Genomic DNA, 60,919 nt, shown 5'->3' on the forward strand with positions numbered 1-60,919 from the left:
AACCTTGCCTCTTGTCAAGGGCTGGCTTAGATCAAGGAGCTGGCTTGATGGGTGGGAATCTAGAACCAAGGGAGGGGCCTTTGGGGTTTCCAGGCTGCCTCTGAGAACAGCCTGTAGGTAAACTGATGCTCTTCATCCATCCCCGGTGACTTGAGCCCAGTGGAGGCCCTGCACTCACGTCACTGGCTGTGGGCAAGGCTCAGTTTGGCTGCTCTGGGCTCTCCTGTGCGCCCCCCTCCGTGACCCAGGCCTAGGCCATCTCACAGGCCAGGCCCTGCTCCCACAGGCCACTAAAGCTCTGCATGTGGTCTCTTGCAACTCAGCCCTCCCTGCCCTGCTAAGCCCTACTCAGCCATTGAAGAGCTGGGGCTGCCCTAGCCACATGCCGGAGGATGAAAGGGGAGCGCCCTGTCACAGCTGACATCCGCACCCTGGGCCCTGACCCAGGACTTGTCTTCAAGGTACCATCTGTCGCCTGGGAGGGCTGAGGAGGGACAGAAGTCTGGCACAGGGGCTCAGAAGGCAGGGCTGGGGTGGGGGAGTCACAGGGGCCTGCCCAGTGGTTTTGAAGTCCCCCTGGTGGGAGAGCACCCATTTTGCCCCCTCTTCCTCTGCCACTCTCACCCACCTGTGTAGAGTTTGGACTTGGGGCTGAAGAAGAAAAGAGTTCAAAGTGGTCAGCCCCCAGCTCGGCTGGCTGAACTTCCCTGGTATCTAAGAGCACTCCCTTCTGGGGAAGCCAGAGGGCATAGCCAGATGGTTTCCAGCCCAGGCGACCATCCAGTTCCAGGCATCACAAGGTCACCAGGGAATCATGAGACAGGAGTTGGGCACCGAGCATCAGGCCACAGGTTGGGCTGCCTGGGGTTGGTGCCCTGGCTGGCTCTTTGCTCCTCCCCAGGAGCAGGCCATCCTCCCAGCATCAGGTTGGACACGGCCAGAGACTCCTCTGCGTGAGGGCAAACCCTCACTGATCAGGGCTGTCAGGACAGGAACACGTTCACAGGGCCTGGGGAGTGGGATAGTTGTCAGGGCCTCTGCTGCCTGCTCCTGCCTCCTGCTACTTTGGAAGGTATTAGTGGGTTGGAGAGAGGAGAGAAGAGAAAGATAAGGAGATTTGAAGATCAGGAGGGAAAAAGAGAAGCACAAGAGAAACATGAGAGGGGAGAAGAGAAAAAAAAGGAGGAGAGGCAAGAAGAAGTGTTAGGCTACAGGTAACAGAGCCTGTGATAACATTGGCTTGAACAAGACAGTGGTTTCTTTTACATATAGTTCTTGGTGGGTGGTCCAGGGCTAGTGTGGGAACCCAAGCTCCTACTCTTCCCACCATTTCCAATTATCCCAAGCTTCAGTGTAAAGGAATGGGTAGGAGAAAGGCATACCCCTTATTTTGGGACACAAGTGGGAATTGCACATGTCACTTCCCCTGCTATCTCACTGGCCAGAATATAGTCACAAGAGCTACATCTAGCTGCAAGGGAGGCTGGAACATGCAGTCTTCTCAGCATCTACGGATTCATAGTAAAAGGCTCAATGAAAAACAAGCAGACAATGGATATCAGGGCAGAGAAACAAAGAAGAAGAGACGCTCTCAGAAGGAGGAGGGAGGAAACAGGAAGGGAAGGAGAGACAGACTTTTTGGAGCTGCTTGTACCCAGAGTCAGACCTGATGTCCCAGCATACCTGGTCCCATCCCAAGGTAACCAGGCCTAGGGGTTTGTCAGAGGCAAGTTCCCTGGGGGCCAGGAGATTTTTTCCTTCCCCAGAGATTGATTAATGTGCTGCTGGGCCCAGACCTGAAGTTGGCTGTGGACACGTTAATGAGGGCCTTCAGAGAAGGGCTCTGTGCCTGACCAAATGGAAGAAGACAAAGCGTAGGTTTTACATTCCTACTCAGCCGAGAAGAGGCTGTCGAGTGTGCCTGGTGGTGTGAGAAAAGATGTGACAACTCATACTGAGTCATCCTTTCAGACTCTAAAGAAGGAACTTGTCCAGTTTTCTTCAAGGTCTGTGAAGGTGCATAAAACATGGGATCATCTCATATATCGATTAAGTTGCTTTGGGTCACAAGTAATGGGAAACACAACCACAATATTCAAGAAGAGTACTTATTATCTCTGAAAACTAGAGATCCAGAGGAGGGCAGTTCTGGGATTGGTTTATTCAACAGCTCCATGATTTCGGAACTCTGGTTCCATTTCTCAGAAATTCCCATGGCTTTTCCTTTTGGTCATAAGATGGTAGCTGGTCCTCTTAAAATTGCTTAAAGGAAGGAAGTCATCTTCTTACCAGTGCAATTTATCTGGGAGGAAAACCTTTCCCAGAACCTGTCCCTCAGAATTCCCTTTCTCTTGGCTAGACTGGGTTATGTCTCCATCTCTCAACCAACCACCAGCAAGGAGGAACGGGGCCACCACTCCTTCAGGGTGGCTGGTCTAGGCCGATGATGATTCATCATCTGGGACCACCTTTGCTGAGCACACTGCGGCTGGATCCTGAACAAAGACCAATTCTGTTTTCAGATAAACAGGGAGCCCTGGCTGTGGTTTGGGCTAGGACAGACATCAATAATCAGTTATAGCTCTCTTTCTCACAGGGCCTTCACCCACAGGCACAGGAAATACAATGTTGGCACAGGAAATAAAGCACGTGTCATCAGATAATGGCAAGTAAGAAGTCATAATTCAGGGCATCTTTCGTGACCCAGTCATCTTGTCATTGCTTCATGTGGTGCCTTTAAATATGTCTACAAGTTCTTTGACAATCCTTCCTTTAAGCATTGCAGCTAATTCTTCTCCCTTTCAGTACAGTCTGGACCTGGTAATTCCTTTCTGGTTAATGGAAAATGGCAGGGGTGATGGTGAGCAAACTTTGAGACTTGGTTATAAATGGCGGTGTCAATTTTGCCTTGTTCTCTCTTGGATCCTTTGCTCTGGGAGAGGCCAGCCCCAGCAGCCCCACAAAGACATTCCATGCAGGAGGAGCTGAGACCTTCTGCCAATAGCCCTGTGAGGGAACCATTTCTGAAGTGGACCTTTCAGCCCCAGTCACGTCTTCGGATGACTGCAGTCCTGGCCGACACCTTGACTGCCACCCCGGGAGAGACCCCAGGCCAGAACTCCCCAGCTAAGCCACTTTCAGATTCCTGACTCACAGACATCATGACATAATAAATGTCTATTTTTTGTAGCCACCAGGCTTCGGGGTAGTTTGTTATGCAGCCAGGGCTGGGACTAGGGTGGAACAAGAGAGGAAACTGGGGCACAACACTGGAGGCCCACCTCCGAGAGTGGGCGCCTCCTTACCTTTTGAGTCCTAGGTTCCTCGCTTGCCTCACTCTAGTCCCAGCCCTATGTCTAGAAGCTCATAAGTCTCTGTCCACTCTCTGCCTCCCAGCACACTCTAGTTCACATGTAGGGATCCCTAGGGCTCTGAAGAAGCTAGGCTCCATCTCTGGTTCCAAGGGGGGAACGTATGACAAAGCCCGTCAGCACATTCCAGTGCCCTTAAGTCACAGTGATGGGATCAGCTGTGGCAAGAGGCTCTGTCCTGTTCACTCAGGGTAGATGTCATTTGAACCTTTTGCTAGGGATGCTGGTTGAACAAGGTAAGTGTAACTCTGAGGACTTCTGGCAGAGTTTTGGGGCCCTCTGAGGGGAGCCAGTTTGGGGAGAAAGGGGCTAGCAGGGTACAAAGAAACGGGGTGCTTGGTGATATTGTTCAGCTGCTAGATTAACGCCTACTTGAAGCCAGCCTCGTCTCTGGCCTTTTCAGCCTAGCAAGCTAAGAATTTCCCTTTTAAGCATTTAAACCAGTTTGAGTCTGGTTTTCTGTTACAGGCAAAGGAAAGCACAACTGTGATGTTAAACACACAGAGGAGACCCCACATCGCTTACTCACACAGATGCTGCCAAGGATCCAGCTGCTTCACACTGTGCAGAGTATCCAGATGTTTCCATTAAAGCGTTCTTGTTTCAGCCAGATGTTGAGTACCTTGTACATGGAAGGTTAACATGATTTAATGTTTAAAAGCAAACATCCTTCTCTCCCCCTCCTCCTGTCTGGTGCTGACCCATTTCCAGGTGGCCATGTACCACCTGAGTCCTTGGGCAGGTGCCATGTTTCGTACTAACATATCATGTTATCCGTCCCCTTCCTCAACCACCACTTGCCCCCTTCCTTCACTATTTGGTACGAGGATTGGCATCTATCCTAGAGTGCCAGTTTAGAAGCTGGGCAGCAACCCATGAGTGGCCTGGCACAAAAAGATGATCTGGGACCAGCAGAGCCTTTGTCTTTCTGAACTAAGACATCCTGAAGGAAGCAGTTAGAGACAGGGCCACAAAGCAGAGATAGGGCCATGGGAGAATGTTAAGCAAGCAAAAGTTACGTAGGAGCAGAAATGGGGAATAGGAGAAGCTACAAGGAAAGAACCATCCTAGAGTCCAGAGAAAGAATAAGCTCGTTGCTCATGAGAAGGGATGGAGTTGATTCATAGAACAGGCTTCCTGAGACAGGGAGGGCACCACTGAGGAGATGGAGACCCGTTAGTCAGGATAGGCTAGATTTTGCTGTGGAAAAAACCAACCCCTGAATCTTAGTGGCTTAACCCAATAACAGTTTATTCTTGACCTCCCATGACCTGTCTAATGGAGGCTCTGCCTAGACACATGCTTCCAGGATCACAGGGCAGGGAAAGGAAATTCAGCTAATGCTCATCAGCTCTTAAGGCTTCTATCCACAGGTGACACATGTCTCTTCTGTTTGCAATTCATTGGCAAAAGTAAGCCTTATGGCCATGCCTAATTTTAAAGGTAGGAAAGTCGTGTGATACTATTGTGTGCACGAAGAGGAGAAGTGTGAATATTTATGACCACCCTGCTGATGTCCGCAGAGAGGGGAGCTGGTCCCCAGAGCTGCTGAGATGCTGCAGGTCCAGATTTCATGAGGCCCTGACACACTGTGGTCCTGGTTTATACTCACGCAACATCTTCATCATTCTCATTGCTCCACATAGGCCTTGCGATGCCCACCACCCTCTACACACACACATGTGCTTATTTCTTGCAACTTAAGACATCCCTCCATGGCTTCTTATTTCCTTTGAAGCCTAAAGCTAGCACAAATCATTTTTGTGTCTCTTTTTCACAGCAAGGTGGGGGTCGACGGGCCCTCCTGCCTTGGGACTGTCAGAGAAGACTGCTGGGAACTCTGTACACACTGAGACTCACCTGCCAGGTAAGAATCAAGTCCATAAAGTTATTTAGTACATTCAGGGTTTTTTAGCCAAATGCTGTGCTAAGACTTTTGTCTGAAGTCCCCCATTTAAAATACTTACAACCTGTCCTGGCCGAGTGGCACAGTTGGTTGGATGCTGTGTCATCGGGTTGCGGGTTCCATTCCCAGTCAGGGCACAGGCCTGGGCTGCAGGCTCAGTCCCTGGTCAGGATGCATATAGGCGGCAACTGATCGATGTTTCTCTTTCACATTGATGCTCCTCTTTCTCTCCCTTCCTCTCTCACGAAAATCAATAAAAATATATCCTCAGGTGAGGATTAAAAAGTAACAAAATACAATAAAATACTCTGAACCTCACTTTGCAGATGGAGAAGCTGTGGCATAGAGAGGTAAGAGACTCCCTCGGGTCCGACCTCATGTCTGCACCCTCACATTGTAGTGTCACCCAAGAGAGGTGGTGAGGAGGGTGGGGGTGGAGGGGCCTTCCCTGGCAGAGGGTGGTTGATCTGGGGGGAGGAGAGAGGAGGGGTGGAGGCTGTCTCAGGCTGGCAGAGAGCTTTCCTCCAGGGAGGAAGCAGCTTGGGGTCCAGGAGCAACACACTTAGTGGGGCAGGCAGGATGCAGCATCCTTCAGGTGGTCTCGGGCCCAGACTCGAGTGCTTCTTGGAGAAGAATGAGAAATTGAAAGAAAATAAGCTGTCTTTCACTGCGCACACAAAGTGACCAGACTGTGGTCTCTAAACATCTTTTCTCACTGAAAGGAACCAAGGCTTCTTGGAAACTTGGCTGTCTCCAGTTTCGGAGCACAAACACACAAGATGGGCCCAGAGCATCTTATATCAGAAGGCAAGAAAGCCCCCAACCACCGGGAGTCATGACAAAAGGACTCGGGAGCCAATCTGAAGGAGCTTGTGCTGGACCAAAAGGGGTCATTTGTACATCAAAAACAAAACTAAACAAGTAAAATGCTGCTGTGTATTGAAACACATCAAATACTTTAAAAATACGTAGGTTCACATGATAATAATAATGGAAAGACATTTGGAGAGTGCTCAGAGAAAACTAAGTAGAACACATACAGCCCTATGTTCCCGGCAGCATTATTTACAACAGCCGAGATCTGGAAACAGCCCAAGTGCCCATCAGTAGTTGAGTGGATAAAAAACTGTGCTACATTTACACAAAGGAATAGTACATGGCCATAAAAAGAAGGAAATCTTGCCTTTTGCGACAGCATGGTTGGACCTGGAAATTATTACACTAAGTGAAATAGGCCACAGAGAAAAATACCACATAAACTCACTTATATGTGGACTCTAGTGAACAAAACAAACGGATGAACTAAACAGAAACAGAGGCATGGATACATGGAACAGACTGACAGCTGTCAGAGGGGAGGAGGGACCAGATGACAGAAGGTGAAGGGGTTAGCCAAAGAACATACATACGCACACACACACAGACACAGACCACAGTGTGGGGATGGCCAGAGGGAAGGGGGTGGGGGCTGGGTAGAGGTGGGCAAAGGGGGAAAATGGGGACACCTGTAACAGCATCAATAATAAAAAAGTTTAAATAAATAAATAAAGAGCAAGAAGTTTTTGGAAAGCTAACTTCAGGGCCTTCCAATGATACAGTGAATTGAGGGGTTCCCATGTACTCCCCAAACTCTCTTTCTGGCTTTGCTTAGACTTGAATTCCACCATTAGAGACTATTTTTGGGGGTTAATAAAGGTTCTGAATCAAAGTGAAAGTACCCTTGGGAAAGACTTGTTAACTACTTTTCTCATGAATTGTGATGGAAGAAAATTGGAAAGCTCCTGTGATTCCTGGGGTCTGGACAGATAGGGGTACGACTGGAGAAGGTGGGTGTGGAGAGGCAAGCAGCGTGGCAACATCATGGAGGGCAGGCGAACCCCCTGGGCCAGCCACCCGGAGTTCAGCTCTTGGTAGCCCAGCCAGATGGAGTCTGGCCCAGCAGGTGGAATGAACGGCAGAAGTGTGTGTTTTGTTATAGCTGGGGGATTCAGACACATGTTGTCCTGCCACCATTTTCTGGGGGACACTGGACGGGGTTCCTGGATCTCTCCTACTGGCCTGTGTGACTTCCTGCTCCAGCAGAGCTGCAGTGTCACAGCCAAGCCCTTCCAGCCTTTGCAAACTCCATCAGGCTCTTCACCCTGGGACCTCTTTACTACTACGAGGCCCCTTTAAGATGCCGGGCCCTTCCCTGCATGGAGAAGCTGGCACCATGGAGAAGGGACCCACCACACGGGTACCAGTGTGAGCTCTGAGCTACCCACCCTCCCCCTCTCTCACGGCTCCCCCCACTGTCCTGACATGCCCAGCTTCTCGAGTGACAGCCCGCTCTCTCCTGGCTCCTGATGCATGACTGAGCTTCTCAGGCTCTGTGAAGCCTGGGACCCTCCGTCTCAGCCCAGGCCCTGAGGTGTCCTTGGTTCTGGAGTCCTTTTTTCTTTGCTGGTCCCCTCATGGGACCCTTGCCCCGCCTCCTCGGCAGGAGGTTCTTTGCAGCCCTGCTGATCGGCTCTGTGGCTCCGCCAGATTTGTGGCTGGCCTGCCTTCACCCTGGGGTCTGCTAACTGCCCTCACTGTCCTTTCCCATCCTACCACCTCACCTAGCCCCTTCTGTCCCTTAGGCCTCTCTGTCCCTGTCACTCCCTCCCTGCCTCAAGGCCCTCTTCTGCTGAGAAGAGCACCCATATTCCAAGTCTGAGCCCATCCTTCCCTAGTACCGCTCAGCCCACCTCTTCCTCCGGGGCTGAGCACCCAGTCTGGGGCTGACCGGTGGAGCCCCGTCCCCACACTCCCAGCCCATGACTAAGAGCCCTGGCTGAGCTCCCCTGTTCTGAAACCTGGCCTTTGCCTGACCCCATGGGCAGGCCTGGGCACCAGCCTCGGCCCTCCCCAGCTGGCCTGTCCCCACTGCCGCCTGAGCCTGGGTTATGACATCTTTCCACTGAGCGACTCTAATTTTGAGAGGGCAAACACAGCGGCGCCCACAGGCATCTGCACATGCTAGCACACATACACATGCACCCCTCTTTGCCCTGACGCCTCACACGCTGGCGTGAAAATCCGGCTGGCTGTGTTTGTTTTTCTTCCTCTCGTTTCCCCTTTAGAACAAACAGCAGTGCTGTTACGCCGACCACCCTCTCCCCTGTCCTCGCCTGGAAGCTGTGAATGAGAACAGAGTGTGTCTTTTAGCAGGAGGCAGCAGCCTGGATGAATCGATCGGAGCCTCAACGCCGGCGTGAGCATGTGTGTTTGCTTCTTAGAAACTCATTGCATATCCCGGAGCTATTTTTCCATGTGCCTTGGAGCAAATGCCTCCCCACCTCACCCCCTCCTTTCAAATTTTATTTTAGTTCATTTTTGGTCCCAAGCATTTTGTTTTCTGTTTTCTAAAAGGGAGCCCGAGTCTGGGCCTCAGAAAAACAAGGCCGAGCTGCCAACTGGAAATGTTTGCTCTGGGGGCGAGTTCGGAGGCTGGCGTCAGGCGGGGCAAGATCCGTGCCAGTGGAATGCGATTTGGGGGGGAAGCTGCAGGTCACTCAATCGCTGGCAGTCTGCCCGGGAGCAACTGGATGCTTTCTGGGCTGTGTGTGTGTGTGTGCAGGCTTTTTTCCCTCATGCAAACAGAGCCCCGGAGACGTGGAGACAGAAGCATTAGGAAGAAACTAGACAGGGGGTTGGAAAATCAGGGGAACTGGCGAGATTAAGTGGGCGGGGGTGCGGGGAGGGTGCCAGGATCAGAGCAGCCACTTTATCCAGCATCCATTGTGTTCTCTGTCCAGAGCTGGGGGCTCCTGGGAGCAAGGGAAGATGCAAACCACCTCGGCCCCCAGAGGCTCATGAGCTCTTTGGAGGAACAAGACTCCCAGTACAGAATGCCTGCAGGCCAGCCTGGAAGTTCTCCAGAGCTGCATAAATGGCTGAGGGTGTTCAGGGAAGGCTTCCTGGAAGAGGTTCAGGGTCCAAACCCTGAAGCATGAAGTGTTGTCTTGGAAGAAAAGGAGTCGTTCCAGATAATGTTGGTAGCTACCATGTGCCATGCCCTGTGCTAAGCCCTTTACACTGATGACCCCCTTTAATCTTCCTATAAACTCTACAAGGGTCAGTAATCTTTCTATCTTTTGAAACTTTGAAAATGAGGAAACCGAGGCCCAGGGAGCTGAGGAGATTTGGCCAAGTTCCCAGCTTGTAAGTGGTAAACCCAGGGTTCAGCTCGAGTTGGTCCACTGTAACCCTGGCTTTTCTGACCACACTGAGGGTCCTTTTCCATTTAGCCAAGTCCCCTGGTTAAAGGCCTGTTTTGGCTTTTTACTTTTTTTAGGTTTGTTTTTTTGTTTTTTGGTTTTTTTTTTTTTTGGTCCCTGGGAAGAGAACTGTTCAGTTCAAGGTGGGCTCTGAGATGCGAGGGTTGACTGTCCAGAGGGCCGTGTGGAAAGTGCTTGGAGATCAGAGAGGACCCGCTTCTACCCAGCTGGGTCCCTCCTACAGCCCGGCTCACCTTGCCAGTGACCCGAGGTGCCTCCCACACTCCCTGGCACGCGCCGTTCACACGCGGAGTTCTTTTCCACCGCAGATGTTCACTCTGGGACTGCCCACTTTGGGGGTCCTCAGAAGTTGTCCATGGCACTCTGAGTAGCGCCCGAAAGCGGGGTGAGCCAGACAGAGCGGGTTTATTCAGGGCAGCCAGCATGGCCTGAGATTTAGTCGGGAGGCCTGGAGCGGCCACCGCCTCTCAGGGATGATGAGCTAGCTGTTTCCCTGATCAGGTTCCAGTTTCCTCAGCTCTACAACGAGGAGTGGCCGGGGTGGCCTTGGAGCTGTTGCAGGGGGGAGGGGGAATCACGATGGCAGAACTGATACACTGCTGTTGGGTGGGTGGTCGGACTAACTTGTCTAAGGTGTCCAGCCCATCGCAGGATGGTTCTTTGCCCAGGGAGGCAGGGTCTATGGCCAGCCCAGGAGACTAAAGGGAAATCAGCCAGGAGAAGATGGGAGCAAGGGTGAGGAGTCACGGTCAGGACAGTTGGAGCTGAACTTGTCTGGCAGCGATTAAGTGGACAGTGGTCTGTCTGATGAGAACAACGGCATGGGCCACTGTGGGATTTTGTTGTCCTGAGGCTGAATAGTTGGTTATTCTCACCCACTGATTCTTTTTTTACCTAACTGACCACTACTGTCAGGTAAACACTGGCGTGGGTCACCTGCTAGATCATCTGCTTTGGATGAACTGACTCATAAGTTCCATGAGACAACTGATTTTTACCAATTATTTCCAGGAAACAGGGCGTTTACTGAAATGAACCAAACCCAATAACCATTTTCGGTTTTTGCTTTTCAGAGACAGTCTGGACCTGACACCTTTGGTTCTCAAGAAACAGGCCACCTGCCACGTACCCCGCAGCCTGATCCCCCAGAAGGCTGGGGCAAGCCCTGCGAGCAGTGGGATTTGGGACTCAGTCTCCCCCTCAATAAAATGGGGAAGTTGGAAGAGGCTCACAGTAGCAAACACAGGGTGTGAACACCACCACCCTTACTCTCCCATCCGTAGCAGACATTGCTAATCAATTACAACACTCATCTCCAGGGAACCCAGTCGCAGCCTCAGAATCCTTTTCAACACCGGGCTTCAGGCGGCCCCTACCAATCAATTAGATTTGGCATGTGTGATAAAAAGCGTTTGTCCTCTCAGCACTAGATGATCCTCAAGCCTCCCTCCAGCTGTGCTGATCTAGAATTGCAACTGATTAGGTGTCTGAGGCCTCAGCCTGGAGACCACCAGATTGCCAGCTGTCCCTGAGGCTTCCCAGGTCTGTGGGGCTGCCCTTGAGCGAGGCCATGGCTGAGCTGGTGCCTTATTAATTTTCCTCACTGCTAATAAATGTGCATTGCGTCAGCTCCGTCCTGCCCCCTCCTGTTCTCCGGCTGCCGCCATCAGCAGGGACTTTTTCAAGAGCTGTAAAAATAGTTTTTTTGAAGAGTCTGCACAGAAGAGGCAGCCAAGCCTTTTTGTTTCCTTTCTTTTCTGAGGGAATGGGGGAGATGGGTAGGGAATACTTCACAGTGAAGGAATGTGCTCCTTGGAGAATTTAAAGTTGTTTTTCTTAAAATAAGAAAAAGGAGTTATCATTCTCTGGTTTCACATCGAGCCACAGAGCGCGTCTGTGAGGATTGGTAACAGCTCCCAGGGGATCACCAGCTTAAGTCGGACCTTGTCGGGCTGTTGGTGGACAACTGGTCCCGAGGAACAAAGCCCTAATGAGCCTCCTGCTCCCCACCCACCCCTGGCTGTTCAGCTTCCGTGGGCCAGTGGGCCAGATGGCTCCTCGAGAGGGCTTGTCTTGCCTGCAATGGGGGTTAGACATAGAGTAGAGCTTTCTTTCTAAAAAGCGAGTGTTTCACTTTCCCCATCAGTGCTCTGGGTTATGAAGAAACTCGAGACAGATGCTAAGATGCTAGGGATGAGAGGACCCTGAGGTATGTGGGCTTCACTTTCTCCCTACGCTCCCCATTTTACAGATGAGGGGACAGCCTTGCAGGGGGTTGGGGGCAGGGGCAGCAGCTACCAGAGGGACAGGCATGTAACTGATCCTGGAAGAAGATGCATCTCTTGACTCCCTGACCAGCAAGTCAAAGCTGCAGAAGAACTCCAACAGTATCATAACCCAGAGCTTCTTAAGCCAGAGTAATATGCACCCCTGTCTTAAGAGGCAACACACTGTCACAGAGTCCTAGGATATAATTATACTCTTATGCTTTATACTTTTAATTTTTATGTAACTACAAACCCAAGCAAATCATTAAATGAATAAACAAAACCATAAAGATGATAAAATTCACACTAACAACATTAAGTTAATATCACAGATAATAATGGCTTTGCTGAAACAGAATCCATGGGGCGGAGAAGAACAGCAGGAGACTCAGGGCCTTCCCGTCAGAAGCCACTGCAGTGAAGGCTCCTGGGGAGAGGTAGTGTCAGGGGAGAAGAAGGGCCAAGTCAGAGGCTGGTCGGAGGGAGCCGAGAGACGCAGCTGCTTCTGGGCAGCACGCATGTCTTCTTAGGGGGTTATTTGCCCAGCACAGCCTGGCTCGCAGTGTTCCTTCCACAGGCAGGTCTCCTTGAGGCCCAGATCATCCTGTCACTTCTTAGCAAATCCTTGACAGGGAGGGCAGTGCAATGTGGTCATGCCCTCTCCTCTGCCATCTTACCTGCCAGTGGGAAGAACCCTCACTGGGCTTTGTGAAGGTGCAGATGCCACCTCCACCTCCCACCTCCTCCAGGGGACAACACAGACCAAAGGCACGATGTGTGAGCGGATCATGCAGTGTGGTGCAGCAGGGGAGGCTGGCGGCCCTGCTGTAAATGAGTGTGGAGGGGAGGTCTCAGGGAGGAGGTGGCATAACAGCAAAGGCTTGGAGGAGGCGAGGGGACAAGCCATGGCATTTGTCAGGGTGGTGGTCTCCCTGGCCAGATCCTGCTGTCCTCCTAGCCTGGTTCGCATGCCTCTTCTTCCAGAAAGTCTCCCACATTTAGGACCCCCACAGCTTCTGCAGCGTGTGTCACTCTGCACCGTGTCTCACAGCTCTCTTCAGACTTGTACTCTCTTTCTCCTGGACCTGGAGCCAGGGCACCACATCAGAAGGGCAGTTCCTGAGAGCAGGGGCTTCTGTGTACTCACTGCTGTGTCCCCAGCCTCAGCAGGTAGTCCGTAGAGTGCAAACTGAGTTGTTGGAGGTGGGCCGAGTTGGGGATGGGAACCGTCTGTCCTCAGCACCTGAGCTCCTGACAGTAGACACCTCGTTTTCCTGCCTCAGTCCCACCTTAGGTTCAGCATAAGGTTTGCTGAGTAAATAAATGGCTATTGATTAGGACTTACTGCCCCTCACTCAACTGATCAGACCCCAGGTCAGAGGTAAGAGAGTGAGTTTGATGGGACCACCAGTTCTCAGTGGTCAGAGCAGCTGTTCTTGTGACGTGATTAACTGTCTCTGGATCCCCTGGTTTCTTCTGTCAGCGCGGCTGGTTGAATAGCTGAGCAAGCCCTGGTCTAAAATGAGCAGTGGGCTTTCCTTCATTCAGTAAATATTTATTGAGTGCCTACTGTGTACCAGGAATTGCTCTAGAGGCTGGGGTCCAGCAGGGAACAAGGCAGGCAGAAATCCCCGCCCTCATGGAGCTAACATTCTAGTTGGGGAGACACGCAAACAAAACATCCATACGTATAGTGTCAGATGATGGTGGTGAGTGAATGAAAAACTAAAATAGGGAAGAGGTAGAAAACACTGAACAGGGAGGGTACACATTTTATATGGGGTGCTCAGGAACAGCCTCATTGAGACGGTGACGTAGAAATGCCAGAAATGCATGACAGAGTGAGCCATCGGGCTACCTGGTGTCAAGCATTCTAGGCAAAGGGAACTGCCAGTGCGAAGGTCCTGAGGCAGGAGGAACTGCTGGATAGGTGTGAGGAGTGAAAAGGAGCCCAGCATGGTTAGAGCAGAGTGATGGGTGGGAGTGGAGGTGGGAAAAGGTAGAGGGGACAGGGTCAGAGAAGAATGCAGGAACAGATGTCAACTTTGGCTCCTATTCTGATTTTTTTTTTATTTATTGGTTTTAGTGAGAGAGGGAGAGAAACATTGGTTTGTTGTTCCACTTATTTATGCATTCATTGGTTGATTCTTGTATATATGTGTTCTGACTGGGGATCGAACCTGCAACCTTGATATATCAGGACAATGCTCTAACCAACTGAGCTATTCAGCCAGGGCTTGGCTCCTACTCTAATGTTCCAGTTTGCTGCATAACAAACAACCCCACAGTGCAATGGCTTAACACACAATTTAGTATTTTGTTCCCATGGTTCTGTGCGTTGACTGGGCTCAGCTGGGTGGTTCTTGCTCTAGTTCTCCCATGTGGTTGCGGCCAGAATAGAAGCTGGTGCTGCAGGCTCTGAAGACTTTACTCACAGGTCTGGCACCATGGAGTTCTCCAGGTGGCCACTCTTTCCAGCATAATAACTTGGACTTCTCATAGTGTGACTAAGGGCTCTAATAGGCAGGACTCAGAAATAGCCCGTCTCCTTAAAGCACAGCATCACTTCCATGTTCACAAGGCTCCATTAGCCAAGCAAGTTGCTAGCTAGCCCAGATTCGCAGAGGTGGAGAATTAGATGCCACCTCTCTGTGCATGCAGGGAGAGAAGAAATTCATGGCACCCCCTAACACATCTGAGAAAAAAAATAGGAAGTCACTGGGAGCTTGGGAGCAGAAGAAAGATATGACATGCCCTATGCTTTCACAGGGTAACTGGCCAACTGTGTGGAAACCTGATACCTGCCTGCCCCTCACGCCAGGCTCCTCCTGTTGCTTATTGAGCACCTTCTTTCCCCCTGCCCCACTGCAGCCATGCCCTCTGCAGGGGAACCTGCTTCATTCACAGAAGAGCACATACTCACTGAGAAGCTGCACCCTCGCTAGGTCTCAGAGGAGTGCTGAAGGCCTCCTTCTCTCCCTCCTGCAGCACCCTCATCTGGCCCGTGTCCCAGACCCAAAGACTCCCGATGTTCCATAATTGGAATGGTCACATAGAGAGAGGGAGGTAGAGAGAGAGAAGACTGGAGAGTAAGTCCCAAAGAGCTACCTGCCTGGCTGCCTCTTTGCTGCCGTCTGGATCTGACGTCCTGATGTTTGATGGTGGCAGTGTGGGCACTATTGCTTGCGGGCCACCAGGTTGGTGGTATTCTACTTTCTGCTCATGGCCGTGGGTGGTCCTGTCCATAGCTGCTGTGAGTATGACTCCAGGGGCACCAATCACATGCGTTCTGCTTCCTCCTGGCAGTCGAATTTCCATCTTTCCCCCTTTCTCTAACGGGTGACACATCCACTTTAGAACAATACGAACATTCAGAAACGAGGACTCTAGATTCAGGAATGTAGGGCTTTGTAGGACAAGTGTCCAAGGTTCCATCTCACCTGCCCAAGAAGATAGCAATCACTGGCTGCCACCCTGCACACCTGTCCTGTTCTCACCCATGGAATGACACCAGTGTTTAGATACCAAGATGTGGGATCCATATGCCTGAGACTCTTGAATGTCCAAGGTGGTGCCCCTGCCATCTGACCCCTACCTGGAAGGAGCTGGAGGGGCACTGGGCTGGACCAAGGGAGGCCAGCAGCTCCCGCTGAGGGGTGGAAAGCAGGAAGCTCACCCAGGCTGGCAGCACCTGCAAGGACCCCCAGGCTGCCAAGCTGGCCAGGCCTACAGGTCGCCCACTTACTCATCTCCCACCCCCATGCTGGTCACTGAACTCTCTGGAGGCAGGGAAGCACATGGCTCAAAGCTTGGGTTTTGGGGTCAGTGGGCCTAGGTTCAAGTCCCGCTTCTGTTATTTCCAGTGTGTTGGTAAGGCTTGTCCTTCAGGAGCCTCATTTCCTACCTGCAGAGTGGCTTTGTCTCCTTGGGCTGCTATAAGGATTTAGTGAAATCACTCCCTGTGTGGCAATAATTATTACTGCTTGGCTTTCTAGCATTTGTTCCCAGTGCTTAAGCCATAAGCTCTTGCCTTCCCTTCTTTTTTTAGTTTTCTTCCTGTTCTCTGGACCAGTGGTCCAGGGGATGTGGGACCTCGCAGTGGCAGCACCACACTAGCCTCAGACAGTTGATTCAGTGGCGGGGCGGGGGGGTGATTTAAAGAAAGTAGGGTATAAGTTTTCTTGGGGTGTCTGCATTGTCCTGTCCAAGGCAAGCAGTGAGACTGCCTGGAGTCTCGAGCGCCTTTCTTCTGGCAACTCTATGAATTCATGAAATCCACATTACTGTCATTGCAAGGCCAGGAACCTGGCTCCACAGTCAGCAAGAAGTTCCTTGCAGGAGAGCGATGCTGTGTGCAAGCCAGGCAGTGTTACACCACCAGGGGGCGCTGCCTGGCTGGGATCTCCTCCCACTTCTGGAGGCAGAATTGGAAGACGACGTTAGAAGCTTAGGCTGGAGTTTGTGGACAGGTAGGTAGACGGGCGTTGAAAGTCTGCCACTTGACAGGCTGGGAATGACAACAGGGAAACTTCACATCACTTGGGCCCATTACAGTTGGCCTCCTGTTCCTTTAAAGACCATTCCATCTTATGACAAAGGGGACAATGCCCAGATAACAAGCTGGGACTCAGAGAGGTGCAAGGGTGTTGAAGGCCACACAACGGGCAGCGGTAAGGCAGAGATCCCTCCCAGGCTTGCCTGATGTCAACCCCGGGTTCTGCCATTTGGCCAGCAGGAGAGGATGAATGGTGAGAGGGAAGGAGTGCGTCCTGGGAGACTGGAGGAAGGTCTGCATTCCATTCCACCTCCACCCAGTACAGTTGGCCATTCCTATCTACTCCCTTCCCCTGCTGAGATGCCATGGATGGGATCTCAGGGAGCTTCTTCTCTATTTGGGGGAGTTGGTGAGGCACTCAGGATCAGCATGAGTGACAACCTCGGTACTTGACCAAGACATGTGATTTTCCTGGCCCACAGCCTAGCCTCTTTAGGAATGATTTTCAGTCATGCCAGAGACTTCCACATACCCCAACTAGCCATGGACACCCAGTTTGCAATTGCAGCCCCAGTCTGGGTCAGGTGCTGGACTAGACGGAGCCTGGGCATCTGTGCTGACACAGGGTGCTGAAGGCCACCATCCACTCTGTGTCGTGCCCATGCTGAATGCTGCACGTGTAGCCTCCTTTAATCCTCATACCAGCCCTGTGAGGCACACAATTATGATCTGCACTTTACAGTGGGGAAACCGAGGCCCAGAGCATACTTTAGCAGCTGTGGAGAGGAGGCTTTCCCCCATTTCTGCCACTGACTGGCTAGATGCATGGAGAGCAGACAAGCTGGGGTTTAGTGTCTGGCTGGGATCTGGAGAATGAAAAGGGCATGCAGGCTGGTCGTTCTTCAGCAAAGGTTTCCTGGGCATCAACCCTTGGAGACAGAGAAGAAGGAAACAGCAGCCTTCCAGGAGCTCACAAGCCCAAGAGCTCAGACAGGTCCCCAGTGGAGGACGAGTGGTAGCAATACTTGTGATTGAGCATGTGCAGAGGCCAGCAAGGGTGACAGGCGGCTGTGGTAGTCAGCCAAGGCTTACAGGAAGAGGGGAGAATGGAAACGACCACCAAAGGGTAAGGAAGATTGTGCTCGGCAGAGGGGAGCTACGGGAGACTTTTGAGCAAAGGCCAGCACTTTAGGGTCTCGGGCTGGGTAGGGAAATAGCAAGGGGACAAGGCTCCTCAATGAGGCACTCCCTTGGCCTTCAGGGTATAGCTAAAGTGCAGGAAGACACTGGGTGTCCAGGGAAGGGTGGGGTGCCTTGAAGAGCAACTGCACTGTGATGCTGGAACCCATCTCAGTGGAAAAAATGAGGTTTTGCATTTACTATAATCAGAAAACTGCATGCCTTCTCCATGTGTATCCCCGTGGGGCAGTGGATGTGTGAGTGTATGTTTGAAGCCTTATGTCAAAGTCCTTTTACATGCGTGATCTCTTTTTACTTGCCCAACTACTCTGAGAGGTTGGCTGGACAGAAATATCCTCAAGGACAAATGAGAAAACAGCCTCAGCGGGATAAAATGTCTTGCCCAGGGTCATGGGGCTCAACAGTTGAAAAGCCAAGACTGATCTCGGGCCCAGCTCTACGCTCCTGCACCTGAACCATCTGCCCAGACCCCATCGTACCTCCCGGATTCGGCATGCTGCAGGCCACCCCCACTCCCAGGGCATTCTCCTCTGGACTCTGGACTGTGTGTGAGCCCTGCATTTTCCCAGGAAAACCCGCAGCAGGCCTGGCAGATCTGAGGATGGGAATGCAGGACTGAAACCAGAAAGAGGAAGATCCCAGTGGCTGCAGAGGCCAGAGCCCAAGGCCAGGTCAAAGGTCCATCTTCTCTTCCCCAAATGCTTTGAGCAACCACCATCACCTTTAGAAGGAGCTGCCGCAGAAGGGACCTGTGAGGAGTGCAGTCCTGTGCTGGTCCTCCAGGGCAGCGTCGGGATGTGGGGCTTGGATGAGAGCCTACTGGTCTGACTCCTTCTTTCCAGAGTCTCCAGAGCAATGGTAGAGAACTAAGGGCCTTCGGAGTTGCGTTCTGACCAATAACTCAGGCACTGGAAAAGTCTCACTTTATGCCAGGCACTGTTCTGAATGGTTTGCACACATGTGTACAATGAATCTTCACAAGCCCCTCAGGAGGAAGGTACCCTTTATTACCTCCATTTTCAGACAAGAGGGAGGCACAGAGGTTCAGTAACTTAACTCAAGGTCACTTACTTTGTAAGTGGCAGAGCTGGGGTTTGAACCCAGAGAACCTGCCTCTGAGAGCTATTCTGCCTCTGTTATTAATAATAATAACCAAAGCTACTATTCGTCTCCTGCCTGCTATGTGCCTGGAACTTCTTCACAGCAAGGCAGTGACTGAGGTGTTGACGTTCTGTGCATTTCACAGGTGAGCAAATCCGGGCTTAGCGGGCAGCCTGGGGTGAGGTGACTTCGGGTTCTCACAGCTGCTAAGTCTGGCTAAATCCGAAGCATGCACCCCACTTGGCCCCTTGAGGGCCCGTTTGACTTGCTGTGTGGCTATGGAAAGGCACACTCCTTTTCAGAGCCCCAGCTTCCCTATCACTGAGGCCTTCTGCTCCTGTCCTCCTCGCTCCGGCAAGTGGCAGAAAGGGGCTGCGGTGCCGGACACACCAGAGCCTTTCTCTTGTCCCATTGAACCTCCCCGCCCCACCCCCGCCCCCGAAGTTGCTGCTCTGTTTTTTTTCTCCCTCCATTGCTTAGAGTTAGTTAGGGTGGAGGGGTGAGCCGCGAGGCGCTAGGTGCGGAATGTCCACGCTGCATCCCCGGGAGGTCAGCAAGGCCCCGGTCTGTTGTGGGGAAGGGTCGAAGGGCCCCGAGCCACGTGCTCCGGCAGTTCTGCGCAGAGCTGACAGTCCTCTGGAAAAGAGCAGCGCTCCCAACTGGAGGAGGGGCTGGGGAGGGAGAGCCAGAGGCAGCCGATTCTGGGCAGAAGGGGTGGGGGTGGGGGGAAGGTAGAGAGGACGCGGACAAAGGAGGCGGCCGGCAGCCCAGCTGTTTTGAAAAATGCTTCCTGTTTCTTTAAAGGCGCTCGTGGCTCGGGCGGCCGGGCTGGGAGGCGGTGGCGGCGGGAGCTGCCTGCTCTCCGGACGGCGGCGCTGACTGATCTCGCGAACTGGGCTTCTGTGTAAACTGAGGCTAAACAAACACAGATGGAGCGCAGCGGGCGTGCTCCAGAAATGCTGGCAGGGCGGCAGTGACTTCAGATGACACTCTGAGCGCTTCGGGAAGGGATTGCCCGGCGGCTTCACGGAGCCGGCGGCGCAGCTGCCCCGGGCGCGGGGGAGAGAGGAGAGAGAGAGGGGAGGGAGGGACGGCGGGGGAGAGCAGGAGAGAGCTCGAGCCTCCGAGGCGCCGAGAGCGACGGCCACCGGGTAGAACCGGGTGCCGCGTGCAGAGCGAGTGCGGTGGGCGCGCGTTCCGGGCAGCCCCACGCCCCTGCCTCGCGCGCTGCCCGCGCCATGAAGCACATCCCAGTTCTCGAGGACGGGCCGTGGAAAACCGTGTGCGTGAAGGAGCTGAACGGCCTCAAGAAGCTCAAGAGGAAAGGCAAAGAGCCGGCGCGGCGTGCGAATGGTTATAAAACTTTCCGATTGGACTTGGAAGCGCCTGAGCAAGGCGCCACTGCCACCAACGGGCTGCGGGACAGGACCCAGCGGCTGCAGCCGGTCCCGGCCCCGGTGCCAGTCCCAGTGGCCCCGGCCATTCCCTCAGGTGCGGGCCCGGACACCGCTGGGGATCGCGGAGGCACTCGGGCGCCGGAGGTCTTGGATGCGAGGAAGCGCGGCTTCGCCCTGAGCGCTGTGGGACCCGGACTCTCCACGCCGCCGCCGCCAGCACCCCAGGGCCAGGTACCTGGGGGTCCCGAGGTACAGCCTTTCCGGGAACCCGGCCTGCGTCCCCGCATCTTGCTGTGCGCACCGCCCGCCCGCCCATTGCCTTCCGCGCCCCCACCGCCGCCGGAGACCTCAGTGCGCCCCGCGCCCCCTGCGCCCCCCGCGCGCCCCGGGGAAAGTTCCTACTCGTCAATTTCACACGTAATTTACAATAACCACCCGGATTCCTCCGCGTCGCCTAGGAAACGGCCAGGCGAAGCGACCGCCGCCTCCTCCGAGATCAAAGCCCTGCAGCAGACCCGGAGGCTCCTGGCTAACGCCCGGGAGCGGACGCGGGTGCACACCATAAGCGCAGCCTTCGAGGCGCTGCGGAAGCAGGTACCGGCTCCCGGCCGCGCACTCTCACTGCGCCCGGGGGAAAATTGCCAGAGTGGGTGGGTGAGTGCCCGGGGGAATTTAGGAAGGGTGAGGGTGTGTGTGAGAGGCAAGCTGTCTCCGCCCCGTGGGCCCCAGGATCCTGATAGGTTTGGGGCCTCTTGGAGTAGTGACCGTTGTCTAGCGTTGGTAAGTATCTTAGTTTGCAAAGTGAGGGTGAAGGTCCCCCCAAGGCATGTCCTGGTCCTGCTTGCCCTTCACCACGGGGCGATCCTGTCTGTGTCTGACTTCAGCGCTCATAGTTAAGTTTTATGGCAGTATTTGTCTCTTGGAGTTACTTGGGAGCGGTGGGGAGTGGAAGGGGGCAATGTGGGGATCTGTCTCTGGCGGGGAAGGGGAGAAGACCTTCCCTGCAGGCATTTGGCATGGTCCGGGTCCGGGACCTGGCATGGTCTGGTACGGGTCAGAATATAAGGGTCCCGCGTAACCTCTTCAGTCCCCAGCTTCCAGTAGGGATGCCCCACACTCAGGTTCCTTCTGTGCTCTACGCCGCTTCCCTTGGTGTCCTTAATGACCCGTGCTGCAAGCCTACTCTTTCTCCCCAGGGATGGCCTCAGGAACTGGCTGGCGGGAGCCCTCCCAGGAGATCCCTTCACCGCTGCCCTTATTTCTGTCATGAAGCGGGCAGGTCTGCTGAGGGGACTGGTTAGTTGGGGGATCTTTCAGAGTCTAGTTCCCGGGTGGGTCAGGAGCTACTCAGTTTGGGGCTGGTGGGAGTTGTCCTCACCCCACAGTGTCTTGGTCAGAGGAGGGGAGAATGGGTGGGGAGGGGCAATTTTACAATACCACTTTAGACAAGATTGCCCTGGGGTTCTAGGCTTCTCATTTTCTCAGAGAGAAGGGAGGTCTAAGAATGGGTGGTAAGTGTCCCTTACCTCCCACCCACACAGGCAGTGGAGAAGGGCAGGGGGTGGATGCTACTGTAGTGAGGTTTATTTCTTGCTCAGCTGCTGACTTCCTGTGTGACTCCGGGGAAGTTACTCACCCTCTCTGGGCTTTAGCCAGCAACAAAACAGTTCAGAAAACACGATCTTCTTTTTGGATCACACTCTGCCCTTTTTGTGAGTGGGGTGGGCAGCGGTGCCTGTGTCCATCCGTGGGAAGAGAATTGAACGGGAAAAGAATCCCTATGACTTTTGAGCCAGTGTCTTGCTTGTGTTTTGGTAAGATGTTTGCTCAACGAGTTGGAGTGGAGGGGTCTAGTAGCTGACACAGACCAGGCTGGGCACTGACCTTAGCAATGCTAGTTGGGACAGTGGGCAGTGAACCCAGTGGAGCATTCAGCATCTGGATGCCTGCGGAGGGCGACAGCCTATGGAGTGTGCTGCAACCCACCCCTCAGGAAAGAAGGATGGCAGAAGGCCTGTCCACCTGCTTGCTTTACAGCTAGGGGGACTCTTCCCGGACTGAAGAGACCACATACTCAGGGCATCACAGCTGATGAGTAGCAGGGCAGGGCTGGCACTCAGGTCCTTTGAGTGCCAGTTTAAGGCCCTTTCTGCCCCTCTGGCTTCCTCTTTCACTGTGGAGAAAATGCTTCACAGGTGGTGAGACAGGTTCAGAGAGCTGATGTCAGGTGATTGAAGCCTTGCAGGTTTTGCACTGCACACCTCCTTGGCATGCTACTCACCAGTCTCCAGTGTACTGTGCCTTCTTGGCGTGGTGGTCACAGCCTGCATAGTTGTGTACCACTGTCATTGCCGAACCCAGCTTCGAACTGGTGTCAGTGAGTCACTTCAATGCCCAGGCTCTTGATAGCTCTATTCCTCAGCCTGTTGAATACCCCAGAGCTGTCCATTCTCAGCACTAAGGAAGCCAGGCAGCCTCCTGTTTTGTGCATCCTACTATCCTCTCAACCAGGAATGGAGTTTGTGGGGAGGAGCTGCTTAGCCAGAGAGGTGCAGATCAGGGACAGGCCGTCTGGGCTGGGGGTGCGTGATAGCAAGGCCAGGTTGGTGGGTGTGTGGGGCAGATGGTCAGGCCTCAGCACATGCCACCAGCCCAGCTGCATGGGGCCGTCCCCGCCCCCTCATGTGAAGGCCATGTGTGCACAGCTGGGCCTGGCCCATGTGCTCTGCTGCTCCAGGACCAGGTGGGAGGAGTTTGAGGGGGAAGCCTGGCCTTGCTGGGTGGGTGAGGGGGGGCCAGAGCTCTGGGCCTCAGGCTCCTGGCAGAACCTTCTGGCTCACAGACTGTGCTCACTCTTGGGGCACCTGGTGTGTGTGCAGATTGCCTTTCTCCCCTGAAAGTGGAAAGCCCCCTAGCCTTGATGGAGGAATGGCAGCCTTGTAGGCAGAGGCTGGGGGGTCAGTGAGGAGCACTCAGGATTTGCTGAGGTGCCTCTTCATGAAGGGGGTGCCAAGTAGGTGGGGCCTGGGTGCCTCCTCGGATGTCCCTGGTATCTCCCAGGAGATCCTCACCACAGGGGCTCAGGGTGGCCCAGGATGGCTGTGGGGGTAGTGCCGCTACCCCCTTCTCTCTCAGTCTCAGACCCCTCTATCCTGCTTCCTCATGTCCACAATCACCAGGGAGGCTGTTCAGCGGCCACACTGAGCGGGCCTATGGTCGTGTGTCTGTAGCGCTACCTCCCATGTTACAGATGAGGGCACCCACAGAGAGATTAAGCAAGTGACCGGGAATTGTACCCAGGCCTATCTGACCCAGGCACATGGCTCCTACTTATTAAAACTTAGGTTCTTGCCCTGGCTGGCATAGCTCAGTGGATTGAGTGCAGGCTGCGAACCAAAGCATCTCAGGTTCGATTCCTAGTCAGGGCACATGCCTGGGTTGCAGGCCACGACCCCCAGCAACCGCACATTGATGTTTCTCTCTTTCTCTTTCTCCCTCCCTTCCCTCTCTAAAAATAAATAAATAAAATCTTAAAAAAAACCCCAACAACTCAGGTTCTAAGGGTCTAGCCTGTTGCTGTGTAGAACTTGACAAGGACCTTGAACAGCTCTGCAGAAAGTCTTTGTCTCAGGAAGTCTGTGCTCGCTGACACAGTAATTTTAACAGTAATTGCAAGTGGAATCAAGTGCTGAGCTGTGTTTCATGGGCAGTGTTGGAGCTCTGTGGGACCAGGGGTCTCAGTGGGCTTCCAGGAGGGTGCCTTGGGCTGGGTGTGAAGGGTGGGTAGGAGCTGGCACAGAGGCCAGAGGTGGTGGGGGCTTCCAGGCCTCCCCTGCATTGGCTGGTAGGTTCTTGGCTTGGTTTCTCTGCAATGCCTTCTTGCATTTTCCCACAGCGATCCCATTCAGAGGTAGCAGGTATTCTGATGCCCATTTTATTGGTGAGGAAACTAAGGTTAACCCTAAGGTTATGAACCTCCCCAAGGTCATGTGGATGGCCAGGGGTAGAGCCAGGTCCTCAGGCTCCCAGGCCAGTATTTTTCTGCTTCCTGGAACCTGGAGAGTGTCCTACTTGGGGTGGATGCGATGGATAGTCTGGGGGCATATGGGACCTCATGACAGTCCCCAAACTTGCTCTTCTGAAGCTGAAAAATCTTCATGGGGTGAGCACAAGGCAGGTCCTTTTACTTTCCCAGAAGTTGGGCGGTCTCCCAGGGGTTGGAGCCAAGTGACCCTGCTGCCTCCGTGGGCCTGTGTGTCCTCTGACCAGAGTGAGCAGACAGCTGCTACGGGGTCTGCTGCGGGCGGTGGGGCGGCTGGGCTCGAGGTCTCCCTACGCATGCTCAAAGAGGTAATGCACAAAAGCTGGGGTCCCATGGGATCAGTCTAGAACTCTCTATCTGCAGCTTGGAAGGGTGGCCTGTCCACCTCCCTATCTGAGGCGATAGGGGCCCATGCAAATCCCTAAGCAGTTGCTTTTGTCTAACTGGAAAAGCCCAGCTAACGTGGGAGTTCAAAACCCCAAACATCTCCCACCAGCTGAGAGTCATGGGAAGTTATCACACACCCACTATCCAATGCTCCTGTCAAGTCCAAGTGATGCTTTTTACCTCTTGGAGCTGTTTGAGGATGAAGGCAGGCACAGTATGCAAGATACACAGCCCTCTGCTGGCCTGAGCAGACCACAGTGAACAGCAAGGGGGGGCCTGGCACAAGTGGTCATGGAGGGTGGTCAGGGGTTGTTGGCCCCATTCTCCGGATGAGGACATTGAAGCTCAGAGGTGAAAGGCACTTGCCCAAAGTTGCACTGCTGGTAAGTGGCTGGGATTCAGACCAGCTCTTTCTTCCCTGCCTTGGCCTCCCAGAATTAGAATCTGCCATTGGATTCTAACTCTGCAGTAGCGGCCCAGGCTGGAGTGCCTCTGAGCTGGTCTGTTGGGGCCCAGGTGCTCCATCCTGCAGCTTGGGCACTAGGAGGATCTGGAGTTAGCCAGGTGGGCCGAGGAGCACACCCCTCTGCAGGGGGGTGGTGGGGAGGAGGAGTGATATGATCAAAACTTGCCCTTGGTGTCCCATATATGGCCACCTCTGGTGATGGGAACAGGGAGAGCCCAGTGGCTGCGTGCCTTCCTTGGGCACCAGGCAAACTTCTGGTCCCAACAGGTCTTAGCTGTGTGACCTGGGGCCCAGTATGTCACCTCTCTGTTTCCATGTGTACAGATGGGATAATAATCTTTTTTTTGGGGGGGGAAGGTTTTAAATGGGATAAAACTACTTGAACTAGCTTATACAACCAGCACTCAATAGATAGTGTTCCTGTGAGACCTGGACTTTGACAGGAGCGGTGAGACAGTGACAGATCTGGGGCAGAACTGGCCCAGAACCTGGCACAGGCGCCCCTAGGTTGGCCTTGACCTCATCTGTTTCTCTGTATTCCCTCAGTCATCCTGGATCCCCAGAGCAGCACCCTCCTGAGAGCCCTGCTCCCGACTGCAGGTCAGCCAGCTGCTCAGGGGCCCAGGGCTCCCAGAGCTGAATGACTCCCAGCTTGGCCACTGGGTGAAAACAATGCTAGGGCCCGTGTCACAGAGCTCTGTCCCATGTCCAGGGCCTCCACCAGGCGGGCACTCCCTTCCTGGGATCCTCTGTCCTCGGATTATCAGGAGCCTTTCGGTCCCACAGACCTTGTTTATTTGTTCATGCTGATAAAGCAGGATCCTCTGGCCTCTGCTGGGAACAGGCAAAGTGCATTGTTCTGCTGGCTTTTCTTGGATGGGTTTGGAGCTGTGGCCAGGCTGGGAGTGGGAGGTCAGAAGGGGAAAATCACTGGAGGTTGGCATTCTCTCTGTCACCTCCCTGCCCCTCCCTGGGTTTCCTAGCCCCGTGAGGGACGACTCCTTGGCTGCTGGAGCATTTTAGAAAGTGACAGCAAACCTTGCTTCCGGGGTGGGTGTGTCTCAGGACCCCCTCAGGGTAGGGGCTCAGCAGTCACTGCCTTGGCTCTAGATTTCCCGCTTCTCGCCTTCTCTGGACCTGCCTCTCGGAGATCTGCAGCACCCACTGTACCCTTTTGCTGACTTGTATCAGGCCTTACTCCGAGCAGTGCCTATGTCATCTCATTTAATCCCTACCAGGCTGTGAGGTCAGCTCTGTTAGCAATGTGACGAGACCGGCAAAGCTCAAAAAGATGTCACTCGCCGAAGGTCTTATTGCTAGGAAGGCTGGAGCCAGCAGTCGAACCAGGTGACCAAAAGGTTTGTGAGCTTAAGCTCCAGGCCAAATAGCTAAATCTTCATCCTTGGGATGAGGAGAGGTTTTGAACCCAGTTCTAAACATTCTGGAGTCACATGGTGAATGTGGAGGGAGATCATTCATCTTATCCCACAAACCCTTTTGAGTGCCTGTTATGGGCAGGACCTGTGCTGGGCTCTACAGACAGGGGCCTCTCCCTGCAGTGCACAGGGAGACTGGCTGTGAAATGAGTCTCAGTTAGCAGGAGTTACGGTCCAATGGGTGCGCGCTGTTGGAGCACCACCAAGGGCAGGCCTTACCTTCAGCCTCCTGGGCTAGGGTTGGGGTGGGGCAGTCAGGGAAAGCTTATGGACAAAGTGAGGTTCAAAGTGAGATCAAAGTGGCTGTTACATTTAGGGTCCTCGTCTGAGGTGATCACGCTGTTCATGCTTTATTCCCAGGGCTTAGAATAGCGCTTCTCAACCTCTGTATCTTTGACATTTGGGGCTGAGTATTTATTTGCGGTGGTGGCATCATAGGATCCTGCGCGTGGTAGGATGTTCAGCAGCATCCTTGGCCTCTACCTACTACAGGCCATACCTCCCCCTACTCCCAGTGGTGACAGTCAAGAATGTCTGAAGACATTGCTAACCGTCCCCAGAGCAACAAAATTGTCTCTGGCAGAGAATCCCTGACCTAGAATAGTACCTGGCACATGGTGGGGGGGCAGTTGCTCACTAAATACTTGTTGAACAGACGTGCCCTGGGGGTCCCACTCTGTGGGATGAGGGTTAATTAGTACCAGATATCGGTGGCAGATAGATCTGCTGTGATAGATCCTGGAGAGCCAGAGAGAGGAAGAAATCTGGGGCCTTGGCGGCCAGTGGAGCATGCTTCGGCCATTCCGCTGGTGGATGCCGTATGGCAGCAATGGCTCTGGTGATGAGCTCCTCTCAGAGGGGCTCGGTGGTGGCCTTTCCACACCACAACACATAACGGTGCCGCAGGCTCTGTAGGCTTTTGCTCATGCAGCACAAATGTTGGTGGACAAGGTTCAAAAATTAGATCCTCCATTTCTTTACCTGGTACAAATCCCTAATGCAGTTAGTGAGTGTCAAGTTGGTGACGAACCACTGACAGACGTGTCAAGTCCGGTTGGGGCTGTAAACATTTATAACGCCTGCGTTGCATGCCTGGCAGCAGCCCAGGTTCGGAAGGAGCATGAAGAAGAAGAGAGAAAGAAAGGAAAGCCAACCGTGTGTGCGCCCTCCCTGCTGAGCGCTGGCACTTTTCCTTCCTCTGTGCTCCCAGGGTCCCTACCTCTGTTACGAGGGTAGGAATCACATTATTCACTGTCAGAACCTCAAGCGCCTAGCAAAAGAAGCCTCGCTGAGTGAATGAGTGAATGAGTGAGTGGATGAACAGAATATCAGAGCTGCTAAAATTGTTCTCAGGGTGGGCTGGGGACAGGGTGGGGCGCAGCGTGCTTCATTCAAGACTAACTCGCAGGCATGACCTGAGTCTTGGTTTCCTCCTCTGCCGAGTGGAAATTTGTATAGCTACCCGGGTTTGTGAGTGCATGAGCTGAGATGTGTGTGAGGAAACAGCGCATATTTAGAGCAGACGATAAAATTCGGTCATGGGCTTGGACAGGCCGCTGCCGCTGCCCAGCAGCCCTTCTCGGGTGGCGCGGATGTCACAGTGAGCAGCCCCATGCCTGCCTGGCCAGGGTGCCCGAGGGGCCGTGCTCGGCACAGAGACCCCCGGCAGCTCCTCCTGACGCCTTCTCACCCACCAGGTGCCGTGTTACTCGTATGGGCAGAAGCTGTCCAAACTGGCCATCCTGAGGATTGCCTGCAACTACATCCTGTCCCTGGCGCGGCTGGCTGACCTCGACTACAGCGCCGACCGCAGCAACCTCAGCTTCTCCGAGTGCGTGCAGCGCTGCACCCGCACCCTGCAGGCCGAGGGACGTGCCAAGAAGCGAAAGGTATGCGCCAGCCCCTCAGGTGGCAGCCTCTGGGGGAGGATGGGGTGCCCTACACTCACCCAGGCTTCCAAAGAGCCAGCGAGGTCAGCCTCTTGGAGCTTTTCTGGGGTCATCGCAGCTTCAAAGCCCCTCACGGTCCTGGGATCATGGATGTGACCCTACTTCTGGTAATGGGGCTGCTGGGCACCTTCGACAGTCACCCAGGGCCTGTGGGCTTGGGTTTCCTTATCACTGGAATGAGAACAGTTTGTCTCTGAAGCTCTTTCCGGCCTTCTGGTGCTCTGGTGCTGAACTCCCCATGTGGGTCCTGACAGATATCATATCAGGATGGGATGCCCTGAGTAGATGAAAGCCCAGAGAACCCTTGGGCAAGTTTTCGGAATGTGACTTGGCGTGTGGGTTATGTGAGGCTGGGTATTAAGATGGATGATATTCGTTTATTCACTCATTCATTCATTCTTGGATTTGCTGACCCCCAACCTGAGCATGCTGGGCAGGACTATCAGGATGATATATGGTCCCAGGCCCCATGCACTTTACAGATGGTTAGAGAGACCCTCGTGCCAGTGTATAAGGGGAGGACAGTGTGGTGAGGGTGTCCCCGAGGCCTGTGCTAGAGGCTGTGGAAGGCCAGGCAGAGGAGGGACAGATACCTTTCCTACGCAGGGGAGTTTAAAAGGGCATCATAGCGTAAGTGGCGGTTGAGCTGGGACCAGCAGAACAACCAAGGGATCACCAGGCGGACGAGGCAGAAGGAACAGCCTGTAGAAAGCCTGATGTGTTTAGAGAAATACATGCAGGAGGAAAGGTGTTGAGCATTACTACGGTTCCCAGATGCCTATGCCTCAGCATTTCCAGTTGGGGACCAGTGCCAGGCAGTGCTAAGCAAGGCCTGTGGCAACCTTCTGGATCTCGGTTCCCACCGGGCTTGAGGGAGAGTGACAGAGGGCAGGGCCCAGTCCACATCCGTGAGGAGGGTGGTTGGCTCCCCTGGGCGTTCAGACATGGGGAGGGCGGGGAGCCAGCTAACTGGCACCTCTATGGGTTTCTTCCTTCCTGGCCTGCCCCTCCCCCTATTCCTGACACCCACTCCACCTCCCTCCTTCCCAGCAGGCCCTTAGGGTTCTCCAGGTTTCCCAGGGGCCCCTGGGCCCCTGCCAGAAAGGCTGTCTGTGGCCTCTCCCGCCTGTACCAGGGAGGGCCCTGGCGTGTCCTCACAGCCAGCCAGCTGCTGCTGCTGTGATAATTGCACATTGAGTTCCTGGGAGTGATTAGCACGGACCAGTTAGATGAGATCTTCATCTAGGGGGTGAGAGGAAGTGCCAGTGGCTGCTCACAGGGCGGCTTTCCACTGGAAAGTAACACGGGTAAATTAAGGGCGTGATTGATGGCTCCATGCGTGCTCTGTGACAAAGGGGGTTTGTAAACTCTCTGTGAACTTCCCCTGGCACTCGGGCGGTCTGGAGGTCCGGATGGGCAAAGTGGGCAGGTACCGTTTTCTCCATCTCTGCTTCTCCGTGTCCCTCTTTCCGATTCTCCCCTCACTCACCACGGACAGGAGTCTGTGGTCCTTGACTGGCACACACAGTGTCCTGGGCTGGGGAGGAGGCTGCCGCCTGTGAGGTGAAGAAAGAAGGGAGAGTGGAGTGAAGGTGCCCAGTGGAGATGGGCTTTAGGTTTCCCCTGAAGTCACCGAATCTAAGACACTTTAGAGACCATCTGGACCAACCCCACGTTGTGCAGATTGCGGGTGGGGGCTGAGTGGAAGATTATGGTGAAGAGCGTCACACAGCCCTGACTTCAAAGTCCTGGCCTGCTACCTACCAGCTGTGCCATCTTAAACCTATTTCTCAACCTCTTTGAAGCCTCGGGTTTCTTGTCAATAAACAGAGATGGTGACGGTAAATCGTTAGTGATTTCTAAGGTCGTTTGCACTCTGACTCTCCACGAGGAGGTCTGGCCACCTTGGAAGGGCACTGAGCAGCTCGTATTCTGCGTCACCCTCCTACCAAGCAGGCTGCCCTGTGACTGCCATCCCCCAAGTGCTAGTCCTGGACAGTCACCACTGCCAAGAGGACCTAGATGGAGGGATGGGACAAGGTCCTGGCTGGGACCTCTGAGGGCTTCCCTGTGCCCGGCATTCTGCCCTGGCAGTTTGGGAGCTCACAGGACTACCCCACTCCCGCTGCTCTGCCTTCCTGCATTTCTGTCACCCTGCAGGTGTGAGAGTTCCGAAGTGTCCTCAGGGATGGTCTCCAGTGACCTGCCCAGCAGACCTGAGTGGCTGCGCTTGGCCTGTTTTGTTAACTAGAACCAGGGGGTATGTGTCTTTAGAGATTCATTCATTCATTCATTCAATGTTTATTAAGCACCTAAAGCAAGTTATACAATGGGGAACTCTATGATGAGCACATGGGCACTGCAATGGGATGTTAATGGTGGGGGGGGCTTGACCCTCCATAGTCCCTATAGACAGAGGGTATGGGTTTGGGGTCCAGGTCAAGCCCCCATTGCGCCTCCCTTGCAGCCACTGAGCACAGCCTAGGGGTTAGGGAGACAGAAAGCAAAGAAAGGGAGAAACTAGAAAACAAGGAAGTCCTCAATAAGTGGCTTCTGGGATGGTGATGGTCACCGATGTGACTGAGGATGGTTTGAGCTGTCCCACTCCAAGGTGGCTCCCTCACAGTTAATGTGCCCCGAAAGGCGGGGTGACACTTTTTCAGGTCGCCTCAAGAGGGCTGCCTCAGGTCCCCCGAGATCCCTTACAGCTCTGAGGAGTTGCCATGTCTCTCCAGACCTGTGTGAAGCATTGGATTTAAAGTGGACCCTGCTTGCCCCCAGGGCCCCAGGCACATCCTCTCACCCATCTCAAATCTTTCCTTCCGGGGTGGGGCACCGGCATCCCTTGACCAGTGAGTCTTCCATCTTTGGACCTTGCAGGATGTGATTTCGGGGATCCAGAGCCCCATTTGGAAGTCCCAGTAGTGCAGAGGCCGTGTCGGAGGCCGCGCAGCAGAGGCACAGGCGGGAGGAGTTGAGCAGCTCTGGGGAGCTCAGTCCTGACTCCTGCTGCAGCCGGAGATAATGCACGTTAAGCACCTGGCTCTGGGCCACGTTTCCGCAGCTCCTGTTTTTAAAGCAGCAACTCCTGAAAGCTAAGGAGGAGGAGGAGGAGAAGGAGGAGAAGGAGAATGAGGAGGTAGAGGAAGGAGAGGAGGAGGGGAGAAGGAAGAGGAAGATGAAGAGGAGGAGGGGCCAGGGGACAGAAGTAGAAGGGGGAGGAGGAGGAAGAGGAGAAGGAAGAAAAGGAGGAGGGGGAGGGGGAGAAGGAGGAAGAGCAGCAGAACTATTTCACACCTGCATTGGGCGGGCCTTGCCAGACTTGAGAAGTAGGGAAGGATGGATTTCTCACCATCTAGGGCAGCCCATCCATGGATTTTAAGCCATTGAGGATTAATAACATCAACAGCAACTACTACTACTCCTACAGGGATGGCGTAGTTTAAGCCCTGGTGGTAAATGGCCAGTCAGTTCCTGCACCCCCGGGACTGCAGTGTGCTGGCAGAGTCGGGGAAGGCTGGCTCTGCAAGGCCAGGGGCTGCTTCTCACGCTGTGGGTGGCCTGCAGCCAGAGCAGGCATGATGCTGGTGCAGCTCCCTCCGACCTATGTCTTCCTTTTCCTGCTGATGTCTGGGCAGGGGGCTTTCCTTGGTGATGGCAAGTCTGAGGGCGGCCCGACTCCTCTTTGGAAGAGTGTCTCAGGTGCTGATGTCTGTAGCTTCAGTGCTGGCGACAAGCTGAGGAGCCATGCTGGTTTTAGGTCAGGGGTCAGTGGGAGCTGAGGGTTCTGAAGGGCTCCTTACTGGCCGAGTGGCTGAGCCTAGGCCTCCAACAGGGCCCAGTGGCTCCGGCTCTTTCAGTGGACTGTTCCCAAGCCCAAGTGCATGAGGCGGAGTCTGGAGAGCTCTTGCTCTGTCAGGATCCAGCCGCTGGGGTGCAGAGCCTCTCGTGTTCCCAGAGTGCCCACTGCCCTGGCATTGTCCACACCTTCTGTGTCCTTAGTCACCCCATGAGGGTCTCCTTAGTCTCTACTTCCGTAAAGTGAACTGTCATTGATGGAAGTCATTTCTAAAGCCCTTTTCTGTTAGACTTCTGAGCTGATGTCACCTCAGCCCCTTTTTCTGTCTAAATAACCAAATGCATTACCCTCAGTCACCCCTATGCCCGTCACAGCACTTCCCGCAGATATGAAAGTCACCCACAGAGACCCTTGAGACCCCAGCGCAGTGTGCCCTGAGGTCACTGATAACACCTGATGATCTCAGAGCCTGGATTATGTGCCAGGCATGGTGCTCAGTGTTTCTGACACATCACCTCATCGACCGCTCCCGCCACCCCTGTAGGGTAGGTGCTGCTGTTGTCCCGAGACACAAATAGTGAGAGCAAGGCTGAGGGCCTGAGGACCTGGCCCAGGGACACCCAGCCAGTGAGAGAGGTGTATCTGGGCTCTTACCACTTCCTGTCCTGCCCGCCCCAGTGGGAGTGCGCTGGGTGAGCGGAGGTCCTGTTTCCAAGTCTGCCGGCCAAGCAATTGAGTTAAATACCATTTGCTTTCAAAGCCCACAGAGGCCATTTGCTGGGGAGAAAAAGGAGGGTGGGTTGGAAATCACCATCAAATTTCTTTCTTGTCATAAAAATGGATGCAATTTATTTTTTCTGGCATTCCAATTACATAGACGTTTGTCACCAGCTGTTTGTTCTAACACGGAGTGTTCTCTCAGCTGCTGCTTCTCCTCTTCATTTGACACCGTTGGTCCAGGAGTCTGGCAGGGACGGGGCTGGAGGGAGCGCCGGCTGGGGAGCCTCACAGGTGAGCTCAGAGCCGGCTCCCCTGCTGCCCTTTGATGTCCCCAGGTGGTCCCGAGGGGTGGGGCTGCGGTGCTGCTCTCCTCTCCCCTTTCACATTCATTCACCCCCACCCCACATGTGCTCACAGATCCTACTCTTCTCCCAACTTGTACATGAAGGACACTGAGGTCTCAGGCATGGTGAACCAGAAGTAACCAGACCTGGTTACTTCCTGAGACCTGGGAGGCCCCCCGCATTGCTCCAGCTGACCACCCCTTGGAATGCAGGGACTGTTCAGAGCACCCTTTGGGAGTCCTTCCTCCAGCTGAGGTGCCCCTTTGGAAAGCGCTGCAGAGGCTGTGTGTCCTCCCTCCTGGAACCTGGAGAAAGAGTGTCTGCAGTTGGGAGTTAGGTTGCGAGAACACTGCAGTTCTTTTCAGTTCCCTGTGGTGCTGTCATTTAACTTGAAGGCACATACAAGTACAACAGGGAGACCCTTGGTAGGACCATGCAGCAGGCGGGGTGCAGGGTTTGGGCCTGGAGACCTGCGTTGCAGTCCTGGTTTGGGCACTTCCTAGCTGTGTGACCTTGGGCACGTTACCTAACCTCTCTGATCCCCAGTTCTCTCACCCCTAAAGTGAGAGCCTGCATACTTTCCCTGCCACCTTGTTGGAAGGATTAAACAAGATCCCTCCCTTATGAGAAAGGGCTGGCATTTTTCTCAGTGAGTACCAGAAAGGAAATCTCATGAATTTACAGACGAGACAACAACTTTGTATGGAACCCCAGGAAGGAACCTCTCAGAAAAGGGCAGCCCCCAGGGCTGGGTGAATGACTAACCAGCCAGAATGCAGGTGAGGGCAAATAGCTCTCTTTAGCACTTCAGGGCAAAGCCTTGCTCCTATACCCTTGAAGGGGGTAAGTGTGCAACCAAACCAGAAATCTGTTGGCTTCTAGAGTTCATAGACTAATACCAAAACACATGCATGGCGTTGGCTGTACGCAGGAATAATGCCAGTAAACAGATTACCACCAACAATCACACTGGCCGCGTGGTGAGGAGTCACACACATTATCTTTACGCCTTATGACACCGCCCCCTTCCCCCACAGCACAGAAGGGACACTGAGGCTAAGGAAAAGGCTCTTGCCCAAGGCCATGAGACTAGAAGTGGTGGAGCTGCTTCCACCACTGCTTCCAGCCTTGTCTCTTGGTCCGAAGTCTGAGCTGGTCAACTCCTGAGGCCTGTCCGGCCCTGGAGCTAACGCACTGCTCGGCAGGGTGGCCTGCGCCCGGGAGACACCCCGCAAATACCCAGTGTCTGGGGGGGGGCCTTGCTCAGAGCGACAGCTCTTCTGTGAGCAGCCAGGCTGCAGCACGTGGAGGCTTCATTAAGCTGCGGGGAGCCAATAGCCCGCTGGGGGTGACCTTGGGGGTGGCAAGGGTGGGGTGGGCCAGGGGGTGCCACCAGCGAGGTCTGACACCGGGTTAAGTCGCCTGGCGGCCTCTGGCTGCAGCTGGGAGCACGCCTGGTTCCCATTCGGGCGCTGTGGTTTTGATTAGCTGTTCTGTGAGGCGGGCCTGGTGGTGAGTCCATGGGAGCTCTGCTGGAACAGAGGGTCCCCCGCCCGCCGCCGCCGCTGCGGCCCCCCCTCCTGGCAGCCCCAGACTCCAGATGTTCCGAGCTCTCGCTGGGAAGGCCTGCTGGCGCCACTGAGGGCAGAGGGCAGGGAAAGCACGCGAGCTGGAAGCCCAGGCACTCAGTCACCGCAGGCCTTGGCAGCCCGCCCAGCCCTCTGCTGGCACATTCCCCAGCTCTCCCCTGGCCATCTGTTCCCAAAAAACCCTTTCAGAGCCTCATCATCACTCAGGATACAACAGCGCGAGCAGCTGGTTTGGAGGCAGCGGGGAAAACCGTGCAAAAGGTCCTTTGTGAGAGAGGAAACTCGCTTATGAATAACAGGGCTGGACGCCGTAAAAGTTGGCGGCTGGAATTCTTGTTTCTCAGGCGCCGCTGTTTTCTCTTGACTTTTTATCTCTGGTTTTTATTTTGTTCCCCCTTGTTTTCTTTTAATGTTGTTTCTTCCTCTTACACCAGTTGTGACTTTTCTTCTTCCTCTAAGGTGCCTGAAGGCCACCTAATTAGTTCCCCTGGATGCTGCCTAACTTTTATTTGTCAAAGCTGTTAAAATTGGGGATGGTTGGCAGCGACTGCTTTCGGAACACCTTGGCTGGAGGGGACAGGCGAGAAGGAGGCACCTGGGAGGGCACAGCGTGGGTAGGGCCCAGGCCCACCAGTGGTCAGCAGAGAGTAAATGCAGTCATCCACTGAGCAGAAAGATGTGGACAGTGTCCATGCGGAGGGAGGGTTGGGGGTGGAGACAGCAGGGAGACTGCCACCGCTCATCAGAGAGCAGCACAGGATGCTCTGGGAGAACCGCGGTATTAATACACACCCCGGGACCTGGGCCCCTCAGCTGATTGCCGTATGACATGAAGCCTTTTTAAAGCACTGGCTGCTGCCACTGCCAGAAACTCCTGTGAGACATTTGCCTGGAATCTGGGCAGCTTTGGGAGCAGTCACTGGGTGGCCTACTGGGGGCGCATGGGGTGCTGGGGCAGGGCTGGCAGCTGGAAGGCCAGTACTGCGGAAGACAGGAAGAGAGCAAGGCCGGGCTGCCTGCCTCACACCCCCTGCCCCCCCCGGAGGAGCTGGGAGTCAGCCTGGGCTGCCAGGTAGAAGTGAGGAGCTGCCTTCCGCGTGTCATGTCAGATGGTGGTGATGTGATACGGTGAGACGCACAGGCCAGGGGCAGGGGGCTGGGGGTTTCCCCTTTACTTTCTCCATTCCCTATACCCTTGTTACACTGCCTGCGTTCCCTCCTACCCCCACTGTTAACCCAGAAGTTCCGGCTGCCCCTCAGCCCGGCAGTGGAAAAGGCCTGTCATCCATGCTGCTGTAGGTGGCCGGTTTTTCACAAGCAAAAATTCTGGGCTTTGCAGGGTATTTGTGCATTTTGTGTACACTTTTCTCAGTCCCCCGTTCTTCGTTTCTCTTGCAACCCTCTGTCCTCCAGTTTCAGGTGGAAAGATGGCAGCTCCAGGAGGACCAAATATTTATGTTTATCACAATTTCGGGGCCATTACTCTGAAGGGCTCAGTGCAGGCCAGTGAGACCCACCCTCCCCACAGCGACCTTGCTGGGCAGGTGTCTGGGCTCTGCAGCAGGTCTCAGCTCCACCCCAGGGGCTGTATGACTGGGCAGCCTTACTCAAGGCTGCAGAGGGTGTTATCTGGGAGATGCCCACCCTGCCTCTCAGATCTGTGGGAGGATCAATGGCACAAAAGTATATGGAATTGTTTTGTGAATTCCACCCTTCCTCCCATGTCCCTGCTTGAGAGGTTGGTCTTCATGGTGAGGAAGACCTGGGGAAGGAGGAGTGTCCACTGGCCCAGCCCCTGGGGATGATGTGGAGTTGGCCCAGGGACCAGAAATTGAGAGGGGGAAGGCAGGAAGACAAGGGTGACTGGACTTGCCCTGCCCATTGCCCAGCCTCAAGCCCCTGCACCCAGCAGCGTGGGAGGCCTGGCACAGAGGGGCACCGCTGGGCCTGGTTCCCTACCTGTCCTGGAGCAGGCTGTCCCCTTTCTGCCGGCTCCAGTGAACCAGAAAGCTGGTTCCAGAGGAAATACAAATTCTTACCTTCTTTGAGCTCCCAGTACAAATATTTTAGAAGGCAGAATAGGAACCGGTCCTTCCTTCAAGGCTCTGCCCTCTCTGCCCAGAATTCATAGCCACCTGGAACCTGGCCTGGCCCCAGCTGCTCCCCCACTCAGTGTGTCCCCACCTGAGCCCCTGCCAGTGGCTCTCCTGACAACCAGATCTCACCACCTGACTTCCCTGCTCAGGACCCTCTGGGGCTCCCCACAGGCCAAGGGTGGAGGCTGGCTCTCTTACAGGGCACCTGACCCTCCCCCGCAAGTGACCTGGCTCCAGCCGGTCACTCCCTGTGTCCCAATTTACACTCCAACGACATGGAACTCCTCTCCCAAAGGGGCTATTTGTGACCTCTGTGCTCATGCCATCCCCGCTGTCTGGCACGCCCTCCCCCGCGCCGTCTGCTTACCTCCTGCTCATTCTGGAAGGCTTGGCTCCTCCTGGAAGCCCTCTCTGACCCCTGCTCCAGCCTCCACCATGGCCCACGGCATGGCCATCTCCCTGCCCTTGCCACAGGGGTGTGTGCAGTCTAATTCAGGAAAGCGACATGTGATATGCTGTGAAGTGATGATAGAAAGTGGCCTATTATGAGGTACTCCATTATGTGATATATTAGAGCTCATTTTATATCGTTGCATTACATTATGCTTGTGGGGGATATGTTACATGGTATATTACGGGGTAGAGCTGATGCAGTACGCCCGTTAGACAGTGTTTGTTTGGTGCTCACCTTGAGCTAGACCGTAAGCCTTGTCATGTGTGTGTCCCAGCTCCTGTCACATAGCAGCCCCCGAATAATTACACACTGTTCCTTCCACTGAAATCCACACTGTGGGGCTGAATATTCCTGAGCTGAAGGTAAAAACTGCAGGGAAGGCTAAACTAGGGCCTTCAGGACACAGCTAGAGAAAGGTCAGAGCTCCCCCAGACCTCCGGGGAGCTTGTGCTTTTCCCCCTGAATCTGTGATGAAAGCTATTTTGGGCCACAGAAAACCTGCAAGCACCAGAGGCCCCCGTTTCTCACCGTTTGGAAGGCTCTGGTGACGTGAGGCTGCAGGCTTCCTTTGGTCCTCGCCTCATGGCTGCACAGTGGCTGCCTTAGTGCTGAACTCTTCATCCTCATGCTGCTTCCAAAGGTAGGGCGGGGGCCTCACCTCAAAGAACACTGCTCTTCACCAGCTCAGTTAGTCCTACCCAGACACCCCCTACTGGGTGTTTTCCCCGAACTGAGAAAGACAGGAGGATCTCTCAGCTGGGAAGACTGTTCAGCATGTGAACAGTCACATGGCCCGTCCCTGGAGGGTTGACCCTGATGTGTGACCAGGTGATTTCTTCCCAGTGGGATAACCAGTGTCTTAACCTTCAGCACGATGCAGAAGCCCAGTCTCATGAGCTTGCCCGCTTCTCACTGAAGCCCGCCAAGTGGGCGCCAGTAGCCCTATTAGCCCCATTTTCTGTTCACTGAGGCTCAGGGAGCCCAGCAGCCAGCTGCCTCGGCACAGTGCTTTACAGTTTGCAGAGCCTTTCATGCCCGCTATTCTCCCGAGCCTCCTGAGGGCACGGCATTAACCATGGGGTCTAGGGGAAGAGGCTGGGACCCAGAGAGGTGACGTCACTGGGAGCCACACAGCTGGCAGGGCTGGGTGGGGCCCAGGCAGGCTCATCTGGCCCATGAAATAAGCGCTCCTGAGCCCAGACTGTCGCTGTCCTCTGCTCTGGGCAAGAGGAGGGGCTGAGCTACAGGGGGTGTCTGGCAGTGCGGGGCCTGGGGCAGGGAGAAGTGGGTCTGCTTCCCAGCCCAGCCACTCGTGAACTTTGTAACTTCAGTCACTTGCCTTCTCCAAGCCCCACTTTCCTCATAAAACACGAGTAAAAATGTTCGTAGGTGGAGAGGGTTCGTGGAAACAATGGCCATGAAAGGGCTTGTCAGCCAGAAGCTCAGCACCGTCCAGGGGTTCCTGGAGGACACTGCTTCCTGGTTCATCAGGAAGGTGGGCAGAGGGGTCCCTAGTGTCCCCTCCCCACCCAGTGACTTAGAGAATGGGTACCAGCCTGGCTGCCCACCAAGGACTTGATTCCATTGCCAGGCAGAGGACACCAGGTCTGTCTCTCTGCCGCCCGATCCGGCTGTGCGGTGTGCATGCACACCCCTGCATGGGTGTGCTGGTGCACCTGCGGGCGCCGCCTGCTGGGATCTGATGGAGGGCCTGCCCTGTGGTGGGCCAAGTCCCTGCCCAGGTGGAAAGGGGGTGCCCACTGGGAGACAGCTGAAGGTCCTGGAGAGTTTCAGAACTTGCCTCTCTCCCCCAGGGGTCAGGAGCCCTTAGGAATGGTCCTTTGGTAGCATGCAGGGCAGAGCCAGGCAGCTGGGCCCATGGGGGCAGCCCCATGAGCCCCCCCAGAAGAGGTAGAACAGCTACAAAACATTGCTGAGAATTACCCGCCCCCTCCATGATAGTGATGTGCTCCTGCCACCCTGTCCCCACCACCATGCACACACAGGACGTGGGTTATTTGCAAGCCGACCCCCTCTACACATACACACAGTGATTCTTCACTTGTTCAGTCTCTTTAGTTACACGAGCAGAAAAGGATGAAGAAAGCATGAAGGTCCTGCACATTTATTTAAGAATAAATAGTTTTGAGTGTCTACTATGCACCAGGCATTGCTCTAGGTGCTGGGTCCTTTGGAGAACGGACAGACAAAGGCCCCACCCACTCTTCGGAACACAGAACTAAACGACACAAAGGCCATGTGGAAAAGCTCGCAGGAGAGCCCAGTCTGTCTGGACCTTCTTTGGAGTCTACTCCTCACAGTCTGTTCTTGTAAGCTTGACCCCCTGGGGTCTCAAATCAGAGCAGCTGGACAGAAACGACCCATTGAAGTGGGAAGCCAGCTCCTGGAGCAGGTGCAGTGACAGACCCGGAATCACAGCCAGTGGCCTAATCGTCTGGGAAGAAACAGGAAAACAAAAGCAGCAATGCCAGAGGCTGAGAAGAGCCAAAAGGCTCGGGGCCATGTAGTGTCAGGGTGGGGGGCAGAGGGCCCCAGAAGTCTCAAGAACCAGGGTGGGCTTGACCTGAGTTGTCAAGAGGAAGCTCAAGTACATCCAGTAACATCTGGCTGAGAATGCGAGGAAGTGCATCAGTGATGGGAAGGGACCTGCCCAAGCTGTTTGGCTCAGAAAGCAAGAGGCTTCCTTTCTTTAGGGGAACTTGCTCCTGTGTAGGTAGGGGCTGCTCCTCCGAGGATGTCCGCGTGCGGAGCGCAGGCCTCCTTGTCTGTGTCGCTCACTGCAGGATCCCCAGTGGGCCTTCGAATGTAGCCTGGCTTGGTCTAAACACTCAGAAAGTATTTGCCAAATGAGTGAAGAATGGAAGCATGAGGGAATACGGTGTTTCCAGTTGTCTTCCACAGTCATTAATGGGCATCTCCTCCGTGCCCAGTACTTGGTGGGCCCTGGCAGTCTGAAATGGAGACACAGTTCCTGCCTTGAACTGATGGGCAAATGGGCCTGTGTAAACATAGGCCCACACACGTGTGTGCTCTGACATGTGACTGCCTAATGCTGAGTGCTTGGCTTTGTAGCCATTGTGTTCTTTAATCCTGCCTGCTACCTCATGCAGCAGATAATTGTTATTACCATCTTATAGATGAAGAAACGGGCACAGAGAGCTTAAGTAATTTCCTTAAAGTCACACAGCTGGTAAAATAGGGAAATCAGGATTTGGAGAGAGGCTGTCTGATGCCCTAGCTGGCGCATTTAACCACTGTGCTGCATTGCATGCCAGTGTGTGTGTGTGTGAGGGAGTGCATGTATGTACACTTGCATGTTGGTGTACATACATGAGTGTGGGTGCACACACGTGAGTGTGGGTGAGAGCCCTTCCCAGTCTTGGCCTCTCCCTGAGACGGCGGGAGATTCTTCAGTGCTGTCACTAATGGTCGGGGCAGTGAGTAAAGAGCACTGATGAGAGATGTCCCATTCCTCCCTGAATCCATCTATGAAGGGTGTAGGGATGCTGGGAAGGGCAGGGGGAGGGTTTTTTCTCATCTCAAAACTTCATTTTCACACTGTTTTTTTAGAAATCATTTGATGTTTGGGCTGTCCAGGGGCCTCGTGGCCTCTCCCAGCCAGCCCATTGTTGCTGCCTCTGGTCCTGAAATATCCGGAGCTAGACTCCTTCCCAGGGGGAGATACGCTGTGGTCTGCGCACAGGCTGGCCAGCCAGCACTGTGGCATGAATTGGCTTGTCTGCCTGGCGCCCCATCACTCCTGCTGTCACTCTGTGGTGAGGTTTGGGGAGGGGAGGGCTGAGAGAGGCAGAGAGCGATGGGGAGCAGTCCCCAGCCCTGTGGAGGCAGGCCTGACAGGAGTCCCTCGACACTGTGGTTGAGTGTGTGTGCGTGTGTGCAGTGTGGGGGTTACGGGGCAGGGCCTGCTGGGAGGCTGCGCCGGAGCAGGGCCCTCCTCACCGGGCTGGTCCGTCTGTCTGCCCGGCTGTCTGATCCCCTCCAGCCTGGGTGCCTCCTCTGGCTGTGGGGCGAGGTCATGAGTTCCTTGAGCTTCTGGGTCTGGAAGAGCAGCATTGAAGCCAAGTGGAATTGGCTGGACAACATCACAGGATGGGAAGCAGATGGGAAGCTGCAGCAGCTGGGCCTCAGGCACCACGGGGCTAGTTCGACCCTCGCAGTGCCCTGCACTGTGGGTGGGTTGGGAGCCAAGAAAGACAGATAGGCTGATGGACGTGGAGAGATAAACACAGGAGAGGCCAAGAGAGAGCTGGCACAGAGACATACAGGCAGAGCATGGGGAGAGAAGCAGAAAGATTGGCAGCCAGAGAGAGCGGCCTGCAGCCCAAGAAGGAGTCAGCACGGCGGTGGCCTCGGGTCTCCCTGGCCGTCCCTTGCAGGCCCAGTGGACTCCTTATGAGCTCAGGCCCTGGCTCCAGGCGTGCCAGGACGCCTGTGGCCATCCACCTTCCCTTAGGCTGCGATTGTCTTAGAACCAAGGAAGGTGGTGGCTGGGTGGATGGTTTGGGGATTTGCTGGCCCCGTTTGCCAGTAAAGAAGCTGAATTCTCCGAGGGTCAGGGGTTTGCCTTGCTCTGCTGCATCCTAGCAGTGTGACCTAGGGCAAGCGAGGAAGTTGCTCAGGCCCCATCTCCTAAGCTGCACAAGGAAAGCAGCAGTGGCCCCATTCGAGGGACTGTGAGAGGCAACAGGTGCAAAGGAGTGCAGGGAGGTGCCTGGCCCGGCCGCCTGAAGATGGTGCCCCTGAGTGCCGAGCCACTCTGCTGTTCCCAGGCCTGGGAGGACAGAGGTGTGGAAGACGATGTGGCCCCTTCCCTCGAGAGCTCTGGCGGAGATGTGTGTGGTGACCAAGAGAATGATGGCACTCACACCAACACTAATTCATGGCACAGAGGGATGTAGGAGGAGTTGGTACGAAGCGCTTCGGGAGTTCAGAGCGGAAACAGGTTTCCCCAGCCTGCAGTGGAGGTGGGAGCCGGGGCGCTGAGAGGCTGGACTGGAGCTGGCCCTCACTGTCCTGGACTGGGGCAAGGGGTGGGGGCAGCAGGGACAGAGACAACAAAACTCCCCCCCGCCCCCGGGGCTTTTGTTCCAGTGGGCGGAGTAACTCCATGTGAGGCTCTAAGACAGTGTGGGGTGCGTGGAGGGGTGCGTGGACAGTACGTGGACAAGAAACCTGAGACCCAGCCCCACCCTGGCGCCTTAGCACCAGAGGGGTCCCCAGGGTTACCTGCTCTCATCCTCAACATTGACACTGTGGTTGTTCCTCACTGGTCAGAAAGTTCTTCTGCATGTAGATGGCTGGCTCTGAGGTCTGAACATACCCATTGGCCTCGGTAAATGAGGGGTTTGGCCTGTCCGCACCCACCCACGCCCCAGCCTGGGGATCTGGGGCCTGTGGGGGAGGGCGGCCTTTGAGTGGTGCAGGCAGCTGGGCACAGGCCGCTGTTCCGCACACCACAGTGGGGGTCCCAGCCAGCTCAGCCGCAGTGCTGGTCAGCAGCCCAAGGAACTGAGCAGGGAACGGGCGGGACCAACAGCAGTTAGGACAGCAGCGGTTTTCAGCTTTGCTCTGGGTTCGCTGGGACTGTAAACTGCCCTGGAACCGGGACTATCACCCCAGTGTCTGTCAAAGAGCTGGCACCCAGCAGGAACTCAATAACTCTTTTTTGGGTAAATGAATTTTTCTCGCAATTCATGGTCCCCAGGGAGATTCTTCTGGCTCACGAGGGGCTCTGGCCGTAACTTCTCAACTCTTAGATGCCTGAGACCTCTGAGGGCCCTCCCAGCCTGGACACAGTGTGATCCTTGATTCACGCCACGTTCCTGCCCTCGGCAAATAGCAGCCAACTCCAGCTGCTCATAAATTTCCTGCCTGTCACCCGTGGCGCCCAGGCCAGGCGGGGCGGGAGGCACTGGGGGTGGCCGGGACGTACCTGCTTCCAGTTCCCTGGGAAGTTTGGAGGCTGGAAGCCCAAGCCTGCGCTTGTGCCCAGAATAACCTCAGCAGAGCCTGCCCTGAACGAGAAGATGTGGAAGCAGATCTGCCAAGTGCAAAGATGTATTGGCTGTTAGAGAAAATACAAACAGCAGCTTACGGTGCAGTTTGTACAACATAACTCTACTTTCATAAAATACTGTGTAGGTGTGCGTAAACATAGGGAAATAGTCACCTGGAGTTATTAGGGGTTTTCTCTAGGCGGGGAAGTTGAGGTGATTTAAATTTTTTCTGTTCACTCTTCTGTATTTTATGATTTTTCTGTAATTAACATGCACTATTTATGCAGAATTTTAAATTTTTAACAACTTTATCAAGATTATAATTCACACACTCATTGGTTTTTAGTATTTTCACACATACATGCAACCATAGCCAGTCAGTTTCGGAACATTTTCATCATTCTAAAAAGAAACCCCAGGCATGTGCTTTAGCTGCCGCTTCCTACCCCGCCCCCCTCCTTGGCCCTAGGCAACCGCTAGTCTATACATTTCCTTTTCTGAACATTTCATGTGAATGCAATTGGATGATACATGGTCTCTGTGTCTGGCTTCTTTCACTTAGCATACTTTCCAGGTTAATCCATGTTTTACCATGTATACTGGTGCTTCATTTCATTTTTATGGCTGAATGATATTCCATTGTGTAGATACACCATACTTTGGTTATCCATTTGTCAGATTGATAGACATGTGTAATTTTAAAAATTGTGTTTATTTTTTAAAAAGAAAGCATTGAAATCCAGTCAGTCAAGATCACAGTTCAAAGTGACTATTTCTGGTTACTTGTTTTGAGACTTTTTAGCCTGTTTATTCTGTGCTTTCAAATGCTGGTTAGTCAAACTGAGGACCCAGCCCTTTGTGGGAATGTGAGCCCGCATGTTCCAGCACTTCCATGTGGTCTGGCCCCTAGAGGGGCCCGGCTCTGTTGTCTCACTGACTCTTTGTAAACGATCTAGAAGGTGGGTCCTGTTATTCTGCTCATTTTAAAAGTGAGGGAACAGAGGCCTGGAAAGATTAACCAGCCCAGGGCTCCATAGCCTCCTGACTTGTGGCCAAGGTGAACGCACCCCAGTGTTCAGCATTCAGGATGGGACATGGAACCCCTTTCTAGCCCACGTACTGGTGTATTTAAAAGAGGAAGGTAAAATAATACTTAGTCGTGTGGGTCTTGAGAAATACTTCTCCTGTGCTCTCCTTGTGTGTCTTTCATATTTTAGTTTTAAAATAACATTTGAAATCTGACTTCTCTTTTTAGGACAAAGCAATTTAAAAATCTTTAGAATTTAAATCCTATTGGATAACTTTTTCTGCAGGTAGAAAGCTGTGTCCAAATTGCTTAAATATAATAAAATGTCTAATTTGAAAATAGTGAAAAATGGTTAAGTAGGTAAAATGGACATCAGCAACTGAAAATGAATTGAAAGGGTAAAGTAATTTGGAAGGCAGATGATTTTTTAAAATGTCCCCAGTGTGGTGAGATTACCTTGCAGCACACAGAAGTGGTCAGGAGAGGAGCCTGACCCACTTAAAGCCAGAGGCAGACTTAGTAAGCAGAGGATGTATAGCTAGGAATAAAATACTGGAAGTGGACAAAAGCAAAAAAGATGCAAAATTGTTCCAGAGTTCACAATAAATACTAAAAGTTCCCCTAGAGTACAGGTACTTTTACAAAAATGCTCGAATGGTACCTTTGAAATGGGAAACCTATCCTGCAGCATATAAAAGCTCCAGTAAATGAAAACCCTGAAACTAGAAATATTTATTCACTCATTCAACAAATACATATTTCGATACTGCTGCACGTCCAGCACTGTGCTAGGCACCGGGACTACAGCAGCGAACAAAATGGACCACGTCCAAGTTCTCGTGGAGCTGATGTTCGGACTGCAAACGAGTGAACAAAGATAGAGATGACATCTGCATGTGAGAACCCAACCATTTTGCCACACTGACCAAATGGTCTCTATCAGACTCAGCATGTCAGACCCGCTGCCAGGGACCGCAGAGGCTGTCTTGTCTAGTCGTTTTCAGAGTTTGTGTTAGCAGCAGAATGTGCGGTGAAAGGGCATCTTCTGTGGTGAGGGGCTGTGATGGAGGGGTCTCCATGAGCCAAGAGCCTCACCCAGCGGCACCCAGAGCCTTGGCCTCCAGCAGAAATAACACCCACAAAAGGCCAGAGTGGGAGGGACGCCCAAGGCCCTCCCAAGTTGTGCCTCGCACACAGAGGTGATGTTGCCAGGTGTCTGTGGTGTAGTTGTGATAGTGGGGAGTACTTGTCAGCCTCCCTGCCGTATTTTCAATTATGCATACCCACTGACCACCCTCTCCAGACCCCCACACACCCTCACACAGCTCCTTCTGAGGAGATGGCTTAGGCAGGTTTGTTTCCCATTCCTCAGTCACAGCTGATTGGTTCAGGGGAAGAGCTATGACTGAGGCTGGACCACTCGGGGTCTCTACTAGGTGTCTGGGGTTGGGATGCTGAGAGACTGGGCCAGCTGGTAGTCAGGCAGGAAAGAAGCAGATTCCTGAAAGTGGCCTCATGCTGCTTTTGGTTGGCACCTAGCAGGAAGGGCCACAGATGCCCCCTACTGAGGTTTGAAAGCCGTTTGCCTCCTTCCCTGCGACTCCCCCCCTGGCCCTTGTGTAGCCTTAAATAAGCTTCACTGTACCAGAAGGCTGAGTGAGTTTCTACTCATGAGGTTGCAATCACATCATTAGTCACATGGGTTCAGAAATACTGGGGAAATAAAGCCACGCAGGCATTTCTTCACTGCAGGACTTTATGGAGCCTATAATAGCTAGTGGACATAGTGACTTTGCAGGATGGAACCAAGGTCTGCGGTGTTCCCCAAACTTATGAGATATGTCTCATCTGACTGGTGTCTGCAGGGCACCTTTTGGGGAGTCCACACACAACCCCCTTGCTGTACAAGTGAAGGAATTAAAGCACAGAGAGGGAGAGAGTTCCCCAAGGTCACACAGGTGGTTCATTGTAGAGAAGGTCCTGGCACCTAAGACCTCCCAGTGTTCTTCCCACCACGCCCTCATGGATTTAAGGTTCCTTGGACAGATGATGCGTGTGCCAGGATTCCTAGGCCCAGGTGGATGGTGGGAACACAGGTCCAGTGTGGATTTGAGAGGAAAGGTGGGGTCAAGAATTGAAGGTTAGCCCCTGGCAAGAGAAACCCCATCTCCCTGGCTCGTGGGTGGTAGCCGTGGCTTCAGTGGGGTTTGAGAGCCGACAGAGGTCTTGCAGCTGGCCCTTGGCTGCCCGGGGCACTCCAGCTGACCCAGCCTTTTACACCTTCCCGCAGACCACAGGCAAGCTGAACCAGAAGGGAGCTCAGCTGTCTTTGTCAGGGCCCGCCCAGGCATCCAGAGCCAGGATGACGTGGGCTGTAAATCACCCCGCGGACCACAGACCCAGTGCCATCCCCACGGGTTTCCTTTCCTGCTTCTTAATCCTTCTCCTCAGACTCGGTAACAAAAAGCAGATTCCTGCTGGGGCCGGCCACGTACCACAGTGGGCTGGGAGAATGAGTATGGTCTCACCACATCAAGGTGCTCCCTCCTCCCCCTTTTCCCTTTTTGCTTCTTAGCCTCTATTAGCTGGAGGACACGCCCTCCTCCTGGCCCGGCTCCCTTGCCCTCTTTGGACCCCGCTTTCAGCCTTGCCCTGGCCTCGCACCTCGGCTGCCCGCTGAGCGGGCCGCTCCAGGTCTGTGGCTCATAGGCCCTCTGGCCTCGTGGTTTGGCTCCATCCTGGCTCCCCGGGCCTCCATTTCAGCAGGAGCAACCCTGCCCATCTGGATTCAAATCCTGATGCCGCCAACTTCTAGTGCTTCTTTCTCTGAGCCCGAGCCTGGGTCGGCTCACCTCTGAGGTGGGGGTCGGCTCACCTCTGAGGCAGCTCCCTGGCATGTGGGAGATGCCCCACAGATGTGCTGTTTCAAAAGTAAGTGCTTGGCTGTTTGTTCAGGGTTGTTACAAGCATCAGGAGCTGCTTTATTAGGGGTGTGTGAGCCGGGTTAAGGGACTGCTGCTACCCACTCCCGTGGGTAGACTTGCAGCCCTCGCAGAGCCTCCCCACCAGCTCCGACCTCCCCCAAAAGCCCAAACCCCAGCAGCCCCCATGAACTTCCCCATCTGATGGTCCTTCCTGGTAGCAGGTCACACCCTTCAGTCAGTTTTCTCACTAGCAACACCACGTTCAGCTGCCAGAGTGGAATTTCTGAAGGTCACAACTGCGAGGAACCTAAGGGTGGTCTACCTAGGGATTTTCCAGTCGTGCTTCTTAGAGCCCTGGGTTCTCAAGATGCCCCAGGGAATGCAGCGTTGGAGGAAATGTAACAGGACGCTGGGCCCCCCTCTTGGCGTGCCCCCCTTGCCCTGATGCCCCAAGCAGACCAGAACCATGTTTTCTGTGTTAGATGCACAACTCAGACTTCATTTCCAATGCTCAAAAGAAAGTCTGAACATTTTCGACCTGCTCCAGTTGTGTCACTTTACAGATGGGGACACTGAGGTGCAGAAAGTTAAGTGGGTTGTCTCAGGTCATCAAGCTGTCAGGTGGATGGACTGCAGCTAGCTGGGCTCTTGACACCTGGTGGGGTGCTCCGGTCCACCAGGGCAGGGGAGGGAGCTGCAACGGCCACTCCTGTGGGGGTCACATCCCTCAGAGGCGTGAGGGGCATTTTGGCCTCAGGACCAGTCCCTGAGCTCCCTCCACCTGCTGCAGCCCTGCCTGTTCTCCGAAACCAGCACAACCAGCATGTTAGCAGTGGCTCTGAAATGCCGAAGGGGGATGGTAAGGGGACAGCGTAGGCCCCAGAGACAACCAGTCCTGGTCCAAATGCTGCCTGGACCACTCTCTGAAGTCTTCCAGACACAGTGCCTTGCCTGAGCAGGACAGGTCCCCCGTCCCAGGGCAGCTGTGGTGATTAAGTGAGAGGAAATGCGAGGGTGCTGGCGCCTGGTACCCGTCAACCTTCGGAAACAAGAGTCAGGATGAGTAGGGGCAGCTTCTGATGGTTGGTTGTTTCTTTCAGGAGTGACTGGCCCTGGCCTAGACCAAGGACACTTCTGTGTGCCCTCCTTTCAGCAGAGCCTGAGGAGAAGGTGAGCTCACCAAGTCCAGCCTCATCTTCTTCTTCAAGATGCCGCCAGAAACTCAGACCACTGTCTCTCAGGGCAGACAGGCACGCCTGCCTCCCTCACGCCCTCTGCCCTCCCCCAGCCACTCCACAGGACTTTGCACTTTGCCTTCTGCCTGGTGGGAAGGGGAGAGCTCAGCCTTCCTCTTGCCTGGGGCCCTAGGCCCAGCCTCTGGCTGCAGAAATTCGTTGCCAAAGACACCACAGAGACACTGAACAGAATGGGTGAGAAAACCCCACAGTGTTGCCCTAAGACTTTTGCTCCTCCTGTGGCCTGACTTCCATCTCAAGCCAAAGACGAGTCAGCAGTTCCACCAGAAACTCACAGAAAGGATGGACGTTGGTGACCATTGGAAGCACCTGACTCTCTGACCTGGATCTCTCTTTCTACATTGGACCCTGAGCTGCCTGGGTTCAAGATAAGCCTCCTGGGGGCTGTGAGAGGCAGGCCGGGAGGGCCTGGAGGGAGTGGAATCTGAGATCCTAGCCCCCTTTCTCTCCCATGGGCTGTCCAGGCCTCTGACCCCGATTCTCAATTTTTCCTGGGCCCAGGCTTCTTCTTGGGCCTTGAGCATCATAGGAAGGGGGTAAAGCGACCTCCCTAAGGGTCTTTGCTCCCCACCAGCCCCTCCTTGCCCATGGCCCACCCTTCTGGCTGGGCAAACAGGATGGCACCCTGCTTGGAGGCCAGTGTTCTCTTACTAGTTATGCAGGGGGCAGAAGGGAGGAAGGGACCAGGGGAATGGGCCAGTATGTGGGGGAGTGGGGCATGTTCAAAGTCAAGGCCTGCTCCTTTCTTTGCTCAAAAGGCCAAAGCTGTTCATGTCTGTGCTCAACCATCTGCTTCAAATTGAAGTAAAAGTCCCAACATGTAAAAGAAAATGCTTGTGTTGAGTGTACTCTATGGGTGACCAGAACGTTGACTGGTCAGTTGTGGAGGGGACTCTAGGGGAGGAGAGAGATTGGTCTCTGTCTAGAGTTTGGGAGCCCTTCAGGAAGTGGGCAGTGTGTAAGTACGTAAGTGTGTCCGTGTGTGTAAGGGGTGGAGGGGGCCCTCACCATAGCCTCAGCTGGAGGCCTGGTGAGGAACTCTGTACCTCACCTGATCCGTACCACAAGTTCCTGTGGTAGGGGGCAGGAGCTGTATTTTCAATCTCATTTTATAGACGAGGAAACCGAGGCCCCAAGGAGACACGGTGAGTCAGTGACAGCTGGTTCTCAAATCAGGGTGGCCTCACTCCAAATCTTGGGCTCCTCTTTCCAGCCCCCAGTCAGTCCCAGCTCAAAGTCCTTGAGTAGCCCTGACACATGGGTGTGCCTAAGACAGGGACAGTAAGGGCCCATTGTCCTGGATGGGGGCGGGGCAATCGGAACTAGGAGAGGACTGTGTGGAAGGGCTGTGTAGGGGAGGCAGGGCAGCCCAGCAGAGGGGAGGTGGTGAGGAAAGGATGCTGTACTCATGCAGGATGCTCATCTGTCCCTTGTTCCTCCCAATGTCATCCTCTCCTGTCTGCTCCATAGGCTTCTGGGCTGTGAGTGGAACTGGCTGCAAGAAGCCTCTTCTTCTTGTGCTCATGTTTCCTCTGCATGGCCCTTTGCCGAGGACCAAGCTCGGGACCAGAACCAGGGGACCAAGATTGCTCAGAGCACTCCTCAGAGCACACATGTGCATACACACACACACACACACACATACCTTGTGCACACATGCACCTCCAGACACACACTTGAGTGCATTCCCAGGTAAGGGAATTCCGTTTCAGATAGATTCCAATTAAAGAAGCTTCTGGAAACCAACCAGACAGTGTGGACTTGGAATGGGGGTTGAGAGGGGACAGTTAGGAAAAGTCAGTCACCTGGGACTCCAGACTCAGGTCACAGCCCCACTCAGTCATCCCTCTGAACCTCTGAGTCACCCTTGTGGCACTTCCTAGGGAAGCGGGAAACGTGGACCAATTGGTGTCAAACTTGTTGGCCCTGGAGGACCCCTTCTGTTACTGAAGGGTGGGGGGGAGTACCCCATCCCCCGGTCAGGGGACCAGACCCATGTCCTTGCCACCCAGAGACAGCCCATGACTCCACTCCCCTCTCCTGTCCTGTGGATGGCCTGTGTTACACACCTCCCTTTCATTCAAAGCACCCACTGACCGTCAGCTGCCCGTCCACACTAAGCTGGGTGCTGGGAGCGCAGAAGTGGATCCCACATCGTATCTGTCTTCCCAGAACTCGGGCTCTGCATAGACAGACAGATAAGGAAATAACTATGATACAGTCAGGTGGGTAAAACAGTGTTGGGAGCTTCAAGAAAGAAAAAACTAACTCTCCCTGGGGAGGTATCAAGAAAGCCTTTCCTAGAAAAGGGCCAGGGGAGCTGGGTCTTGAAGGATGAATCAGAGTTTCCTGTGCCGAGGAATACTAAGCCCTCGCAGGACATCAGAATCACCTGAGGAGATTACTAAATGTTGATATTAAGTGTTAATGCTGAAGTCCCATCTCCAGATATTCTGATGTATTGGTCTGCAGTGTGGCTGGGCACGGGGGTTTGTAAGAGCTCTCCAAGTGATTCTAACATGCAGACAAGGCTGAGAGCCACTGGTTTAAGCAGGCTTAATTCTCTGACAAAAAAGTGATCTACAATCACAGATATGGGACACGGGCTGTCCCAAAAATGTGGAAGGGGCGTGTGTGCACATGTGCACATGTATGCATGTGACGGATTAAGCGTTCATGCCACTCTTTTCTATTCTGGCTTCTTCCCCAGTGCAGCAGCTCGAGTTCTTGTGCGCACACACACACCCCTTCTCGTGTCCACATACACCTTGAGGCACACACTCGTGTACATTCCCAGGTAAGGGAATTCCATTTCAGATAGGTTCAGATTTTATCATCAGACTCTAAACAGTGTTCTATAAGCAACCATAAGACCCTCATCCAAAAAAACATTTTGAAGGCCCTTCTGGGGCCTTGTGAGGGCATTCCCAGGCCCCTGAGCCATCCACGGATTTGTTTTCAGCACACCCTCCTTGCTTTGACGTTTGTTCTGGGTCCTGACCCTGAATGCCAGTGATGGCTCATCAGCCACCAACCACAGAGGAACACGGGGACCCTCTCCAGGCACTGTGGGGACCCGTGTGAGAGGCCCATGCGTGTGCCTCCACATGTGTGCACACTTTGTTCTTACAGCACAGAAGCTTCCTCCTCTGGGCAGGTCGAAACCACAAATGACGGCCCCAGTCAGAGATCTGCCCAGCTCAAAGGCCGAGCCCTCCGAGGCTCTTCGGAAACTCCGTGCACATAGGCTGCACTGCTTCCTGGTTCTGGCCTCAGACTGTCCCAGGAGAGAGGCTTAAGTTCTGGGCAGGGGGTTCCACATGTCCCTGGGTCCCTTTCTGGGCTCACAGCTTGGCTGGGACCCCAGTTGGATTCCATCTGTCCACACTGTACTCCTCCCCATCCCCATGGACCACCCTTCTGTCCTGGGACCTCCTCCTTCCCTCGCTCCACCTCACCACGTCCTCCTCCAAGGCCCTGTGCCGTCTTATTTCTTTTCCTGATTACCATCTCTCCCTCTCCCCTTTCTCACAAGCCAGTGAGACAGGAGTGGGCGGGTCCCAGGGGCTGAGAAATGGGCAGCCAAGCCACATGCAGGGACCATGCTGGGAGCTGGAGGAACAGACAGCTCCCCCCACCGCCCCGTGCCCATGATAAGGGCACAGACATGGACTGACCCGGCTGTGGCAGGTGCCGCACTGAGGTCAGCCATGGTAAGCCTGCTAGGGGACTGGGACCGGGAATGCACTTGCCTTCCTCCTTCCATGCTGTTTCCTGAGCTACAGAATGGTCACTGCCAGCAGCCAGAGTGACAAACAGCCTGGCCTTTTCAGAGTAAGGCCTGGATATCCCCAACAGTTCCCTTTAAGGAGATCTGTATTGCCATTCTCACTCGGACCTCTTGCTGCCACCCCACATGCACAACTGTGTTCTGTTCCGGGGCTCCAGGGGCCGGGGAGGGGGGGGAGCAGTAACTGACCTCACCCTGGGGTGATGGGGCCCTGCCTGGGCTGGGTCTGGCAGAGTGTGGGGGCAGCAGTAACTGACCTCACCCTTTGCCCCACAGGTTGTGCACCTCCTCCTTGGTCCCCTGGAATGGGACACAGGCCTTTTCCAAGGCCTCAAACAAGCTCAGAGGGAGAAGGTCCAGAGCAAAGTGGAGTCTGGGCTTGGGGTTGTTTGCTCTTTCTGTGGCTGAGCCTTTGAGAACTGAGCTCCTGCAAAGAAGATGGCTTCATAGCACTTGTGCCTGGTGCATAGTAGGTGCTTAATAAACACTGAGTGTGTATGAATGGATGAAAAAATGCTGCCACATTTCCTCACTCTCCACCTCAGACATCACTAATCAGTGGTGGTTCTTTTTCTTGGGCGGGGTGGGGGGTGGTCCTGAAGCTACCTGAGCCCCTGGAAGCTCTAGGCAGTCACTATTAATCAATTAAAGAGTTGTGCTCTCTGCCTTCCTGGTCTCAGGGCTGTCCTGGAGTAAGTTACAGTGGGGACATGCTCAGGTCGGCCTCCTGAGGCACCACCAGGGTGCTGTGACTGAGGCTATGTTAAGACGTCCCCTTCATTATCACTCATGGGGCTGTGGGGCTACCCGCTCCCTATCTGAGGCAAATTCCTGGCTGCCCCTCCTCCTCTGTGGCTGGTAGACGGGCTTATTTCTGAAGTCCCTCCCCTGGGCACATCACCTCCAGGTCAAAGTGCAGTCCCCGTAGCTGTCCATTGGACCTGTCATGGATGGTTCCATTCTCTTCTCAGTGTCTTCCACAGCTTCCCAGTCTCCATGACCCTCAGTTTGACCACCTGAGGGCACTGGCTGAACTCAACCACCCTAAAAGCCCCTCTTTCTCAGTCACGTCCCAGTTTCCACTGCTCTGGCTGCCCACAAAGCAAGATTCTTTCTGAATCCTACTGTTTGCTGCAATGAAACAGTTCCTTTTTTAAAATGTCTGTTCATATTTTTTTGTTACTCTTAGAAAATCTCCTTATTAACTGGACTTAGAAGTAGAGGCTCTCAGAGATATATTGGGTCTCACAATATATTGGTGAGATCATCTTATTCAGAGAGACTGAAAAATTTGTGGATTCCGCTAGCTCTTCTGCGTCCCCAGTGATGAGTATTATCGGTGAGACCAGGAATATCTTTCTCTCCTGTTTTACAAGGAGCAAGTTGAGAACACTGAGACTGGCATCCACAGTGCATCCCCGAACAGATTTGCGTTTTCTCTTTCCTGTCCTCCTTGACCTGTGACAGGAGTGCCCCTTGCTCAGCAGCAGGCAGATGCGGCCATGGGTCAGGGCACCCTGTTTCATGGGGAACCCTGTTTGTCATTCCCACCACCGACCCAAACCACATAACCTTTCTATCCTTCACCCACAGCGTCAGCAGCAACTACTGTGACCGCACGTTTCTCAAGGAGGGTACAAAGTATGCGTTTGTCTTCCACTTCACTGAGTTTCTGGCAGCCAGCAGCTGGGAAAGAGATGTTCAGCTTCATCCTGAAGCAGATGACCACCTCCTACGTGCCACAGAAAAGAGGAGAGGGGCCCTTTTTCATCCAATTTTCCTCAGCAGCACGTCCAGCCAGGCCACTTGGTGTCCCTGGAACTCTAGTGCTCTCAGTCACAGAACCTGGGCAGACAGAGGGACCCTCCTTCCCTAACAGCAGTGGCCTAGTGCCTGTCCTCCCATCGTAAGTGCTCTTGTTCATATGTAAATAAAACCAGCTCCGCCTCCGCCCATCTTCAGTGGGAAGCCCAGCATCGCCCCAGGTCTCAGATTTCTCAGGGGTGATATCCCTGTGGTTTTCCCTGGCTTTGATCCCTTGGGTCCTCTGAATTCAACATCTCTCTCCCCACTGCCTCCTCTGGCTGATGCCTTCTCTCTACCCTGCTGCAGCTCAATGGGACACAGCCACCTTTCCTTGATTCCCCTAAAATATCACTCACGCAGGCAGTTGTGTATGCCAGAATTATTTTTCTCTTTATTAATGACTTTTTAAAAAATGTTTACACACACACACACACACACACACACACACACAAATAAACAAGACTTTGCCGTTTTTTCCCCCAATTTATTTAGCTGATTTCATTTATTTTTGACAGGTTCATCGTGTTTCAAGCAGTTAAAAATATTTTCCCCTCTGGCTTCACTTCCTGACACTACATTTCTGGGCTGTGACTCACATGAAGTTGTCCCACAGCTGGGGCTTGAGTCCAGTCTCTTTCCTTCAATCTAACCCGCCCCCCTCAACTCCAGGTCACCATCAGATCCAGGCCTGAGAACAGGAGACGTGAAATATAGTGCCCAACGGAAAGGTCATGAGCAATGGCTGGGGCATGCCCCACCCCCAGCTGAGCAGTCATCCAGGATCTCCCCTTTGCAGGGAGAGACTCAGGCCCTGGACCAGCCACATCTCCCCGACCCCCACAGAGCCCTGAGCTTAGCCTGTTCCAAGCCCATACTCCAAGCAACTTTTGAAACCGTCTGGCCCACAGACAGCATGCATTCGTCCTCTGGGGTTTCATTCCCACCTCCATATCCAGAAGTTTCTAGGGCATTTCCCTTTGCACACACACATGCATGCAACACACACACTTTTGAAAAAAGAAAATATGGAACTCAAAATGTTTCCAAGTCCCAAGAAAGAAACTTTCATTTTTCTGGAGAATAAAATAAAATTAAAAAGCAAGTTGTGGGTACTTTGTAATAGTTGGGCTAACCTCTATTTTCTAAATAAAAATCAGGGCAATCTTTGACAAAGGTTTTCATACCTCTTCCATGTGTGAGAGACAGGCTTGGAAGCCTGATATTATGCCCTGACGAGGCTCTAAAGATGAATAGGACTAGCTTTCAAAGAGCAAAGGGTTCAGTGAGCCTCTCCACTGGAGTCACAGCATAATGTATCCCTTTCAGAAAGGCTCTGAAAAGTCCTGCAGTAAAAAAAAAAAAAAAAGAAAGAAAGAAAGAAAGGAAGAAACACTTAAGTTTGAGTCTCCTAAAATTTATTTGAGCACTTAATGCTTAAAATGTTTTTCAGTATATTTTATTGATTATGCTATTAAAGTTGTCCCATTTATTTTCTCCCCTTTAATCCCTTCTGCCTTGTATCCACCCTCCCACCAGCATTCCCCCCACCTCCCTTAGTTCATGTCCATGGGTTGTACATATAAGATCTTTGGTTTCTCCATTTCCCATACTATTCTTAGCATCTCACTGTCTATTTTGTACCTACCATATATGCTTCTTATTCCCTGCCTCATTCTTCCTCTTTCCCCACCCTGATGATAACCCTCCACGTGATCTCCATTTCTGTGATTCTCTTCCTGTTCTAGTTGCTTGCTTAGTTCATCTTTGTTTTTTTTTTTTAGGTTCGGTTGTTGATGGTTGTGAGTTTGCTGTCATTTTACTGCTCATGTTTTTGATCTTCTTTTTCTTAGATAAGTCCCTTTAACATATTATATAATAAGGGCTTGGTGATGATGAATTCCTTTGACTTGACCTTATCTGAGAAGCACTGTATCTACCCTCCTATTCTAAATGAAAGCTTTGCTGAATAAAGCAATCATGGATGTAGGTCCTTGCCTTTCATGACTTGGAATACTTCCCTTCTTGCCTTTAAGATTTCTTTTGAGAAATCAGCTGATAATCTAATGGGAACTCCTTTGTAGGTAACTGTCTCCTTATCTCTTGCTGCTTTTAAGATTCTCTCTTTATCTTTCATCTTGCGTAATGTCATTATGATGTGCCTTGGTGTGTTCCTCCTTGGGTCCAACTTCTTTGGGACTCTGAGCTTCCAGGAAGTCCAGGAAGCCTATTTCCTTTGCCAGATTAGGAAGTTCTTCTTCATTACTTTTTCAAGTAAATTTTCCATTTCTTGCTCTTCCTCTTCTCCTTCTGGCACCCCTATAATTCGGATGTTGGAATGTTTAAAGTTGTCCCGGAGGTTCCTAAACCTCTCCTCATGTTTTAAAATTCTTGTTTCTTCATCCTGTTCTGGTTGAATGTTTCTTTCTTCCTTCTGGTCCAAACTACTGATCTGAGTCCCGGTTCCCTTCCTGTCACTGTTGGTTCCCTGTACATTTTCCTTTATTTTATTTTGCATAGCCTTCACTTCTTCCTCTATTTTGCAACCATATTCAACCATTTCTATGAGCATCCTGATTACCAGTGTTTTGAACTCTGCATCTGACAGGTTGACTATCTCTTCCTTGCTCAGTTTTATTTTTGGAGCTTTAATCTGTTCTTTCATTTAATCAGTTCATTCCATATTTCTTTGTCTGAGTGCGCATGTTGCATAGTAAGAGGCAGACCTTAGGTATTCACCAGGGCAGGGCAACCCATGTTGCTGCACTATGGGTTTTCTGCATATGTGGGGGAGGGGTCCAAGAGGGAACAATGCCCCTTGCTTGGCTCTTGGTGGCTTTCAGTCACTTCTTCTACTACCCACAAGCAAATTTAGGTCTTATGGTGCTGATTCCCAGGTGGGTGAGATTGTGTATATTCTAGGACCCTGTGGGTCTCTCCAATGACCTCTCCTGTGAGGCTGGGAGTTTCTCCTGCTGCCACAACTCCCACAGATTTTTTCAGGCAGTGATTTTGAGTTTTTATTTCCCTATGCTGGAACCCTGGGTTGCTTGGTCTGTGTCACTCCCCAGCTGTTCCTCCTGGCTTATCAGCTCGTGAATGTGGGACTGCCCAGTCCGACAGCCGCTGCCTTGCTGCCAGTCCTCTCCACCGGCTGCTTGTCTCTGCCCCTCCTACTGGTCTGGATGAATGTTTCTTCTTTACCTCCTTGGTTGTCGACTTCCATACAGTTCAATTTTCTGGCAGTTCTGGTTATTTTTTGTTTTTAAATTTGTAGTTGTCCTTCTTTTGGTGTGCGAGGAGGCAAAGTATATCTACCTATGCCTTCATCTTGGCCAGAAGTCCTGCTTTGTCTAAAAATTTTTTATTGTGGTAAAATATACCTAATATAACATTTATAATTTCATCCATTTTTAAGTATACAGTTTAGTGGCATTAAATAGATTCACAATGTTGTATAACCCTCACCACCATATGCCAAAGTTTTTCATCATCCCCAACAAAAACTCTGTACCCAGTAAACAATAACTCCCCCTCCCATCCCCATCCAGCCCCTGGCAGCTTCGACTCCACTTTCTGTCTCTGTGAATTTGCCTGTTCTCCACACCTCATGCAAATGGACTCATACAACATTTGTCCTTCTCTGTTGAGGGTTTTTTTTCACTAGGCATGTTTTCAAGGTCTGTGCACGTTGTAGCATGTATCAGAATTTTGTTCATTTTTATGACTGAATAATGTTTCATTGCATGGGTAAACATTTGGTTTACTCATCTGTTGATGGAAGGCTCTTATTCTTTATTTCATGCCCTGATCTCACTCATGGGACACCAAGGAGGGTCCCTGGAACACAGTCTGGGGACCACTGGTGTATGGAGCCCCTAGAATGTTTGGGTTTGGGATAGGCCAGGATTTTCTTATGCACACAGTTGCCCCAGGCACTGCCAAAAGGGCTCTGGTCTGCTTGGTCTCCAAACTCAAGGCAGAGATTAAAGCCCTGAGAGGTGAAGCCAGGTCGAAAGCACCCAGGAGGGGTGGTCATTGGTCTGCCCCGGGGCTGGGGGGAGAAAGGGAGAGCCTGTCCTCTAACCCTCACAGGACACATGACCCTGCTGTGCTGTGGGTCCCGCTGGGATGACTGACAGCTAAGGCAACCCTGACATCTGTTGGGGATGCCTTCCTGGCTTTGATGACAGGACTGGAGAGCAGCCAACCTTGAGGGGAGCAGTTGCCTGAGAGGCCCAGGCCCCCTTTTGGCAGCCCCACAGGTGCACCCTGTCCTGCCCCTCCAGGGTGCTGGACAGGCTGTTCCGAACCGCTGCCCCCTCCTTGCCCTTGCCTTCCCTGTCAGCACTTCCCACAGACACCGCTTTCTAGCAGGCAGACCTGCACCCCACTGGGTGCAACCCCCCTTTCAGAGGGCCTCTGCCACAGCCCTCCTCTCCCACGGGGAGGGACCTGGAGCAGCAAGTGAGGAAATACCCAGAGTCCTGTGACTGGGGTAGCGGGGAGGGGATGTGGGCCCTCTGGGAACCTGGAGGCCTGGGCCAGCTTGGCCTGACCTTCAACTCTGTGTGTGACCCCTCCTGACAGTGGCTCTGTGACCTCCAAGACCCCTCACAGCGAGTTCCAGCCCGGGCCCCAAACTGCCTTGTCCTGCCTGCTTGCTGGGCTCAGGGCTCAGATTACAGGTCCCCACAGGAGCTCTGGCACCATGTGGAGCCTGAACCTTGTTCTTGCTAGAACAGCGTATTTCTCCTCCTGAGGGACTATCTTTGGAGCCAGATAATTATTTGAGGGTGCAAAAACCTTCTGAAGTTGTTAAACAAAACAAAAACAACAGAGCATCTTCAGAGAAATTACAAATAAATGAGTGTTCATCCTTCTAATCTGGGTACAGGTCTCCTCTCCAAGCCCCAGATGTGCCTTTCAACTAAAGGGCCTTTAACCTTTGTCCAAAAGCCATACACCTTGGGCCTCCCAGGACACTGCTTTGCACCTCATAGCAGTGTTACCTTCCTCTCCACTCACCTTCCTGCCTTGGCCGTGCACTCCTGGAGGCCGGTGTGCGTGGCTGGCTGTTGCCCAGTGTAGGGACAGCCCTTGGGACCTGAGGAGGCACAGTGCTGCTGGCCTGGGCCAGGAGGGTGCCTGGGGGTTCTCTGCCTTGGTGAGGGGCTGCAGGGTGAGTGCCCTGCCCATCCCATTCCGGCCCAGAGGTGGTCCTGCAGGGCCCAGTAGAGATTCAGGTGGGGGAGGGAAGTGTTAAGTAGATGAGTGGTTGAAGTCTGTGAAATGAATCAGGAACGGGAGCCAGATGGAACACTCGGAGGGAACCCCGTGAGTGCTGTTTCTCTGGCCCAAAGCTGTGCCCAGGACTGGAGTGGAATTGCCTCACTCCCAGGACAAGGTGCAGGTGCTGGTCCTGGCCAGGCCTGTCTGCACCTCTCTCCCAGGTGCTGAGCCCACCTTGAGACCTGCCTTCTCACAGAGCTCCCATTCCCTCTTCTACCTCGCCAGGACTCTTCTCAGGACCTCTCTTCCCTGCTCACAGAGCCCACTACTGCTCCCAGACAGGCCTCTCTCTGCTCCTCTCTTTCCTCTCTCTGAGCCCATTTTGCCTTTCCTGGGTCCTGCTTCCCCTCCCCAGCCTGGTGTCCTCAGGGTATGGATTCAGGTGGCAGTAACATTTCCCAGGCATCCCCTGGCATGCAGGTCGTCATGGGTGCCAGGGCCCTGGATGCTGGTTCTTAGCCCAGGTCCTCACTGGCTGTGTGACCCAGGGTAAATCACTCCCCTCTCTGGGCCTCAGCTTCTTCATTTGTAAAATATGTAGTTGGTGGAGGTGATGACTAAAGCCTCTTCCAGCTACATAATTCTATCTTACTAGAAAATGTTACTCATACCAGGCTGAGTGAATAATCTGCTTAACTTCTACTCTTGATTCACCATTTTAAGGCTGCTCTGCCCCACTAGGCATCACCCACAGTGGAAGTAAGAGGCATTTCATGCCATCTGCTTTTCCACTCAAGACCGGCCTCAGCCAGCCTGTCCTGTCCCCAGGCCCTCAGGGCCCCTCCCAGGGCTGTGGCCTTCCTCTGGCCTGGCGCTCATGGTCAGGGACTCATTTCCTCCTCCCAGCCTGAGCACTCTCCCAAGGAGCCAGAGCCTGTTCCTGCTGCCTGGATGCTTCCTCAGAGGCAGGGCCTAGATCAGCTTGGCAAGTGCCTACTTGCTGTTGATGAGACCTAATTAAGGTAAGAATCTGCTTTCCTCCTGGCCCTGGTGAGAGGCGCCTCCTCAGAGCTCAAGGACACAGGGTACTCTATTGTTCTCCGGGGAAACCCAGCTGCCTGCTGCAACTGCTTCTCAGGGTCTGTCAGCTGCTGCCCTCTTGCTCCTCCTCACTCTTAGTGGTCTTTGCGTTTCCCTCCCTGTGGGCTTGTCCAAGTATCTACCCTCAATGATGGAAGTCCTTCCCAAGGCTGGCATCTTTCTGTTATTCTCCTTCGGGAGGTCTATGGTGCCAAGTCCACGGTCATCATGGTTCTCATTAGACTTGACCTATCGGCACATTTGGCACAATTCATCCCCCTCCCTGAACTAGAATTCAATCTCTCTGGGTTGCTCCTACAGAGGGCTGCTCTACCTCAGCCTCCTTTGCTTGCTGGCATGCCCTGGGGCTCAGCCCTCAGGTCTCTGTTCTGTCTCCTTCCTCACTCAGGGTGTCATGCTCTTTGTGGGCTGTTGATTTACAAATGCACATCTGCAGCTGATAGATGGCTAGATCCCACTCAGAGTAA

At 53.5% G+C, this 60,919-nt stretch overlaps 1 protein-coding gene across 2 annotated transcripts; it reads left to right on the top strand.

Annotated features, from left to right (window-relative positions):
- Positions 1–19,351: 19,351 nt before the first annotated feature.
- ATOH8 (atonal bHLH transcription factor 8) lies at positions 19,352–49,352 on the top strand. 2 transcript variants are annotated; one of them, XM_036028244.1, is made up of 3 exons: positions 19,352–20,593; positions 28,028–28,238; positions 48,371–49,352. In XM_036028244.1, exons 1-3 carry the CDS (start codon positions 19,841–19,843, stop codon positions 48,442–48,444), a joined length of 1,038 nt encoding a protein of 345 aa, XP_035884137.1. In that variant the 5' UTR covers positions 19,352–19,840; the 3' UTR covers positions 48,445–49,352. The 2 variants fall into 2 exon arrangements, with proteins under 2 accessions (XP_035884137.1, XP_028373392.1); XM_028517591.2 differs by having other exon boundaries at positions 19,355–20,593; positions 28,028–28,219.
- Positions 49,353–60,919: the final 11,567 nt, after the last annotated feature.

This window comes from Phyllostomus discolor, chromosome 6, assembly GCF_004126475.2.
Source record: "Phyllostomus discolor isolate MPI-MPIP mPhyDis1 chromosome 6, mPhyDis1.pri.v3, whole genome shotgun sequence".
In the NCBI taxonomy this organism is placed as follows: domain Eukaryota; kingdom Metazoa; phylum Chordata; class Mammalia; order Chiroptera; family Phyllostomidae; genus Phyllostomus; species Phyllostomus discolor.

What these genes read in the sequence shown, in the direction of transcription:
- ATOH8 (XM_036028244.1), top strand. Translation starts at nt 19,841, where the DNA reads ATGAAGCACATCCCAGTTCTCGAGGACGGGCCGTGGAAAACCGTGTGC. An exon ending in TCGAGGCGCTGCGGAAGCAG is followed by an intron (nt 20,594 to 28,027) that starts GTACCGGCTCCC and finishes CTCACCCACCAG; the next exon opens with GTGCCGTGTTACTCGTATGG. An exon ending in GGTATGCGCCAGCCCCTCAG is followed by an intron (nt 28,239 to 48,370) that starts GTGGCAGCCTCT and finishes TGTTTCTTTCAG; the next exon opens with GAGTGACTGGCCCTGGCCTA.